Genomic DNA, 71,873 nt, shown 5'->3' with positions numbered 1-71,873 from the left:
AGCTACAGTAATACACAGCTGTGCTGGCGTCTGACAGCACAGATGATATGAGGCTTTCAGGTCCTTGCATGCCAGCCTCGTGTGGCCCGTACGGCAAGCCTGTCATGTCCGCACGCGCTGAAGAGGAGTTCAAATACTGCTCAAACTCGCTGCGGTCCACCTCGGCCAGCAGCTCAGAGTGGTGCATCTGCTCCACGTTGTCTGTTGCGTGAGTGTGGGAGTCAGGAGGGGGGGAGAGCTGTCCTGCCCCACCGTGATGCCGTTTGGGGTGGCTGTGACTGCAGTGCTGAGTATAATACATGGCCAGAGGGTTAGGGCATCCCATGTAGGAAGGGGGAAGGGTGGCGGGCTGTGGGGGCTGCTCTGAAGCTGAGGCAGGGTGTCGGTGCAGGATGGGGTTGCTGTGGTGGTTGGAGAGGGAGTCCTGGGGCTGGTACTCTGCCGCCTGGGAGTGGTAAGCGTATGCAGGCATCATGTGGCAGTCCTCTTGTGAATGTTGAGGGAAGAACGTGAGTTCTGACTCTACAGCGTCCAGAGGAGAGGTGTCAGGCGTAGGGAGGCTGTAGGTTTCATAAGAAGGGCCCCCAAGACCCTGAGCATCTCGGTAGTGGCTAAGCGGCTGTGGAGGAAGCTGGAAGCCATGCTCGTGGTAGCCAAGGCCCAGACTCTCCACACACAGTCTACCATCCCCGGGCATCGACGAGCCCTGGTGATCGGACACGCCATGGACTAGAAAGCCAGACTCCAGCCTCTTAATCCTCTTCACCTGCTTCCGCCGCCGCGGCCGGTACTTGTAGTTGGGGTGATCCTGCATGTGCTGAACCCGCAGCCGCTCGGCCTCCTCCACAAAGGGCTGCTTTTCTGTGACAGGAAGGGCTTTCCATGATTTCCCTGCAGGTCAAGAGGAGAGTGCACATCAATGATATGTCAGCAGATACTGTACGCAGTCTGGTGATGCACACAAAAATAGCTTGTTGCCATTTTAGGGGGCAGGGACAGGTTTTTGAGGTTACATGTGCAGCTTAACTCAGACATAGTAACTTTTAATAACATGGTAACATCACCTGCTGCCTTAAGCAATCACTGCACTGATTGAGAAATAACTATTCATTGCTGTTTGAGTAGAATGAAAATACAATTTGACATAAAAACAATTTAAAGTAACAAGCACCTAAATGTCATTAACAAATAGGAATAATAATCACTCTATAATAACATGTACAGATGTGGCACATATAGATTGATTGAATAAAATATAAAATGACTTACCTAACATTTTGCTCAGCTCCGCGTTGTGCAGGTCCGGGTTTTGCTGCGCCAGTCTCTTGCGCTCATCCTTCGCCCAGACCATAAACGCGTTCATGGGCCGTCGGATCCGCGGTTCGGTCTTGCCGCGATTCTGACTACCGGAGCTGGAGGCACACGGCTCGTTCTTTACTTTGGTGTCCCCGAGAGGACTGATAGGGTCGACCCACTGGCAGCGTCCCATTCCAGGCATCATGACTGACATCGTACACCTTGCCTGGGTCTGATCGTCGCTGGCGTAACCCGCATCGGGACTACTCATCTCTGTCCAGCTGGGAGATTTTGGAGAGCCACCGGGCAGCAACACACTACTACTGAAAACAGCCTATACAGACAGATTCAAAAACTTAACACGGTTTCTGAGTTTTAAAGCTGGAAAAGAATTAGTCACATACATAAATCACTTCTAGGAGACGCATGGACTGAACTGTGCCGACTACTCAACGCTGGATGCGAAGGCTGGTGCGCTATAAACTCACAGGCAGCCAATCACCATGTGGTGGGAGTGCCCACTACTACAAAGGTGTAAAAAAGTTTAAGTAGCCCGCCTCCGACCATGTTTGAAGAGCCGAGACCCTTTAAGGAAAGACGCTGTGAGATTTCAAAGAGATGCAAACTGTAAATGATGAGACTATATGCCCAATTGGCACCCAATGTGCAATTTAGATTCAAATTCATTTTGTGGGGAGATTAAACACTAAGATTTAACTCCAGGCTTTAGTGCAAGGTTTTGAAAAATGGCTATTGTACGGTGCTTACTTAAGAAGCAAAAAGAGGTGAAACTAATGAACTCTGTAATCCACAATAACGTTTATTTGGACAGCCACAAGGTCCAGTTTTAATTCTCAACCCTGTATTAGACTGCCACTAATGTTCAGACATCAATACACTTGATCTTCGGTCTGTGTATTGGGGGGTTAACTGTGTTAACATCTTGAATATCAGGTTTAAGCGTGGAGTTAATGGCTCCCTTATTCGCAACTTTTATACGCACGGTCGTCTCGATGGAGACTTTCTTTGATTGCAGCCTAACGAGCGCTGGACAAAGGGCGTTAATTGAGGATTTAAGTTTCAAGTGAAATCAATAAGAGCGGAGAAAGCTTAAATAAACACCCATTACATAGTTGTGAAGCGATGAGGCCTCAGACACAAAAAACTTTAAAATGTTGTGATACTGATGCGCTTTTGTCTCCGGCTGTGAAGCTCAAATGTCAAAACAGTTTGGATACACTGTCTTTACCCGACTAGACATCGGTCTGGGATGTTAATCAACCGAACCAAACTGCTGATTGATTAAGCTGAGGACGTAAAACGCTCTAAATGGTATCACATTTATAAAGAGAGAAGAGCTTATGTCTGGAAAAACAAAAACAAAGATCTTTGTCTTAACTTAACTTTTTTTTTTATTTTTTTTTTTTACAGTAAATACATAACACATGGACATAGTAGGAATAATGCAAAGTCAGTGAGGATTAAAAATGAAACAGCATACTCATTTTTTTTAATAATTTTTATGTGGTCAGCTATTATTCCCTTTCAACAACTCACACAAAGCTTTAGGTGCATTTCACCTAAAATATCCGAACTTAAATGTTTAAATCAAATTGTTGTTACTTCATTAGATACTCATTCTTCAGTGTATGCTTTATAACCTTGTCTGAGTTTGAAAAGTCAAAACAAGGCTGATTAACTGTACAAAGAATACATTTTGCCCAAAATATCCCTCCCTGAGACTTGTCAACATGCAGTTTCAGGGGGGAAAGTTAAAGTAACCTGTTGCACCTCAAATATCCAGACTTGGAGTGTTTATGTAGCAGAGAATGAAGCTCCTGTTTGTGGCCAGAACGCCAAACATCACCCACAGGCTGATGCTGGTTCTTATCAGAGCCAGCAGACCTCAACCTGTCAGCTTCGTCTTTTCTCGGACCGTTCCCATCTCGCTGTGGGTTCAGTCCTCTGTGACATGGCAAAAGGGGCTGACAGAAATATGAGAGATGCTTATGCAACCTTTTCGTGCCCCCAGTGCAGACACAAGCAGGGACTCCAGAGCACGCTGGGTGACCCTCTAGGGGTTGGTGGGAGGGTGTTTTGGATGGAAGGTCCAGCCAAACACTGCATGGGACAGGAACTGGACTATAATACTGTCATCGTCTATTTTACAGCTGATGACCTGATGAGGTTTTTCCCCTCCGATCCTAAGAGACTGGAGAAAGAGAGACTATGTGTGTGTGTGTGTGTGGTGTGTTTGCATGCGTGTCTCTGTGTATGCGTGTGTTTACATGGGCGGGGGTATGAGTGTGCCCTGGTCACCCCTCTCTCTCTCTCTCGCAGTGTGGGAGTGAGAAGTCCTGGCTTTTGATGGGAGAAGTCATAAAGTCTGGAGTCGTAGCCACATTTCCTCTACAAGGTGAGGTTCAGAGTCAACCCAAAGGAGTGGAGGGGAGGTGACACGCCTCAACCCCCCCCCTCCTCCTCCCTCCATTCCTCCCCCTGTCCCTCCACCAAGTCCCCCACCCCGAGCCTGGGGAGTCTGGGGCTGGGTGGGGGCCAGGGCTCTCGACGCCAGCCTCTGGATTCTGTGCTCAGGGAGAGGTCAGTTGGCTTGCTTACACAATGGCATTATCTCAGTTCCAGCCTCGGCTACTGCAGCGGTGAGCACTTCCTGTCCCTCTGCAAGCACTTCCTGTCCTTGGCGTAGCAGCACAAACTGTCCGCCTTCCAAGTGAGTTCTGAAACGCAGTTAAGCTGCTGGTCGCCAGTCTCACTGTATAAATGTCTGTGGGTGGCTTTCTTGGGAATTGCACAATGTGTTTGCTGGCTCCTTTGTGCCGAGCTGCGAGGCAGTGGTGTTAGTTTAAATCACAGGGACGGAAGGTATATATATGTTAGCACTCTGTGCTGATCGCCTGAGCTACTAAAGCTGCGAAGGTCTGAGCTGGACAAGGGCAAAGTCTTCTGATTTTAAACAATACTCTGCTAATTAGAAGCAAATGCTTGGGTATTCTGCCCTATTCTTAAAATCTAACACTTTTTCAAGGATGTTTAGTTAACTTATGGAGTAGTCAATCAACAAATAGTTAATTTGCAGTCATTTTGATAATTATTTAAGCTATTTTACATGAAAAAATACCAAACATTTGCTAGTGCCAGTGTCTCATATAAGAAGATATGCTCTTTTTCTCTGTCTTATATCATTATTAGTTTTTGGGTGGTGGACTGTTGGTCAAACAAAACAAACAATCTGAAGATGTTCAAATCAAAAATTCCCAGAACATTTATGACATTTTATAGACCAAACAATTCATTTATTAAACATTTACCACGCTTCCTTTGGGAAAAAGCACTATATAGAAATTTCATGGATGGCTAGTACAATGAAATGCTACATAATAATGTATTGTGTCTCGAACCCACCCCTGTGAGCCTCTGTGTGAGTGTGCACTGTGTGCCTGGTGTGATTTGGTTCTCTCTCTCTGTAGATGACTGCTTTCCCTGGGAGGAGTACTGCAGCACACCTGCGTGCAATGTTGTTATTGGACTCCTGCTGAGAGCACACCTGTGAATGATCCTCATCAGTTGTTCATCTAAACGGAGGGCTACCAGCACAATATGCTCCATATTCTTCGCTGTAGACCAACAGTATTTTCAGCCTCTTAGTTGTTTTCTGTAACTTCCATTTTGCATTGAGAATGATCAGTTTGTGAATTGTGAAGTATAACATTTTGACTTACCTTTTCCTGTGTTTGTGGACTCTTCCTCCTACCTTGTGTCATATTGATAGAGTAGACTCTTGTCTGATTTTCCAGTCACTCTGGTCTTTTTGGTATAAAACTGAAAACGTAAACCTGCATTAAGTGATCTTTTGGCCACTTAGGAGCTGCGCAAAAAGCTGCAACCACACAGCATTGACATTTTATCACCCAATGGTGATATGGCTAACATGCTAGCAAACAGTTGCTTATTTACAGATATGGAGCAACATTCATGTTTCAGTCCAAAATTCACTTTCCTTTAGCTTTATTTCTGGTCTGTGCCAATTGCTAAGGGAAATGCACATTTTAAAGTATCGCATTACAAAACATGAATGTAAACAGCAAAATTTGACTTTCTCAATTTTGCTAAATCGTTTTTCCCTTTTTCTCTTTGTCGAAAAAGAGTTGACGCGCTAAATGGGACATGGAAACGCCTTCCCAAATAAGTTCTAAATAGATTTAACTCACAGGACTGATCAGCTGTTTCTGCTGTCGGCGTCTTCCGGATATTCCGATAATGTGTCTTCTTCTCCAGATAGCATGAAACATGGCCACTACAAGCTGACATGAAAGAACAATTAAAACTTGCTCAATTGAACAAAATTCCTGAAGACCTCTCTCCATGTTTCTCTCATAGATGGGTTAGATCAGTGGTTCCCAACCTTTTTTCCTTGGCGCCCTCCCTACTTATGTCTAAGAAAAGCTGAGCCCCCCCTCCGAAACCAAAGTTGAGGTAACTCTCGAGATAGAGCCTTACTTTCTTTTTTGATACAGAGGAGTTATCAGCACTTTTACGTTTCTCCGCCATGTTTCATTCATAAAATAGTGATGCCGTGGCGGCAGGAAAAATGAGGATGATAGCAGATAGCAGCTGACCTGATGACAGCAAGGGTCCCAGGTTAAGAGGTCCCGGAGGTTTGGCCTACTAAGTAGCCTGCCTACAATTTTAAGCGAGAACAAAAATATATAGTTTTTATACAGACTTTTGTATACATTATATATTCTAGTGTATTATCATAATTTGTTTAACATGTGCAAATATTTTTTTTTTTACCTCAATCTCAAACCAGATAAAGACTTGCGCACCCCCTGTGATCTTTGCCGCCCCCCTGAGGGGTTCCCGGACCCCAGGTTGGGAACCACTGGGTTAGATGGCCAGTTTTTTATTGTTTTTATATTTTTGAACATACAGAACAGATAAACACAATTGAACAAAAACCCTCTCCCACCCCCCACCCTCTGCGGTCTCGAGGAAAACAAAAACAAACAAATAAGTAAAAACAAAAACAGAAATCACACCTTGCCTAGTCACTCTCCTCTAATTCTTGTGATGCTGAGGTCATTTTGACTGATACTTGTGCTGCTGCGTTTTTCCATAGATCTATAATCGATGATTTGGCTTTGTTAATCCTTGCTGTAGAGAGCTCAAGCATAACTATGTCTAGAAAATACGCCAACCACTGTTTTATACAAAGCGAGTGGGGGGGAGCCAGCATTGAGCTATCATTTTCTTGGTTGCAGTTGAGCCGGCTAGCCAAACTTTCTTCTGTCTCCCAAGCAGGTGTAGTTTAGAGTTATCATTAAGTAACAAAACAACCGGGTCAGTAGGAATTCAACATCCTATCACATCAGATATTATTGATGTTGTTTTATTCCAGAACTCATGCACCTGTTCACACTCCCAGACCATGTCCAGGAAAGTTCCAGTTTGTTCAGGTTGACAGAACGTGCAATAGGGAGTGGGAATGGCTTTAGAGACGTATCTCTTCTGAGACTTGTTTTGTTATCTGTTAGCAACCTCTACCTCTTTTACAGCCATGTGTAGCGTACAGCGCCAACCAAACTAGCTGTAGCCTAGTTTATTTGCTCCAAACCAGTTGATGGAAACGTGCCTAAATCACATTTATTTTTTGTGACATTTCAAAAGTTTGCTTAAAGTGCTCATATTATGCGTTTTTGGCTTTTTCCCTTTCCTTTATTGTGTTATATATATGTTTTGTGCACTTTATAGGTTTACAAAGTGAAAAAGCCCAAAGTCCACCCCAAAGGGACTTACTTTCCAACAGAAAACACTGTTCACAAACTGCTCCAAACAGCTCTATTGTAGTCCAGCCTTGTGCGTCACTTTGTTACCCACGTTATAATGCTCGCCTAGCTGCTAGCGTGGCAATCCCTCATGCTCTGCAACTGACAAGCTAGCAGTACTTACTGCGCATGTCCGACTCCCAACAAAGATGGTACAGAAGTGTGATGTCTCACTCTGTAGCTAAAACAGAGAGCTCAACACACAGGGTGAAAAGAGGAGCTGCAGCAATGTGCAGTGTTTTCTGAAAATTAAACCACATCAACCTATTCTGGTACAACCTCAAAATACAAATATGAACCTGAAAATTAGCATAATATGAGCACTTCAAAATTTCGCTTGACAATTGAATGGGAACATGGCTAGTTTCTGTCTGGTGCTGAAAAGGTTGTGTACAGTGTGTTCATCATGAAAACCAAAACAATGAGCTTAAAGACACCAAAACGCTCCAAGAGCTCAGGGATACTGCAGATTAGGGTGATAACGCCCTGGAGGTCCATTGTTACAAGTGAACCCTTCCACATTTCATTTCATCCATTGTTCATGTAAAAATATTGAGTAGTGCAGCTTTAAAAATATGGGTTTTACGTACTTTAAAGTGGTTTGGCATTATAGTGCACATCCTTTTAAAGGGTTTACTGATTAAAAATATTCAATGTAGGTGTCTCACCAACACAAGGGGGTTAAAGGCTTACTCGAACAAAGTATTCATAAATTTCTTAAGTAAAAATCATAGTTAGTTGCAGCCCTACATTAAACCCAGGTTATAGTTCTTTTGTCACGTATATTGTAGGTAAGCCATACAGTCAGAGTGTAGACATTTATGGTGAGATAGTGATTGTTTAGATGATCTCATTAGACTATGACTTCCTCCAACACCTGCTCTGGGAGGTGTTTCAGGATGGGGGAAGGGGCTTTGTCAGGAGGAGAGAATGAGGAGTTAAGAAGAGGAGCACATAACAGGTGTGCAGGAGAGAAACATCTGGTCTCATATCGATTCTGTAAATAGAAATCACACTTTTCCCCAAAGCTGGGACATTTCAAGATTTAACAATGTCACTCAGGAATTTAAAACAAGTTTCAATTCTGCTGTCAGCTGTCTGTCAAACTTTGCAGAGGACCAGTAATGGAAATATGTCACGTGTCTTTTTGTTGGTGGTTGATCTTTAGTAACCTTATGAATCACCCCATGAGGGAGATAGCAGATATGAGAGATCATCTACAGGTTAAGGTGGTTTAAATTATGCTCATGAAAAGGATGTGAGAGTCTGTGTTTTTTTCCCGGGTCCCTCTTTGGTCACAAAAATGTGGGACATTAAATTCTGCCAAAAAACGAGACAGAAACTGATCACGCTGCCTAAAGCATAGCCTCTCACTCACATGCACACATAGATGTCTTAATGTGTTATTGGTGGTACAGTCTTCCCCCTCCCTCAGGCGATTGCTGGGAAAGTTCCCTAGACCTAGAGCACACACCCGAACCCTGCAGAAAGGGTACTGCTGGGATGTTGTCTGCCTCAGACAAGTGGGAACACAGAGGAAGCCGTCTCCACTCTCGTCTCATTGTTCTGGAGGCGTTAATCTGTCGGGGATCTGCTGGGAATCAGGTGGGAATCTGCTCGGCCCTGTCGTGTTTATTTGCCACTTCAGTCCACGTTGAGCAAAGAGGACATCTTGATATCTTCACCCTGTGCCCCTCTGCAGCACCATCCGGCCCCCCGCCACATGAAGAGGCTCTGATGATAAAACTATTTCTTGTTTGTCTCTGCTGCTCAGTTTGGAGATGAGCACATCCGTCTTATCTTTTCGTCTCGCCCTCATTCTCTGTCTGTTTGACTAAACCGAAGCCCCGGGTCCAAGACAAATCTTAAATATGTTTTTAGTAATGCTAACATGAGGATGTTTGGAAACTTTTTACGACAAGTTGTGGTGACCTTTGGGGTTTGCGCGCTGCCAGGGGTCAGCCAACAATAAAACGGAAGCAACAAGTAAAATAATCAAAGTCTCTTTCCTGAGAACATCCATAGCGTTGTAGTTTCACTCAGCGACTTGAAGGATACAGCAATACAAAATGATGATGTCAAGGATATCGTGTAAGGTTTTGAGTCAGTAACATCAAATGTGGGAAGAGGCCTTTGCAAATGTAGCATCTGGGAGAAAATTAATATACACATTTCTAAAAAAAACAAAACAAGTGCATATGAAAGAAAAAACAAAACTATTTTTGTCATCAACCAAAGTCTAAGCTGCCTCCTTTCAATAAAAAGAAGAAAAAAAAATTAAATAAAATATAAATATAAACTTTTGGTACCATTAATCATATTTTATGAGAAAATATCACCAGGCTAGCTGTTTCACCTTGTTTCCTGTCTTTATGCTAAGCTAAGCTAAGCTTAATGTTAAAAGGCTTTAGCTTCACATTTACCTTACAGACACGAGAGTGGCCTCAAACTTCAAGAAAGTGTATTTCCCAAAATGTTGAACAAAGGCTCTAACTCTAACCAAAGCCAACGGATGAGCCTAATTATCAAAATCACTTTATTTATATATTTTATACAAGTAAAGTAATTATTAGTAATTATTTTCTCTTCTAAATAAGTTAAGCTAACATTGGGGATTTGTTTAAAACCTATATGCTCATCTGACTGCTTGTGTATCTTGCCCCATCAGACTCTGTTGTGTGTTGTCAGCAATTTATCTGGTGTTATTAGAGCCAGTAGAAACAATAGCCAAACCAAAATAACATCCAAGTTGTAATAAACCAGAATTAGCCACCCCCCTTGCTCTCATGGCGACTTTCACTCATTTGTAACTCTGCTCCCACTTCTTTATTCCAAGTCCACAGGGAGAAGAAAGTATATTAATAGAACGTCTTGATTGACTGATAAATCACCATTAGTAAAAGGGAAAGGGAAAGCCCAGGTTTCCTCACTGAAACGAACAGGGAGGTCAGCCACACGGGAGAGCAGACTCTTTCATCTCTTCACGTTTACTGGGCCAACCCGAAACCTCCCCTGCGCTGACCGGCATATTGTCCTGACTGAGGCTAATCGAGACCCATGTTTATCATTTTTATGACTTTATCCATGAAGACAGAGGTACGGTGGGCTTCCTGTTCTCCAGATTCCTTGACAGGACCAGTAGCATTATTAGGGTTAACCTCAGCTCCCATCTCGCCACGCCATTGTTCCTACTGGTGCTATGACCATTCCCAAACTGATAAGATGTGTCTATTTTGGGTCTTTTCTTTTTGTCCTTGACACATAAGTATGAGCCTGAAATAACTTTTTTAGTTCTTTTAAGAGAGAAGAAAACATGCACATGAATACTTGCAAATATCAGAAATACATAATAAACCATTTCTTTTATTTATTTTTACCATCAAAGGGATGGAATTATACACCTAATCAATAACTTATGTGCCAACAGTTCTTTTGTCCAAACACCAAAGTCATTTTTTGCTCTCACACAATTCCTGCATTTGCTTTGTGTGGCAAAATAAGGAATTGCTTTATTGGTGAGAAAAAAAAAGATAGATTATGTCCAAGCGGCATTATTGTTTTCCTGACAGCCACCAGCCACATAAATACTACTCTCCCCAACTTGACCTGCCTTTGACCCCTCCGCCCAAAGAAGTCCCTCAATTCATCTAATCTGTTTTGCAGCAACATGACAATGCAGGTTGAAGAGATTGCACTTTCACTCCATCAAAATCCAGACTTAAAACTCAATGTTTGATACTTTTGTGATGAAATGAGTTAATTACTGATCAATCTCTCCAGACTAGTTTTTTTTTTTGAATTGAGGGAAGAGACAGTGAAGCCTTTGTATATGACAATCAGGGTGTGAATTGATTCCTTAGTCGCTCAAACACTCCAGAATCCTTTCATGTGTGGCCTTTGCCTTGTTGAGGCGCTAAAGCATAGAACAAAAATGCAGATACCCCCGAGGGTGCTAACAGGATGCCATGGCGGCCCAGGGTGACCAATGTCGATCAATAATAGCGTGTGTGATCAGTGGCATCGCACCTTGCAAGAATCTGGATCAATAGAGGTAAGCACGGGAGCTGCAGAGGCAGAAGATAAGAGAAAAGATCACAGTTCAAACCTTTCCTGAGCTGTGGTGGAAACAAAATCATAAGACTAAGGTTAATATGGGACTTTTTATAGTTTATTTCTCACAGTGAAATAATGCAACGTGATTTCTGGAGATTACAGAACAAATACTCCAAAACTCATAGCTGGAACTTCCTCATAGATGCAGCAACTTCTCTTTTAATGGACTGCGGTTAAAAGCTCCTTAAAACTGTTTTCCCACATCAACTCTGATCTTTACACTACCTATTATGATGCAACACTTTTATATAACCATGCTGCCATTGCAAAGTTACCTTCACAAACATGAGTCTTTATTCAACTCCGTTACATTAGAGGGTACAGTGCTCTGCAGACCCTGTTGTCCTTTATTGTGCTTAAGTGAGAGAAATGGCAGAGGAATGTGTTGTTTTCACATAGCTGTGGTTTTATGGGAGGAAATGCACTGTGTGTGAAGGCTTCCTCCCTACGTTGTTCCCTTTAAACTAACACTGTATAGAAACAAGCAGCACTGATACGAAGAGCCAGCCAACCTTTAATCAGAATCTGTCAAACAGTTGCTTTCCCGTCAAATTAACTAAATCACACCTTTTTGAGAGTAAAGTTAGGGCTGATATTAACATGTTCCATAAACACATCATTAAGATGAAACATGGTTTTAATCACAATGTGTGGTGTAGCAGGGAAATGTAAAACATGAGAGCATTTTATCAATACTTTATCTCACATATCTTACTATCTTACACTTCAAGGAGTTCCTGTGTTTGACTATAGCTCTCAGTGTCTGAGTTCACCTGATGGAGATTATCTCCTCAGTTCATTTACACACAATGGTCTGGATCCTCAATATCTACTCACTCCCTATCTGAGGTTGTACTGCACCAAAGCCTGCCTTGCAGCCTCAGTTTAAAGGAATACTTTTTAGTACATATGCCATTAGTGAGTACATTTTTGCTTTCTTGCCGAGTGTTAGATAAGAAGGTTTATACCAATATGAAGCTACTGCAATAATGATTTATTCATATTTATCGTAAAGAGTGGAATCAATCTTTTCAGTACTCTCAGCAAAAGCACATTTCCCAAAATGTCTAAAGTATACTTTTTTAAGTATTGAGCTTAGGCCAGGAGTTGGTAAGCTCATTTTAGCTTCCAGACAGGAAGCAGGGGGAATCGAGCTAGCCTGGTTCTGTCCAGAGTTAAAAAATATGCCAACCATCATCACTAAAGTTACCACGTAGCTTGTCTGTCAAGTTGTTTTTGTCACGTAAAACAACAAATCGTCATTTTTACATTTCTACTTTTAACTTGATTAAACAAACTAGAAGTAACATTATTAATAATGTGGCCATATGTAACTTTCAGTTTGTGTTGATACCAGCGGCAGCTTTGGACAAAAGCGGTAGTGTTTTTACCACACCTGCTGTCGTAAAGGACTTTTCTTCACGGTGCTGTATTACTGAGTTAGCGTTACCGGAAGGTCATATAGTTGCAATAAATGTTTTGCTCGCACAGAAAATCATTCATTTACAATAAGAGAATCCGTTACAGATGCATCGTTGCATGTAAAGTGCTGCATACAGTAACTTAGCCTACTTTGGTTGTCTCGTGAGCTAAACTGTGTAACGTTATCACTGTCACTTTGTCACGAGCCAAAGCATTAAGAGTTTGTTGTAGCAACAATCGTAATAATAACTTTGATTAATATAGCGCATTTCATAAAACCCAAGGACGCTTTACACAAGTACAGGTGGACAAAAAAGAAAGTAGGCCAACACAAACACGGACTGAAAAGAAATAAAAACCAGGCGCTAAATGGAAGGAGGACGTATAATGTAGGCTACTGATGTACAACCACATTGCGCAAAGTTTTTCTATGAATGAAATAGACATATAACATATTTGAGGGTCAGTTCGGGGTGGGTTTTGAATCTTTTAAAATCCTGTAATTGTCTCCATCTGTTGAAAGCCCGACTGAGATGGACTCAGATTTTCGCCTTTCGTCTGTAACTTTCTCTTTTAGCTTTTAGTTGTTTTTCGTTTAATTTCCTTTTTTCCTGTGATGGCCCTGCCCCAGTATCAGCCATAACTACAACAGATAACTTCTAAAATAAAATATTAAAATACAATTAGGCCTATAAAGAAATCTCCTGCTACCCTTTACCTGGATGGATACACTAACACAGGCTTTTTCCGGTGTTACAATGAAATCTGTGACCCATCAGAAAGTGTGACTGTAGAGCCGGTTTACCTGCCGTCAATTTGTGACTACGCGGGAAAAATTGTACCGGGCAGAGGCATTAATAAAAACTATATAAAAATAGTGTTATTTTTACTGTTAGTCTTGTTTGCTGTTACAGGTCATTTATGATCATGGATGGCAATTAAACCGTTTCAGAAACATTTGGGAGGTGTGTGTTTTTTGCTTTCGTGCAGAGCCAGGCTAGCTGTTTAGGTTAGGTTTATGCTAGCCTCCTGGCTTTACACTCAGCACACAGACTATCATCTAACGCTCAGCAAGAAAGCAAAAGTAATGCATTTCCCAAAATGTCTAAATATTCTATTAAAGCATGTGAAGAATAGCTAATTTCGCATGCTTAAATCCAATCACATTTTAGTAATCAATGTCAGCTGATTAGCATCCCTCCTGTGATTATTCCTATATGATAACATGGGAAAAGCTCATATCAGGAAGCTTGGAGGAAAGTCCCTCCTAATATCATCACATACTACATCCAGACAAACGCCCACTACTACCTTTACTGACATGCTGCAGTGTGTGAAACAATGGAGACCCAAGAGGACGTTATCCACAGCTGAAAAATGGCATTCAGATATTCTGATCAATGACCGTGGTTGTGGACTTTGAACTTTGCAGTAATTGTTGCATTGGGTGCAGCGGCAGGTTCTGCTTTTTTGGCTCGATACCATCCAAAACATGTGTAATCGCTGCAGGCTGTGGAGCATGGGGCCTTATCAGATGGCCTTGTGGCCTTACAATAACACAGGCTCTATCATGCCTCAGCAGACCCGTATCTGGCAGCGGTGTCATAGAACAACAATAAATATGACCTGCAAGCGATGAACATAATGTTACTCAAGATTCTACTATTCTTTTAGGATATCAATTAAATAAATCAAGATTACATCAGCTTCAGCATGATTCTGCACATTTTTACCACAAACCAGTGTGAAACCAAAATTTCACAGCCTTGGCCTCATGCGATCTCCTCTCACTGTATTAGGAGGAACAGATTTACAGAGTAAATCAAAGCAGACTATTTCCTCAGCTCAGAGGAAAACCCCTTGGAGGAGAATGAGTTGATAAAGTCCCAATGTGCCCACGGCTTCCTCTCAGATAAATAAATACATAAATAAAAACACGCCTGGCCACTCCAGATTTATTGTTCCTCTGTAGGCTGTGAAGTAGAGGCTATATTGTTTATAATAAATAAGTCCATTAACAGATTTGGGCCAGGTGGGTGACATGGCCTCTGTGATATCCCCTCACCCCCCTGGAGGCACCCAGACTCCAGCGGGGCCTCAATTCTTCCATTTAAGGCAGTGATGGCCAAGCAAAAGGGGGACTACAGAGGTTAGTGTTGGTTTGACTGGGCTGAGAATGTGTCACGTTTTCTGGAGTGATAAGAGCCGGAGCAGGAAGCTATGAGAGGGCAGGAAGGAAGAGAGCTTAGGTCTGGAAGGAGAGAGGGGAGCTGTGGAGACGGAGGATGAGGGTAAAAGAGAGAGGAGCAGCAAAAACAAGACATTTAAAAAAAATCAAATGTAACAAAAGTTAATGCAGCTGTATGTGGTGTTTGAGGTATATGCTCTATGCAATGTGTTGTTTGCATGCATGCATGCAGGCGGGAGGGAGGGACTGTCAAGCTCTGCTGGGAAACGCAGAGGGAACCTGGGGTCCAGGGGGAAGTGAGTAGATGACTAAATTTGGTCTGAAAGGCCACTCTAACATACACCTGCTTCCTGCAATCAAACAGGCCACACAATGATGACGATATCAAGCATCAGGCTTTTTTTTCTGTTAACACCAGACCCAGCAGTACAGAAAGAAGAAAATGTAGATCTGCTGCTTTCCCTTAAATCTGCACCAAACTGAATGGCAAGTGGAGTTTGAAGGGTTTCTGACTCTGAATTGTGCATGAGCAGGCGTGCTGATTTGTGCATTTTTGCAACAGAAATGGATTTTGTTTATTTATGCATTTGCATCTGTTTCTTCTTGCAGTTTCATTGATGGTCTTGTTTTCTTTTTATGACATGTTGAAGTCAAGGGGAGGATTGCAAATGAGCCCACCTGTCTTCTGTTATCTGTGTGTGTGTGTGTGTGTGTGTGTGTGTGTGTGTGTTTGTTTGTAAATACCTTATGCAAAAACAAACTAAACAACTAAATGCAACTATTTAGATGCAAGCATCCAAACGTTCTTATAGTTGACTGGTGTGTGTAGACTGGGAAAGGAGAATGCAGCTGAGCTTTAGAGATGCAGGTTGGCTTAATTTCTAACGCACAGATATGACAGTGATATCGTCTCATCTAACGCTCTGCAAGAAAGCAAATAAACATATTTCACAAAATGGTGAAAAATTGATCAGTGGTGACAACTACAGTATGCAGATGCAAGTCTGCATAGAAGGCTTTTTAAAACAATCCCTTTATTATTATTTTTTAAATATCATAAGTGTCTGGCTTGAAATGATTAGTTGAAGTCAAAGGTGAACACACGTTCAGAGTTTTCACTGAGTACCATGTGGACTTTAGCTGTTGGAGAACTCCCATGTGAGAATATCAGCAGCTCAGTTCCACCGCACATTCATCTTTGCCCCGTTTTAATCAATCTGTTCATCTAAAAAGGATTTCTCTATTTTGAGATTTTAATCCAGTGTCTGAGTTAATCTCTGAAACTCAGGGATTGGAGGAGGGGAAGGACGGGGGCATCAAAGCCACTCAACTTCAGCCCTGCTCTCACAATTACACCCACAAGGCATCAAAGCAACCAATGAATCACACGCTCATACAGTAATGCCTCTCGGAAAATTAATATTTTGAGGCTCGGGACTTGGTCATGTAGGTCAGATAGTCAGCGCTGGTTTGGTCAATTTCCAAGGCATTTTCAGTCAGATTAAAACAAGTGTAAATGATGGTCAAGCCTCTGCCAGGTTGTGTTTAAAAACAACAGATCAGATGGATAGAAACTGTGAGGTTTGACCTTCAGTCCAAAATAGTGAAGGGTATATGTGGAGTTTTGAGGGAAATGCAGCATGCAGTCTGACATTACACAATCAATGTTTGTCCAGAAGTTCTGCTTTACTGTGTCTTACAGATGGATTATGAATCAGTACAACAGAGGGAGCCCTCCACTGGAACTCAAAAGCATTACACACAAACCTAAAAGCCTTACTGCTCAAAGCTCACAGCATGCAGTCAACAGCTATTTGTACTGGATACATCTGCACACATGTTACTCTGTCTCAGCATCACTTAGTATCACTTCATTTTAACATTTTTACGGTAAACTTTAAATAGTTCCCTTTCAGAAAAGACCAGGATTGTGTTTCTGATCAAAAAGGTTTAAGGACAGGAACCGTTTTCATTTTCAGGCTTGTAAAGGGAACATGACAACATGGATCATGCATAAAGTACAGAAGACATGTTTCTTAACTGATTTAATATTTCAGTGGTTGTTTTTTAAATGGACCCATGACAGAGCCAGAGAGTCTGGCCTCTACTTGCCCTCTGAGGTCTTTATTAGAGGTCTATTACTGTAAAGCTGCTATCAGCTTTGGGGAGGGGGTCTCCCTGGCTGCCACTAAGCAGTAAATAAATATGAGCCTATTGTATTCTTGTAGGCTCACTGTCCTTGCTCTACCATGCTGAGTAAACGCTCACATACAATGGGAGGCCGGACTGCCTTGTCATTCCTGATCCCCCCAGATTGCTCTTCCAGGTCCTCTGCCTGGGAAAGTGGCAGCCGAAGAACGGGGAAGCAATGAAACAAAGGGTATCTGAGAGACCGTTTTATTGCGTTGCGTCCTAGAAATAAGGCTGATCTGATGACTGATGTGATCAAAAATCCTGGACGTATTCTTGTTGATAGCAGAGTTGGTAAAGTAATCGAGTACATATACTCAAGTACAGTTTTGAGCTATACTTGTAATTGACTTTATTTCAATTTTCTGATACTTTATTCTTCTACTATACTACATTTATGTGTAGTAATTAGTGTCTATTATTGAGTCTAGAAGGTCTTTCTTTCTTAAAACAAGTGTGGTGACATAATTTCAATGGGTTTCATGAAATTTCCAAGATAAGGTGTCATTTTGTCCAAGGAAGGACCACTTATTCTGTCTTCTTTCAAGGTTGTCATATGATTTCTATAGGAAATGATCTGACTTGACTGATAGATTTTACACCCACCATCTTAAGAAATAAAGATTCAGGACTAGAGTAAGTATTTAATAATATAAGATTTATTTCTTCAAGTGAAAAACCATATAATCGTTGGTTAGGTAAAATGAACCAGCTACAACACTAAAAGGCTGTTTACAGATTAATTCACAGGTAATAAATAAGCCAATAATAGATCATATTAGAGGACTTTAACTTTGGATACCTCAGGGAATTATGGTGATAGTACTTGTTTACATGTGCTTGAAGTAAGACTACCAGTATGTAACTCATGAAAGAAGAGATGATATATTCTTTCTCTTTCAAATGAAGAGTTGAACTCATGAGAAATTAAACCCATGTTACGCACCTGTTCTCAATTGATACACTCAGGGCTTTTGCCCCTAGTGCCTTACTTGGTCTGGTATGATCGTTAGCTTGTGTTAGCCAACTTAAAGCAACACCAAAGATTCTTTTTGAAACTTAAAATAATGTTTCCAAAATAGTTTTAGTGGTTCATCAACTCGTAACAGGGTGAACGGCACTTCACACTTCTGCATTCTTTTTGAGGCCCTCTATCGGCTATAACTGCACTATACAAGTTTGCCAGATCGGGTAGCGGATCTGTAGTTCGAATGAAAACGGTAATGGACAATTCCGCTTCCAACCCGTAGGGGGACTGAAGAGGAAAAGTGTTTTGGTGTTGTTTCAGTGGGTTGCTAGATATTGCTAACAGCAAAGAATTTCTAATAAGAGAAGAAGTTCCACTCTCTCGTTACTTCCGGCTTCTGAACTGGTTGCAGTTCCACCAGAGTTCCCTATAGGGGGCGCTCATAGGCCAATGCAGAATGAATGGAACTCTATGGAGCTATACCCCTCAAAATCCACTTTTCTCAGGATATCATTTTTTTGTCTAGTAATTTGAATGTTGCATTCGAAAGGGGAGGCTAAGAAAATACACACTGCTGGGTGTTAGGTTTTTTTAAAGTGGCTTTTTTGTTCTAAAAAGCCTTTTAAAATTTCAATGACGTCATACACATATACGGCCAGAGATACTGCTTCACGGCAAGCTCTGAGTCGCTTCCTTTGTTCTCTCGAAGCATCGACACAGTGTTTTAAAGACCACGCTGAAATATTCACTCTGACATTCTGGTTCTGCTTCGGATGCCGTCAAGCGGGATCTCCGATTGTAATCAGTCCTTCACTGACCAATCAGCATTCATTAGCAGAATGCTAGCGTGTTATGGGCAACAACGACTCAACCTGTAGGAAATCGAAAAAACATAAGTACTCGTTCATTCAACTTTCGACCTATAATCCATGTTGAACTTGCAAAAACTACAATCAAATCTGAAATTTCTCAAAGACAATCAAGCAGAAGAGACAAATGTAGCCGTCTAGCTCCATAGAGTCCCATTCATTTAGCACTGGACCGCGATCACCCCCAGTGGAACTCTGGTGGAACTGCAACCAAATTTGGTACAATGGGGCTGAATAGGGAGTGGAAAGGCTTTCCGTAGACCAGCTTTGCTAACAGGCATCGCTGGCTCAGTTTCTCCACAGGAAGAATGCTGACAGGGCTGCATAAAGTTTCTTGCATGGAAGCAGAAGCGAGGCCTTGAGTGAGGAGGGGTGCGCAACGTCGCTCCCTTGGGACAGCATTATTCAGGCCGGCTCCTGCCCCCACGAGCATCATGGGCATGAGGCTGCCAATACCAGGCACAGGCGGGCGCTGCCGTCCTGTAATCACCGATGACATATATGAAGTAGTTTTCCAGATCGGTTTTCCTGTTCTTCCAGCTGCGAGTGGGGCAAACAGCACAGGAAGAATAACACAAGTTGCAGCCAGGCTCAGGGAATGTGGCCTTAACAAACACAGCACAAGCATTAAAAGTTAAAAGGCACACTGCTCTCCTCCTGAGAGCCTCTGAGCAAGGGAAGTGAGGCTACGTCCTGAGAGAAGGTCCAACCTTCCTCAACACCCACACAGACTCAACAATAACCTGCCAATCAAACCAAATTCTCCTGCAAGGGCCTCAAATCAAGACTACATTTCTGACATGTTATCTTGTATGTATTTTGACTTGTTTTTACCTCAGCAGCTTCTGGGTGTTGAATCAGCTTTTTCCTGCTAATCTTAATATCTGGAAAGAAACCCTTCGCCACCAGTAACATAGTAAGGAGCCTGTGTAGAGTTTGCAATCATTACCAAATGTTTATATGGGCTAACTCTTGTTAATTAGTTTGAAGCTGGTGTTTAGGAGTGAAGATGCTTGATTTTATATTTGGAGAAAAAAAGTGTGCTGTTTAAAACTTATTTTATTCCTAAAATGGACTTAAAACGCACTGGTCTGACTGGAACTCACCTGGACCTGGTTTTATGATGTCATTTTAACTTAATTTACTAAAGGAAACTTTGACCGGAGCCCTGCTACCTGCAACCTTATCATCACTCTACTGGTTCCCATCCTTTTTTTTTTTTTTTTTAACCTTGTTACACTTTTAAACAAAGCTTGTGAGCCTTCGTCACCAGTTTCATACTTTTACTGGCTGTGAACAGATTTATTTTACTTGTTTTATTTTAATATTTTTAAGAGGTCTGAGGAGGACATTGTTCCTGTTGTTCACAAGAAAAAGAAAAAGCACAAATTGTCAATTCGAGAAAGAGAAAAATCGGTTCTTTTCTGCTTCGTGACCCCTCACATAAAATCTCAGGACCACGTGAAGGCCGTCTGACCGTGAAGACAAGATGTTAAATTCTGGCTTTTTTCTTCACTGTAACCTCCATATCAGAGCACTATAACCAAAGTGATTTTACAGCAGCAGCTTAGCACACAATGCCTCAGGTAAAACCAGCTTGCTGCATGCACACAGTCCACTACCTGCTGGGAGGCCTGGTGAGCTGTTAGGATTTAACCCCGCTAAGTCAATCAGCAGAGGTGTTAAAGACGCCACGTCAACACAAACTAACAGGTGCCCACTGACAAGGCTGAGGGGATGGATCAACTGTAACTTCTCCACAGTGCCTCTGGTCATTGTATGGAAATGCTTTGTAGTTCTAAACATTCACATGCTCTCATTACATGTAAATTTGAAATAGCTGCATGAAGCATATGTTTTCGCTAGAATAATGAGCATATTCTTATATCAACCCTTAAACATGTAAACACACAAATGCACAATTTAACTTAATGTGAAAAACCATGTCAGACAGAAACAGCGTTTTTTTAGTAAGTGATAATATAATCATTCAGTCTGTAAAATCAGAGGTCACTGGATATATATCAGAAGCTGCTTTTGTCTACTTCTGTCTGAAGGACACATTGTTTCAATTAATTTTGAATTTTGAGTAGTAAATCTGCCACTGTTGTCAACTGTACCTATATGTGGTCTGCGAGAACAGAAAGCTTGACAGGCGTACAGCAACAATAACTGTCAACTGATATGTCAAAAATATAAATGAGTGAGAAGGAAACATTAAAGCTCAATTCCTGGTTGCAGTTCTGTTTTTTTATTCCAGTTAGAAGGGAGTAGTTAAAAGTCAAATAACGAGGAAATGCACTTTGACAGAACATTGAAATACGATTCACGTTCTGAAATAGTGTTGATAGGTGCATGGAATATCTCATATGACACATCACACATCACACACACGCGCACACACACACACACACACACACACACACACACACGTGAGAGTTGTATCAATCTACTCTTCTTCTCTTTTTTGTATTTGCATATGGTATTTACACACACACACACACACACACACACACACACGCACACACACACACACACACACACACACACACACACACACACACACACACACACTGCAGGTAAACTCATGGACATACTCGCAGACTGAGTCATAAAGCACCAGAGGACACTGAGGAAGAAAGTGTGACGTTATTTCCACACAAAATAATGTGGTAGGAATGACTCTAAACAACATGCCACATTTCATTCTGATGAAGGTATTTCATGTTAAAATACCTCCATGTTTTTGATTATCAAAACTAATTTTAGAATAAAAAAATGTACAGTATATACACATACAGATCATAAAATATTTAAAAATATGTATACATAAAACAGCCCAGACACAAAAAAACACTTCCATCCAGTTTGAGGATTGTGTTTAATCATCTGAGTGTTTGTTGACAGGCGTTAGCGTCTTTGCTGAGAGACTCTGATATATTGTATCTGCCCAGCAGGCCACGGGGACACACCCAGCTGCTCTATTCTCTTCAGTGTGTCTGTGGGACCCTGTTACAGTAATCATCTGTCTGTCTGCCGGTTACCGACTGTCTGTCTCTTGGCTGGAAACACTGGCTGAGGTCATAATAACCACAAACAAGTTGCTCTTTGTGACTTTCTGCACAACAGAAAGAAACCTCATCCTTCTCATATAAGGCTTTATGATTGCAAAAGAAATACATGTATTATTATTGTTTAGTTCACCCAGATTAATATCCAGCCATACAAATGTTTTGGTTTTAAGATTTTTCTGCTGTTTATGGTGAAATATTACTAAGTGTCCTACATATACTTCACATGTCATTTAAGCTGACACTTTTATCCAAAGCAACTTATAATTGCTATATACATCAGAGGTCGCATGCCACTGGAGCAACTAGGGGTTAAGTGTCTTGCTCAGGGACACATTGGTTGATGTATCTCTTTCCGGTACTTGCACTTAAAAATTATTTCCATTTTATATTTCTTAATACTTTGACTTCACTACATTTTAGGAGAAAATATTATACGTTTTACTCAACTATATTTATTGTAAAGCTGTAGTTACATTTTATACAAAATGTGTAACTATAGCACGCCACTTTTAAGAACATTTCGCATGCCGTGTCCACGCTTTTTATAGTCACAGTTTTAAACACGTGTTTATGTCGTAAATTCGAACAAAACTACTTGATTAGGTTTAGGAAAAGATTATGGTTTGGGTTAAAATAAGTATGTTTGTTAACGTAGTTAAGTTGCGCGCTTAAGTTAATTAGTCAACGTAAATAAGTCAACGTTGACTTTTTGTTTGACAAGGAACACGAACAGTGGTGTCCTCTATGAAAGTCGTGTTTGGCGTGAAATAACACGTGAAAATATGAAGAATTCTACATGTCAGAAATATCCTGGTTATTCTGGATTGTCCACAGTTCCAATGAAAGATGTGGATTATCCAGAGTAAGGAAGGTTTTGGAAAGAGATGCTGTTTTAATGCTGCAAGCATCTAAAACTAATTCTCGTTCCTTGCAGTTTTATTGGGGTGAAAACAAACTTTTCTTTAGAGACAGTCTAGACAGATATCTCAAAATGTTGGAAAAAATAGAACTACAACTATCTCGGTGGATAGATACCATTTGTATGAAACCAAAAATATGTTTAAATTTGAGTTAGCTGACCTTTTAAAGGCATCCTTGAGCTACTGTCTGCACATGTCAGTCAATCAATCAATTTGTAATTGTCACATGAGGTACAATTCCAGTGAAATGTTATCCCATCAGCTCCTTTAACCTGTGCACGATTCATCATTCATCATCATCGGCACACAGAAAAAGAGTCACCCGGTTGAATGGCACCGGCACTCCAGCTTCCAGCCAAGTCTCGGTGAAAGGACACCACAGCTCCCGACATCCTGCTGGAAACCGACGCAGGCACAGAGGCGTGGAGGTAACACACACAAGATCTGAAGTAACACAAGATGCAATCATGTGAGACATACAGGTGAAAATCTGCTGAAACTCCAATGCAGGAATGGCCTGATGAAGTTATAATAATCTGATAGGCCCAATTAGTGCTTGATTAGAGGTTGAGCAGACTGGCACAATGAAGTGATCAGACAGATTCAACCAGAAATTCTTGTTCTTATGAGAAAATGGGAACTTCTGGAGGGTTGTTTTATGGTATTACATTTTCCAGTTGTAAACACTGAAAGCTTCTCTTTACTTTAATATTTCTTTAGTATAAGAAGCTGGTGAGTATCTCAGTTCAGGGCTCTTATTGTTTGAGTTTCCTCAGAAGTCCATGCAGGTTAATACTCGGATGAGCATTACCTGCAGACAGCAGAAACTATTGATGAACTTTATGCAGGAGGTAAGAAAACTGTATTTATGGCTCACAAAATCTCAAGAATGGCACAGGTAAGTGAGCTAAAATCTTTTTTAAGGTTTAATATAAACTCCAGCTATTTGGCCAATCAATATTAGACATACAGAGTTGGCATATTTACATATTTAATCTCTAACGAGGAAAGCATTTTATGGTTGAGGAATCTGAATTACAGCATGTTTGACATCTTGAGATTCCTCACATTCTTCACCGGCGATAAGCTCAAACATGCCTCTGTGAGCTTTCCAGCACATTTCTGATATACATGTCCATTCCTGGAATAAATATCACTGCATGGAGATAACATTAAGAAGAAACCCATTTTATATATGAACAGTTTATATTTGTGTTGCACTTGACGACCTAAAAGACTATCAAAAAAGGATAGCTTGATGTATTTCGAAGGTTTAAACATCACCTAAATTATAGGTTTACACTTAAAGAAGGAAATATTTATGCCTATTTTTTTCCCAGTTTAACCTCCTCCACATTCACTTTCAGTTGTTTTATATGATTTAATAAACCATAAATATTTACAATTGTTAAAACACAGCCTTGTAAATATTTGACAAAGATATCTGATTTGTCCAGCTGCCATTTCCATCACTGTTTATTGTTGATGATATTTTCACCTGAACCACTGATATCATTCCGTTGTTTTTCCTTCAGGAAGTTCCTGCAACTGGTCATTAATTGTTGCTGAGGGGCCGACGTTTGAGAAAAACAACAAGATGAACTAACAGCTTTGAGTTCAAGTTACTTAAAAGGGGGGAAACAAGGACTGATTGCACATTAACAATATTTCCATACGTTCGTGTGTATTCCATGTTATTATTTTGCATCGCAGCACATTTCCGCAATTCACATTGCAGCGTGTTTTGTAATATTATCATGGGAATTGAGCTGACGTCAGATTTCTTCCGCTTATTTCAGGTGCCGTTGGATTGCAGTGGGTCTTCACTTTCCTAATCAGCTTTTCTGCTCCCTCCTCCAAGTTAAGGTCATCCTTCCCTGAGCCGTCCATTTCCTCTCAACAACCTCCAGATCTGATTTCCATCACTGACTAATTTCCAAACGCTGCTGCAGGCTCTCTTCTTCCCTGTTTGGTGGAGCATGCTTTAAGTTGTGATATTTTGTTGAGAAATTACTTGACTCAACCTGACAGAGCCATCTCTGGCAATTGGTTGAAGTGAGTTAGGCCCAAAACAATCCCCAGGGTGCATTGCTGTTTCCTTTCATAAGGTTAAAGGTGCACTATGAGTTCCTGCATGAAGTCACTTCTGTTGACGTTCCAAGTAAATACCAAACAAAACAGAGCAAGCTCGCCCCTCCCCCCATGTTTCCGTAACTGTCATGACTGACAACTGACTAACTGACTAACTGTCACTAACCCCCACCCCCTCCCCCAACCATCTTGTCGGTGATTGGCTGGAATGTGGTTTGTTGTATTTTGGTGCACAGCCTGTGCCCCTAGTGTTTGTTTGACGTTTACGACCCCTGTGTTGTCTCCCGAGACCGGGCTTTTTCACAGTGTATTCAGGGGGCAGGCAGCTAGCGGATCAAGGAGAGATAACTACGATTTGAAAAAAAAAATGAAATCGCGCTGAAACCACGCTGGAACTCATAGTGCACCTTTAACAGCAGTTAATTCGCTCTTTGCATGCTGGAGTTTTGATTTAGTTTTTAAAGGCTTTACTGAACAAAATTACGTAAATGCATAATGCCAAAAAAAGATTCTGATGGCTTTATAATAATTTTTTATAAAACATATTCAACCAACCATTAAAAATGTAAAGGTTATTTTGTTAACAATATTTTACAAAAGCTAAATATTGCCATGGAATATAAAGTTTTCTGATAATCAAAAGTTGTCAATACAATAGCACAAATGTTATCACATTGTATAACTGTTGAAATTATATATCAGTATCACTTTTGGACAATATTGAGATAAAAAAAAAAAAAGGAAAATACAGTCATTAATGAGGAAAATCCAGGGTGATAATTTTGTATTGTTTTTAAAAAAAGACAGATTTGTATAGGAAACACTCAGCAATTATTGGTGGAATAAAGAGGAGACATCACCTAAAAAAACTGTTGAGAAGGTCTGATAGTTTTCAAAAGATTGTCCTGCATATCATCAGACTTTTTTTTATTGTTTTCTAATGACCATTAGTTATTTTATTTTATATATTTGTTTCTGCAGGTTACAATCATTAAAAAGTCTCCAAAAATCCCCCACCACTGCTTCATAAAATACGACTGATCGGCACTGTGCAGGATTTATTTGTTTATTTCATATTTATGTTATATATAAAATTGGGTTTTAGTCATTGCTCTTGCCAATAAAAAGAGAAAGTGTAAATAAAAACATGTATTTTACTTTGCTTGAGACAAATGCAGATTTGGAATTCTAAATTGACTCAACCGATTGGTCTCATGGTTAAAAACCTGTGAGGTCAGTGGAAAATTAAATGTGTGTGTCCAAAAGAAGTAAGAAATGCAAAAAACATGTCCCTTTGCTTTTTACTGTGTGGGCATTAACTGGTTTCGTCCTTGCAGCACCTAACATGTTGGAGGGCCTCGATCTCATATCTGTCTACGATCTGTTCAACCTCGAGGCTCTGACACAGAAAACACAGGGCAGGGAAGTAAACATTTTCCTAAATGAGTAAACATTTGGCAGCCAGAGTCAATTGAGTTTGGAGATATGTCGATTTTGCGGCATATTTTTAGAGCCTTTGTGAAACGTTTTAAAATGAAACAGGAAGTTGGGAAGTTTATGCCCCTGGCGCCCACCCTGCTTCCCTCTTTGAGCCAAGAAAGACATGAGGATGGAGATAAAACAGTGTGTCAACAGTTTGGCTTCTGCCAAAGGGAGGGTAGTATGGCTCCAATTAAACATTGTTTAATGCAACAGATATTTAAAATCATTTGCAGTCATTTAAAACCCTCTGAGCCCTTAGGTATAACTTATGGTCCGCCTTGGTCCAGCTTGTGAAACATCAACCCTGTTATGCATAGTCAATCTATAAACATCATTTACTCTATAGACGATCTTTGGTCATATCTAACTATTCTGCCCTCGTGTGATTCCTCATCATTATATAGGATCTTTGTTTCGCCTTCCATTGGTTGACAAGACGTAAATAAGCTTTTGATTAGTCAGAATGGTCTCCCAGAGCATCATTGGAAATTTACATGGCCGTTAGCATCAAAGCTAGCAGCGATAAACGGCCGAAAATTCATAGATTATTACTATCAATCTTGGATGTAACAGTTTGGATTTATTGCTCAAAGACCCCAAAAAACTCTGGATTTCCAGGCTGGATACAAAACCTTACGAAGACACCAAAGACATCAGCCGAACAGCGCGAGTGTCAGCTATTAGCTGCAAACAACGGTATGTTTCTACTCATTATGGTTAAATATTATTAAGTTGTGAATCAGAGATGCTGTTTTTTGTCGTATACGACAAGCTCGGGCTGAGAGGGGGGACTCCACCCGTTTTACACATCAAGATCAGTTTACTCATAAGAATTAACTGAATCAGTGAATGTTTTCTGCGGCTGTTGTTGTTATTCCAGTCTGTAAGTCTCACAAAATAAATGAACAACAGTCTCAACCTTCTGAAAGGTGACTTATGGAGAGTCAAAAAGTTGCTATCAAGTTGCAGTATGGGAAGTGTATGATCCAGTGTTTTTGAAGCCTTGATCAGTCAGGGACCAAAAATCTGTACTTTTTGTCTTTACTGCATCTATTTTGACCATTCTTTTTAAAATCTGTCTCAACTTTACGAAACTGAAATTCTAAATCACTGGAGTGGCCTTTTAACACGTGTGTATGAAAAAATAATTGCTATTCTTTAATTGTTTTAGTCTGTCTTGCCTTCTTTTCTCATTTTTAAGATATTAATAAGGACATATAGGATGTAAGTTGAATTAATTATTTATTGATACATTGGAATTACATTGGAAGACAGTATAGTAGTCATTTAACTTCAAACAAAAAACACATTATACACTTTCAGCAGTCATGATAGCAGATGATACACTGACAATTTAAATAAATACACAATTGTTTTATAGTTTCATGAGACTGAGCGTCCCTCTCTGTGACTGCTCTGATAGCTGCTGGGATCCACTGACTCAGGCCTGTGAGCGCTCGGACCCAGGTACTGTTCGAACTCGCTGCGGTCCAGATCGTACAGCATGTCCTGCTGAACCTGTTCTAGGTAAAACTCCAGGGAGGGCCAAGCAGGGCTCAGCAGGCCCCCGTTAACCCTACTGCACTCCCCTTGATCCACATGGAGACCTGCAGCGCTGGAGAAAACATACTGCATGTGCCCGTTCTGACTGCCATAATACACCTGAGGCTCTGCCGGGTACGCAGGATGGTTTGGGTACACAGCAGGCTTATTTGAGAAAACATCTGCTGCTGCTGTGTCTGGAAAAACGGGATTGTTTGGGTAGCTGCTACGCAAAGGGGTGAAGTTAGCTGTGAAAGCAGGCGTGTTCGGGTAGGATTGCTGGTTCTGGAGCAGGTAGGTGAGGTTGTAAGGCACTGGGAACCCTGAGCTGCAGAGAGGGGAGTGAGAAACCTCTGCACCCTGGGGTTTGGAGCTCTTCTTCAGCTGCCTCTTCCTGCGGGGCCGGTACTTGTAGTTGGGATAGTCAATGGTGTGCTGGACTCTCAGACGCTCTGCTTCCTGCATGTATGGACGCTTTTCAACCAGGGACATGGCCTTCCATGTTTTTCCTGCAGGAACACAGTGGGGTTAATGATCTGATTCTGAATACTCATTGGTTTAGAAAAATGGACTTCAATGTGAACCTTAATCAACATTTTATGCTACTAAGCTCTTATACTAGACCCATTTAAAGCAAGATTATAGTAATCTTCCCTACATGAGATGTTCTAGGCCAAAGAACTACAAACATTAAACATTTCCATATTTTAGGAGAGGACCCTTGAAGAGCTCCAATGGGCACTTAAACTTTAACAACCACTTGGCTTATAAATAACATTTTTTATCAATTTATTACCGAGTATTTTGCTCAGATCTGTGTTCTCCAGGTCCGGGTTAAGCTGCGCCAGCCGCCTGCGCTCCTCTTTGGTCCAGATGATGAAGGCGTTCAGGGGCCTCCTGACTCTCTGCTGCATTGACGCAGACTTGGCCTCCGGGCTGTTGCAGCTGGAGTCTGAGTTCACGGACAGCGGGCTGGGGGGCCCTGAACTCGGGGAGCGCACCTCGGTCAACTGCTCCCCGTCGACGGAACCCAAATCCTCGCTCTCGAACATGGCGCTGTTTGCGCAAAGCTGGAAAGCAGCGGGCTCGTGGCTGAAATGCATGTTTACAGATGGTGATGATGTTGTGGCTCTGCTGCAGGCCGCTGTCATCCTCCTGGTGATGCCGAGTGACGGATATATGTGGGCGCTCCGCCAATAGGAGTCCAGGAGGAGTGGATTTAAGGTGTGAATTTCAGGTGTTTTCTTGGGTCGGTGATAGGCCCATCTGACGCCCCAATCAACGATCTCACGAAACTTCAGATGAAAAAGAAACGTGGGTATGCAATACACCTCAATTTGGCTTTTAAACGCTATAATAAAAGGGCACAATGTAATGCCCAGATTAAGCTAAAAAGGCCATAAACCAATCAGATTTGCATTAAGAACGTTTTGAACCCAATGTGACAGAAACACATTTTCCCTCTTTATAGTGACACAACCCCTAGCCTGTATGAAAATGAAAGTATATAGCCTACATATAATAGTAAAGTGGTGAAAATCAAAGTAGGGCTGAGTCGTATGAAGTTGAAAAATATAATTAGGCTATACTTTATACTTCTGTAAACGGTGTGCATGGGTTTGTTTTATCCTTCTTTAATCACCAATTAGTCAAATGTATTTGACTGCTCTATATTTGTGCACGAAAAGCGCCGTTCTTCTTGCGTTTTCATTTGAGAGAAAGTCTTAGAAAAATGTCCTTGATTTACTTAATACAAGCATGTTAGGGAAATCAAATGACACCTTTGCCTATCGGAGAGAAATGGAATCTAATCAATAGGTCCTGAAAGGCAGATAGGTGAACATCAAAGTGTCCAAGAGGCAGGGCTGGTTACTAATTACATTTTGGCTCTCAGCTCTTATCGGCCATCCACTGTCTCTATCAAAGTACATTTTACACGACTGATACAAACATGATCAAGGCGTGTTTATTACGTGTTTATACTGCGCACAAATATTTGCCCGACAGAATAACTGATAGGTGTGTCCAAAGAGGCGTGATGAGCTCACCTTTTAGACATCAAACAGGAAAAATAGCTCCTTTTTACTCTGTTACATTAAGCCGTTTGAAATAAAAGATGAGAAAATGTAATGAACTACACCGACTGACTTCACCAAAGAAGCTTTGGGTAAGCCTTTGGCAATCAAAGAGACACAAGTGTATTGAAATCAGTTCAAACCCAGCAGAGATTCGGACTCACAGAAACTACAGCAGGATGGCTGACTGTTGTCTCTTTCAGACTATCATGTATAGTCTACCATGTATCATTTAGGCATACAGTTATACCTGCAGCATTTATTTTGACATTTCAAAATGACATTTTGAAACAAAACAAAACAAACATTAAAAACGTTAAACTACCCTATAAATGTTATTTAAAATAAAAGTAGAATAAATAATAGTTAGCTATTGAGTAGCCTACACATACACATTGGTTGGGGAATTATTTATGTCAGAGGAAGGTTTTAGTTCTAGGAAAATTTGAGCAAATGCAATGCATAATTATCAGAATGAACACATTTCTGATCACTAGGCTATAGAAACACTTAGCCTATTAATGGGACATCATGGTTTTATTATAGTGACACAGCATACAGATAAAGTATATACTGTGCAGTCACTATTGAGTACCAAAAAGTACAAGTAAGCTGTTTCTATTGAAACAGCACTAACACGAATAGGACTGTTAGCCATACAAGCAAGCAAAATAAATAATGAAAACATGTCTCCAGAAACTCTTAAGGCGTGTCGTGGGATCCCACTTTAATATAATAGGATGTCATTACAGGTGCTCGCTTCCTCTGTGTGGTTTCAATGAATATCTGTCTTTGGCTCTGGCGACTAACATTATACAGACAATAGACGCCATTATGCTGACAGCGGCGACGTTAAATCTGCAATACACGGACTGACTGATACAGTATACCTGCACCTGCACTGCTTTGTCCCGGCAGACGAGTCACTTATGCGGCCTCTTTGAATTGTAAATACTGTGTATATTGGTTTAGAGCGGAGAGGGGTAATACACAAGAAGAAACAGGGCAAGTTTTGTCCTTTTTGCTGTTAGAAACTTGCAGAAAACATCTAAGTATAGCCTATGCGCTTTAAAGGCTTTTAAACTGCAAAGCAATGACACTTCAAGTCATGTGGCATTGGCACATTCAGTAACAGAAGTGATAAAGGTAACTGTGCTCCTCATCTCCCTTTGACAACTGGACTTAAACCTTTTTGTATCAGTCGAAAGTGATAAAGTTGGCATGTGGCCTTGAGGGGAAGATGGCAGAAAAAAAGTCTCAGAGAATCAATATAAGCCTGAGACATTTAGATTTTTAAGATAGGCTAGGTTATATTCAAAACAGAATTATTCATTTAAAGTATCCGTGGTTGTCTAATGTTTTTCAGTATTTGGTGGAGGGAAAGAAGGGCCTCGTTTCCTTCACAGGTTGTCAGAATCGGTTGAATCCACATCCGCGGTGTTAAACGCGACGCACGCTCCAACGCGCTTTGAAAAGCACTAATGGATTTAATCAATTAGCTTGAACGACGCAGCGTGAATACAATAACGTTAGTTTCGGCTGAGCTTCTCTGTGCAAAGAGTCAGCTAAATATTAAACAATGTTTGGGATTAATATGTGGATTAAAAGTTTGAATATTAACCCTGTCGTTAACGTTTTTTGTGCATTAATTTATCGCCAGGACGTTTACATAACATTAATTTGCTGTATATATATATACAGTATATAATAATAATAATAAGAATAATAAGAATAATAATACATTTATTACGCCTTTCTCGGCATTAAAGGACACTGTACAGGGATACATAAGACATTTAAAAGAAAAAAGAAAAATAAAGAACAAAATAGAAACAACAGATAGAGGCAGAGCAATTGACATCAAGTGGAATAGGCAGTTTTAAACAGATGTGTTTTGAGTTGCAATTTGAAATATATATATATATATATTTTTTTTTTTAAAGAATCCTTTATTCAAGCCCTGTTGGTGAATCCTAATCTATAAGGTGACAGTAGGGTATCATTGCATTGTCTCATAGCCAAACAAGCAGAATGGGCACAGTGCTTTCTGAATAGGGATTGTTCTGATCACAATGTGCCATTGTATTGGACAGAACTCATATATGGGACACTCCTCTCCTTCTTCACTTTGGATCAGTGGTGGCCAAGCTTGCACAGGTAGAGCTGAAGACTTGCAGGAGTACCTAACAACTCAGTAGGATTTACAAAGGCCCTTGTGGATTCTTGGCAACTCTGAATGATGTTTGGGGATGAATATTGGCTGGATGTGGAGCACTTATTCATCTGTAAATGAAAAGGTTGGTTTGCTGTTATAGGTGAGTCCACATTTTGAAGGTGTGGACTGGGGATTTTTGTCAATGAAGATGCCACAACATCTGTTGAACACTTAACTCTTCGCTCATGGATACTTGTGGACTTGAGAAAAACATGCATCCAAAGAAGAAATAGAAGAAAGCTACAGGAGTGTAAAGCAGGAGGCCTGTGTCTTGACCTCTGATAATGAAGCACTGTATTCCAAACTGTCCTCAGCCACTTCAGTGCCATCCCACCGACTTTCCTTACAGTGGCTCATTCATAAAGAGCTGCATTGTTTCATAGCTGGAAGGTGTGAAGAGGATAGAATGACCATGATCTTCACGGCGAGGGACTGTATTGCATTGTGTTGTATTGTATGGGCACAGCAGGCCAGCATCAAGATATACTGTCAAGACTCAGACACCATTCTATGCAGTGGTGTACTCCCACCTCCACTTCTTAATCACGTGTTTGAGCAGATTCAACACTGAGGCCCGGGGTCCTGAGTGCTAGCCTCCACACTCCCCCCATGTAAACAGCGCCCTGCCCTATACGTCAGCCCAGCTGAGAGGATTACATGCCCCCCTGGTGTAGACAGGTTTTAATGTAGCCTTATTAGCAGAACACAATGATGCCCCCACCTCTGAGCAGAGATAACAGGCCGGGCTCAGCCAGACTTCAAACACAGACTCAAACCTACAAGCCCAGGTGGTGCAATGTGCAGGGTGCAAAGCCAAAAGAGCAACCTGAGTACTTTTGTTTGCACTTTTGCACTGGTTTTATCCATCTGAAATAATCTAAGGGCGGAAATGATTAATTGATCGACCACAGATCAACATTTCCTATTTCCGATGTATTACAATGTGAAGATATGCTGTTTTTCTTTGTTTTAGATCATTGTCAACTGTTAGTTGGATGTCACTTTTTGCACTTTAAAAAATAAATAAAGCTCAAACATGGCATCTTCAAACATGACAACTGAGAATGACTGCAAAAAAGGATAATTAAAATAAGAAGTAAGATAAATAAATAGTGGGTAAATGATAAAAAAAGTCATAATAAATTCAACGGAAACAAGTTAGAAAAGAGTGTGAAAAAATGAATGTGAGAAAGGGGATTATTTAAAATAAATCAATACCAATAAATCAAAGTAGTTTGGATGACTTTTGATTAATATATAATAAATAATGTTTTTTAGACTAAACAATAAATTAGTTAATCTGACAAACTAACCAATGATGAAAATATGAATTATTTGCAGTCCCCAACATTTTAAAATTCAATTAGAATTATTACTTTAGTCAATAAATGACTAACAATGTGCACTTACTTGTGATATAGAGGCCCGAAGTTTGATAAATTCAAGAAAACATCGTCTGGCTCTTGATCTGTACTCACACTGGTTTCTAATTGTATTGCATTTGTCTATCATGCAGACTGGCTAATGAGGCAAAGCTCCACTCGTGCTAAAAAACATCACTATTCTTTGTAAAATAGGAATTGTATACTGCTGATAAGAGTCTTATCTGAGGAATTTAATGAGTATTCCAGTTCTTGTATTGTCCAGACAGCTCAGCTTTGGATGTTAGTGGCTTCTTGCCACAGCAGGCCATTTATTACATCCCTGTTTTTGGACACAAAGTTCCCCTACAGTATACGTGTGACCTTGATCCAACACAACCAGACACACACGTCTCTCCTCAGCAGACAGAAGAAAAGACGCCTGCATTTAGCTGTAATTAGCCCTAATTATTAAATGGAACTAGACTGAGACCTGTGAGACACCATGAGATCTGTGTCTGTCTTTAAACGGCTCATTCAAGGCAGCAGATAACCAAAACAATCTAGCCTGCTCAGCTCCAGCAGAATGTTTAATTAAATAGTGTGAACTGGTGAGACTCAGACATTAGATTATTTGGAGCAGAAACCAGAGATACAATGCTTGCCCTAAAAACAGACTAACAAACCTTTTTAGCCACAGTGAATGGCTGATTTCTTAATTGTAATTGATGGAGAAAATGCTTGATTTGATTTCTTTATTCGTTTTATGCAGCCACACATCAGAATTGATGTTTGTGCTCACTCTTTTGCTTGTCTGAGACCTGATAGAAATTCAAAAGGATCTGCTGCTTTGAAGATAAGCGCTGTAGTTCTGCCATAAACAATGATTGTGCTGTTTCTTTCCTGTGGCGTGATTTATTTAAAGTATTATGCTGTAAGGATTTGGGCTGGTTTTCCTGGCAGGGCCGGCTGTGTATGTATCCACTACTTGTGTAGTTTATTGGATACTTGAAATTCAGGATAACACTCATGGAGCCACAAGCAAAATCATCAAAGTGTGACCTTTGGCTCGTATGGTAACAAATTATAAAATGTACAAATATTGTAAGAAATCCACCTTAAAAACGCTTTTTTTTAAAAATTAAATGCAAAAGCGTCATAAAATGTATTCACTTCAATTCAATTCACTCACATTTGGGTGCATCGTATTTTCTTTTAATTAATTTTAATTAATTTAATTTATTAAACTTTTATTTTTATTCTTGCATGATTGAGACCTGCCTACCAGTAACTAACATGGCCGAGGGGACTTTGTATAGAAACACAATGCTCGTAGTCACACACACACACACACACACACACACACACACACACACAAACATATGCTTCCTTTGATAAAGTGTTTTTATACCAGCAGAAATTCTATGGCAGCGTCCCTTAAGACAATATCTGCGTAAAATACCAAGTTATTTATAGAGAGTGTGCCATTTGACTTCAAAAAATAAACATGAGCGTAGGGAGAGTTCAAACACAAGGGAACCATTATCTAGCCAAAAACCTACGATAATATTCTGGTACAGGCAGGGTGTAAATTGCAAAGTGTTGATAGTAGTATTTTAAAATCTTAATGAGAGTCTGCATTACAACAATCTAGCTTTCATCTCAAAATGACTGTAAACGTTCAAACTCACTAAAAGTGAGAACTTTGGGAAGGTGAGTGACATCATTAAGTGATAAATACCACATCCAAGATTAAATCAGTGATTTCCTTAGATATCAAAGCATAAAAATTTCTTAACGGCATTTTTATGTCTCTAAAGCATAACGGGGCAAACTTGTGTGTATGTGTTTGCCTGTGATTGTATTCCAAGAGGATGGAGAAGGATCTTTTGAACGTCCACACCAGGATACAGCTGCCTATGACTAATTTCAAACTCCCATTCTAGGACTGAGGCAACCCATTTCACAAGTAACACACATCACCAGGCATCTGTTTCCTGTTTTCATTCTTTGAGTTATCTTATTTTCCTTGTTTCCCCCTCACCTGTTATAGTTCACGTTCCTTCCATCATGCTGCACGGGCCAGTTGTGCTTTGACACGGGGCTGTCAGACGTCAGCCACTCAAAGTAAAAGAAATACTTAATAATGTGGTACAAGTCGTGTCATAACCACACTGTATAAAACTTACGACACCAAAAATGTCTTCTTTTTAATGACATGACTACACCAATATATTTGAAAATGTAGTTTAAGATTTCATGACAATAAATCATTCTTAAACAGTTTTCACACATTTAATACAAAATGGATACACGTCAAAGACTTCTTTTTTTAATCTACTTTTTTAACATCCAAGACACAGTAGTTTTCTGATTTTCGCCATGAAATACTGTACATAAACATTTTATTTCACCTCACACCTATGAGCTATAATATTTCAGAAGTTTCTCATCAGTGGTTTTCAGAATCTTCTTTTCCGGCATGCTAACGATCCAGCCTGGAGCGAGGCCAAAGAAGATCTGTCGAACATCCTTCCTCATGGCGAGCATGTGATACAGTTCATCCTTTGAAATGTCTGGCAAAATATATCCGTACTTCTTTGCCAGGGCTAGCCGGGCCTGTTGGATTTTCTCTGGGTCTGCCAAGTAACCCCGGTTTTCAGCATCTGTGTAATATGGGACCATATCCTCACCTGGTAACATTCGCTTTGGAATGGGCTGCCCACGTAAGAAGAACGGGACGGGTTTAATGAGAATCCCTGACAAAGAAAAAAGGGAATATATTTTTAGGTTTATTATGTAAAATACACAGGATGGATGTTATATTGTGGGTGAATGCATAATACTGATCATTCATTAGTTACCAAGACTTATAGGATCATAGAAACCGGTAGTGATGACCCCTCCGTTCCTCTCAATAGCAGCTACCGCTCCTTCAGAAGCTCTCTGAACCTCAATGTTGATTTTTGCAGCAAAAATGTCAGCACCCTGGAACAGGGAAAAGCACATGGAAGGTGAACTTCTGGCTAATCAGGGCAGGAAAAAAAAAAAAGGGTAAAAAAACAACATCTTAATCTGTGACAGAATGACAATATTGTTATGTGGCGCCACCTACTGTCCAAGAGCTTGGTCTGTGACCTGAATATCTGATTTTATTAATTAGTAATTAAAACTTAAGACCATGTTACCCCTTACATTGCAATGTCTGTATGTCCAAATTGTAATAATTGACTCAATGAGCAATGGACTGTCCACACTGAGTTTATTTCTTCTTTCTCCTCTCAATACCATAATGTGCTGTCAGCATTAGGGATTCCCCTTGTAGTTTCATAGAAATTATTTAAGATAGACATTTACAGTAACAATGAACTCTGCTGGTGATATATAAAAAAAAAAATCTGCATTTTTGCAAAAAAATAGGGCCACGTTGTATTTTGCTCTTACATTTTATTTACTGCAGCTACACCTGGTACATTAGTATAGTAGAGGTAGGTGTTTTGAGCTGATCATTTCTGAAGCATCTTCAAACAAATTGTGGAACATAGAGAAATTACTAGTCCCTCTATCCATCTTCTACACCCCTACTTATCACGGCCAGGAGGAGTTAGGAAGTCTCCTAGGATTTGTAGTAAAACATTAAGCCTCCACAAATTCTAATGTTACTTAAAAAAAAAAAGCCCAACTATGAACCAAATCTTAGTAACTGTTAAGTGTTTTTTAACTACTGGAGATGAAATAACTTTCTATGTCTCTTATGATCAATGCTAGGTGTGGAAAAAGTCCATGTTCAATAAGCAATTACCTCATCAACGAGCTGAACTCCATAGTCCCTCTTCAGAGGCTGGATCGTCACGCCTCTGGCATTGACTAGCTGGGTCAGGTCTATGGGCTGAGTTGGGTCGACTCGTCCCAGATCAATCAGGTACTGCAGTCGTTTCAATGACAGAGGCTGATACTGAGGACGCCGACTGAGGAGGAGCACACAAACATTGTCGTTATTGGGTTAAAATAATTTGTGATCACCAGAATCTCGTGCTCAACTAAGCAGCAACACAAAACAAATGAAAATGTAATACAAAATCATCCGTCATCTGTGCAAAAACTACACTGACTGAAATATTGGCCAAACAGCAGCAAACTAAATAAATGTATCTGAACTTCTTTTGGGAAAGAGAACAATTAGGGGTCTTTGTGTGAAAATGGCTTTCTCCCTACTGCAAGTGCATCAACATGTGTAGGATTTGGTGGTTTGGATGGAGATACTGTGACAAATAGCCAAATTTAAGACTGAAACTCACTGCAGTAGTAAGCCAGGGTCTTTAAACGTGTATGTTTTTAAATCATGCATATTAGGAAAGTCATCTAGTTGTGAATGCTTGTAAGAGGGATGCTATTTTGTGTCGCCTAAGTGTAACAGGAGGAAATCATAAAGGCTATTTTCAGTTTGCATCTTAAGTACCTTGTAATGTATGATCTATTTTTTTTATTTTTTTTTTATTTTACCTTTATTTAACCAGGAAGAGACTCATTGAGATTAAAAATCTCTTTTTCCAAGAGTGTCCTGGCCAAGACAGGCAGCAGTACAACCACACATACAGTACATACAAACACAAAAACACTAAAAACATATAACAACTGAAACAGCAAATCCTTCAAAGTCAACCACAATCCTAAACACATCAGGCAAAACATCTACAGCCAGATGTGTCTGCCTCCAAGTCCATCAACATCCTCTTAAAAGCTACCAATGAGACCAGTTCAGTAAGTTGCATGGTTTTCTGTAACTTGTTCCATGTAGAGGGCGCAGCAAACTTAAACGTCTTTTTCCCCAGCTCAGTTCTAACCTTTGGAACAGACAGATTTGACAGTTTGTGCAACTTGTGACAACAATTTTCCTCGCCAAACACTCACTGTTTAGTTGCACAGGTAGAGAACAGAGTGACGAGCTTTTACCTGTGTCCTTCATTGTAGCCATATTTTGGGATGGCCAGATAAAACGGTGTCTGACCCCCTTCAAATCCCAGCCGAGGCCGGTTGCCTCTCTGTCGCTCTCCTTTATGTCCTCGGCCGCTTCTGTTGCCACCATGCTGTCCTCTGCCCCGCCGTTTCTCCTACAATTAAAGAGAATTAAGCACGTCTTTTTACTAGCTTGCTTATGTAGCTACCATCTTATCAAAACAACTGGCAGACGGTTAGCATTTGTCTCCACATAACAGGCTAACGTTTACTAGCTATGAGCTGCAAAATATAGCTTTAATAGAGATGAAACATTAAAACTTACCGTTTTTCTGGCTCCTGGTTCAGGCCGCAAGTTTGCTAAAGTTATCCGCGGAAGATTCTGCAAAATATCTAATGCTTTACCACCAGGTTTTTTGGGGAAAGACATGTTTCTATTGCTCACATGTCAAAGAAACCAAGGACATACAGGGCACGTGACCGAGGTGAGCGGAAGTACTTCTTGTGACCTCGGGTTTCATAATAAAAGCACGACCGTCAAAATGTACCAGATATGGTTTAGAACCATTGACTGTAAATATTAACTTAATTATTAATAATATTAATATTAACATTAACAGTCTATGTTTAGAACATAGTATAGAGGATCTTTGAATGTACTACAATCTGTTGAGCGACAAAGCATTTTTGGTGGATGTCATTAAATAAGGTTAAAAAAGCAAATAATATACATTTTTAAATAGGTAAGCGGAAAAAATAAAAAAAACAAATGCTGGCCCTTAAAATGTGTCAAAGGTCACGATGCAATATTCAACATGTTTAATGAATATATCATATATATTGTAAAGTCAAACTTGTTATATAATGTAATTGCCTATACTTCTGTTCTGAGGCGTCGAAGTGTGCTTTGTTATTATCAATTTGATTTAACAGTTAATGAAGTAGCGTTCATTGACATTTCAACGATCCAATCAGTGCTTTGCATCTGCAAAGAATCTCTTGTGACAGCCAATCACGTAGCAGACAGGGCGGGACTACTAAGCGTGGCAGTGCAGGTGGCGAGTAGTGTGAATCGTTGGTGTATTATTTTTCACCAAATTCAACTTCTAAAAAGAAATTCACGACTGGCGGTAGTAATACGAGGCGGCTGTACCTTGAACTCCATCTTCGGTCGACATTTGTCCTTAAACTGTTTGGCGTTTGACAGCTAGAGTCGGACAAAGGTCGACACAGATTGACAGTGGGGGATATCGTTATTAGCTCACAGGAGCTAACTTGACTCTACATATCAGCTGCCTCAGCGCTGTATGTGCGGCAATAGCATGTCAGCGCCTTTACCTGCCATTGTGCCTGCTGCCCGGAAAGCCACTGCAGCGGTGAGTTAACCAGGCAGCACTAGTTAACATTTAGCTAGCAAAAACAACTGTAGGTTCAAATAACTACACAGCGACATACATAAATTCTTCTGACATGTATTAGCTTATATCTTACCCCGGTGTTGTTTTTTTACAGGTGATATTTCTCCATGGTCTTGGTGACACAGGGTACGTGAATACAGCTTTCTTTCTCTCTCTTTTGGTGCAAAATTATTATAACGTGTCTCATAAACACAAATGGTATTTAAACTGGTTTAATTGTGTCCAATATGACAGACATGGCTGGGCCGAAGCTTTCGCAGGCATCAGGATACCACATGTGAAATACATCTGTCCACACGCGTAGGTATTCACAGGAGCTATACCATTTCACAGGGCGTCTGCAAGTATCTCAAAGCACCTAATTGCAAGGCCATATATAATCTGGAATGTCATGTCTTCCACTATAATTCACATTAAAGGTTGTAAAAAAAACTCTATAAACTTGTTGACACTCTGTTTGCAGTCGCGGCAACATTCATAAGTTTTAAATTGATTATTTTTCTCCATTAATTACAGTCCCACCATGCCTGTTTCTTTGAACATGAGAATGTCGATGCCTTCTTGGTAAGTGTCACAGTATTTTAACACATTTTTGTGTAGTCACATACACAATGAGACTTACATGTTTTTCCCCATGTATAGGTTTGATATCTATGGTTTGAGCCCAGATGCAAATGAAGATGAGACTGGTATTAAAAGAGCGTCAGAGAACAGTACGTCTTTCAGTTTCATTTGAGCTCTTGTTAAGAATGTGCTTCTATTTGTTTGAGTTGCATAGCTTGTTAAAGTGTAAATCAGCATTGATTGCAAGAATTTCCTTTCATTTCTCCACAGTTAAAGCCTTGATAGACCAAGAAGTGAAGAATGGAATACCTTCGCACAGAATTCTCCTGGGTGGATTTTCACAGGTTAGTGTGGCATGTACAGCACGCAGATGATGTGTGACATAACACTGTTTTCATTGTGATTCACTGCTTATGTATTTAAATTAGGGCTGGGCGATATGGAGAAAATCAAGTATCACAATATTTTTGACCAAATACCTCGATATCGATACCGCAACGATATTGTAGTGTTGACTATTGGTGCTTTCACAAAATATTTATTTAATAAATAATCATCAGTAATGTGGATATAATGACTAAGTGGGTAAAGGCAAATAATATAACAGCTAGAACAGTCTGGCAAGTTCAGAAAATTACATAACTTTACTGTAATGCAGCCTTTAAAACCAGGAAAAGACAACACTTATGCCATATTACGATATAACAATATCCAAAATCTAAGACAATATCTAGTCTCATATCACGATATCGATATAATATCGATATATTGCCCAGCTCTAATGTAAATAACCAAAGTCAAAAGATACACACACATACGTGTACTGCTCAAAGAGCCGAGTCTTGCATACTTTTAAAAAACAGTGCTTTTTGTCTCTGTTAAAGTTAGCCACGGGAGATATGGGACAAGGATGTTTTTTTCAAAAGTGTTGGTTTATTTTTTCCAGGGTGGAGCATTGTCTCTCTACACGGCTTTGACAACTCAGCAGAAGCTAGCTGGAGTGGTCGCTCTGAGCTGCTGGCTCCCTCTCCGCAACTCCTTCCCTCAGGTAGACAAAGATTTATTTAATGTAGGTTTTCAGTCTTCTAAATGTAAATTATTCAGTGGTTCAGTAAATACAAACATTTCAGCAGGAATGTGACCCGAAATTCAGGAGAAACTAACAACATGGGCAGCCAAGATTACAGGTTTCCATGACTTTATCATGTTCATGTAGCAGTATATGAAATGTAAACACTGAAGTAACTTTCCTTAAGTGGATGACCATATAAAGAAATCGGGCACAAACTGACGTCCGTTCGAGCCATGAGTAGTACAAACTGTTTTAAGCAGAGAGTTCAGAATGGTCTGAACTCTAAAGTTTTTGCTCTTAGGGATTACTTTCACATACGTTTACCTCCATTATTTAAAGCTTTGGCCACGTTTAATTAACCTGACTCCGCCAGATGGATTGCTTCGCATTTGCTCAGCATATCCATCCGGGAACTTTCCGTTGGAGAACTTTTGGGAAGGGGCGAAAATACTGGTTAGCTGATTGGATAAACCATCTGTCTATCACCACCTATGTTGGTGATAGATGGGCCAAATCAACCAATCAGATCAACGATATATCAAACTCTTGCCGAAACCAGTCGGGAGAAGAGCAAAAACATCTTTTCCTCGGAGAAAAGCCTCCAGTGCCGTTTTTTACTCTTCTTTCAATGAAGGAATACTTTCTAATTTGGATAAAACTTGCGCGATATCTACGCTCATCTCATCCGTGGAAGCCGCCATGCTGTTTAGACTAAACAGTCGCTTCTTGTTGCGTCACACCTAAACCTGCCTCAAAACTAACGCTGATTGGTCGGTTGTTTGGCGAACGGCTCCAAATATTCTCTATCTCAAGATGCCAGACTGATCTGCGAGTGGAAAACTGGAGCTCGCGAGATCAGGAGATCAGGCTAACGTTTAATATGAACATCTGACATTGTAACATTATATAATTATAATATATATAAATATGTAACATATATGACAGAAAATAAGCAGAATAGGACCCCTTTAATGTAGTTCCACACGTCTTTTAATTGCTCAAATATGCAGGTAAAATGCCCCCAATGTTCATTTTGTTGTAAGCTATTCCTTTAAATTAATTACAGTTAAGGAATATCCCATAGCCAAGTCATAATCTGTCATAATCAGATAATAGTAATCCTAATCTCTTCTATTCTCAGGCGTCTGCCAACAGTGCTAACAAGGACATGCATGTCCTACAATGCCACGGGGATGCTGACCCCCTGGTGCCCTTTATGTTTGGCAGCCAGACAGCAGAGAAGATGAAAAGCCTCATAAATCCAGCTAACATCACCTTCAAGTCGTATCGGGGTCTACCTCACAGCGCCTGTCCAGAGGTCAGTGTGGAGAAAGTCACCTTTGACTCTGGAGCTGAAGTTGCATTCTGTATTAGAAAATATATATATATATATATATATATATATATATATATATATATATATATATATATATATATATATATATATATATATATATATATATATATATGTATCTGTGCAGGAAATGGTGGATGTCAAACGATTCATAGAGAAGCAGCTTCCCCCCATCAGCAATGAATGAACTCGGGAGGAGCCGCACACCCGCACAGCACCATCAGAGTCCTTTGGGCTTGATTCTAGCGAGTGTGGAATCCAGGAGCCACTAACTTACTTGACAATAAAACCACGCTGCTACTCATAGAGCCGGACAGGACTGGGGCTCTTTGTTAACCTGGGAGAGGCATAACGATAAACAATGCTGTATTCTGACCTGGAGCCACGCACAACCCTCAGTGTTAGAGTAACCTTAGTTGCTTGATTGTAAAGCTATTTGCCATTGAGACAAGCCATTACCTGCTGGAAACGTATGTATTGGAATAACTAGGGCTATACTTTATAGTCTAATACCTACTATCTCACAATAAATGGCCTATTGCTAAATGCTCTTATTTATTTTATTTTTTTTTGGGGGCTTTTTCCGCTTTTAATTTGACAGGACAGCTAGGGGAGAGAGAGGGGGGGGGAAGACATGCAGGAAATCGTCACAGGTCGGATTCGAACCCTGGACCTCTGCGTCGAGGCATAAACCACTCAGTATATGTGCGCCTGCTCTACCCACTGAACCAACCCGGCCACTTAAATGCTCTTTTTTTATTAATGGAGCCTATGTGTAGTAGTGCTGAAACAAGTTATTAGTTGATAAATTAACTAATAACTTGTTTCTAGTTACTAATTAAGGCATTTTATCTAGCAAAAACACACATTTGTTGTTTCCAGCTTTTTAAATTGGAGTATTTCAGATTTTCTTTCTCTTTTAAATTAATGTAAATATAGTATTTGGCGGTTTTGGATTTGTTGTCAGACAAAACGACCGACTTAAAGACATCAACCTGGGCTTTTGTGACACGTCATGGAGACTATTTAGTATTTTTGATGTCCTATAGAAGACTAGTTAATTCTAATGGTAAGAATTTCCTTTTTTTTAATCTCTTCTTTTAAATCATTTTCAAACAAAGCACATGAAAAAAAGGTGTAACAGCTTAATATGCAATCCACATATCCATCATGTTGACGACACACAACAGCAAAAACAACATACGATTGTGCTTTATTTCATTTGTGAGAATTCAAATAGCTATTTCACACAAATTCCATGTTTTAAATACACAAGTATATCAGTGGTCCTGGTCATATATTCAGTTTCCCCCCGTTTTGTTTAAATTAAATATAATATGACTAATATCACAGTATTGAAACACAGACAAAATCTATTTCCAGGTGTCATCAGCTCATTGAGTTGTAAAAACTTTGATCTTTGAGAAGAGCTGAAAGCACCAACATATGAAGTAATTGTCGCACCATTCATGTTAGACCAACGGTGCTAGTGTAGAAGATCTTATTCCAAGGCACTTTCCTTCTTCTTAAATTGCTGTTAAATAAAACCTATTAGTTTCTACAAGAACTGGGTATGCATTAAGGCCCACAATATACCTAAATACAAATGCAGTGCTCACAGATGCATGCGTTCCCTCATTAAATAAGGTAGAAAAGTGCAAGGTCAAGCGCTAGGGAATATATAAAAATATAGATATGTTTTCGAACAAGTAACTGATGCTAGACCAAACATTTGTTCTTGTTTGTTCCAAGTGTTTTGGTAAGCTAATCATGGGTGAATAAACAGCAGTTAACAGCTGGATAAAGACCGGTTTTAAGTAGTGTTCATTTTCCTGTCTGTCTTTCTCTAAATAGCACGACTCCAACAGGAACACAAAACTCTTTCGGATGGGACGCATGCGCCATTTAGAAAAGCTAGGTGTGTGGCACTGGAAGGTCTATGGCTCGGGGGGAGGCTCCTCCAGGCTCTTCAGCAGATCTGCATACTCAGACGAGTTTATGAAGCGGGGGTACGAGTCTCTCTGCATCAGCGTGTAGATTTGCTGCTGAGCGTCGTCAAACGTGTGCGAGGTCGGCTCCAGCATGTTGCGGTTTATCACTTCTCGAACACGAGAGTCCAAACTGACCTGGAGAAGATGAGCAGGTAAAAGATTGAAGCTCTCCTACATGTCAACACACCGTATAGCGCTAACATGATATGTTGATTAATCTGACAGAAAATTAAAGGGTATATACACGCTCAATTTATGCCGGCCGCCTCCCAGCCAGAATATTTAAAAATGCTTTTTTTTTTAACTCTACGGAGATGCATACTGTACAAGCTTGTTTTGAGCAGCAGTTTTTGAATGTGTAGCCTATTCCAAAAAAATCACCTGTATATTAACGGCAACAAAAATGTATGTGTACAGTGCAAAAGAACATTTACGGAGAGTTACCTGCTGTAACAATTTAACTTAAGAGGTGCTGGTACGCTGTTTCTCCATTCTCCCAGTCTTTATGCTAAGCTAAGCTAATTGACTACTGGCCCCGAGCATCATACTTAGTGCACAGATGTGACAGTAATATCAATCTTTTCAGCAAATGAGCGCATTTCCCAAAATGTCAAATTATTCCTAATATTTTGGGGTTTTGAATTGTTTGTCAGACAATATAAGCAATAGCCTATTGCAAGATGTTGCGATTAATCAATTTGTAATTGACACAAATTGATTAATTGATTCAAATAATTTACAGATTAATTCAAATAAGTAATGAATATTTAAACAAATAATTTAGGATGGAAATGACCATAGGTTGCAGCCCTAAATTGTTATTTTCATGATCAATTGATGTTTTGTTTGTAAGATTGTCAAATAAAACCCCAAAACAGCCATCGTAGTTCCCATCGCCTGAAATAATGTCTTTAAATATACTTATTTTGTCCAACAGTTAAAAACCCAAAGATTCAATGATATAAAACAGAAAAAAGCAGCCAAGTCCTCACCTGAAACCAGAAAATAAGTTTCCTTGATAAATGACTTAAATGATTAATTGATTATAATTAGATTCGGTTGATCGACTAACTTATTATTCTTCTCATAATTTCCGCACTTAATCATTGTAGTCATAACATCATACAGCACATCTTGCCTCAGTGGCTCACCTCTTTAGGGGAAAGGATTGAAATGAAGTCCTCGTATATTTGTCGGACTTTCTCCTCCACCACAGTCTTATTGGTTTCCTTTTTGAGCTCCTCGCAGGCGAGCCAGAACATCATGTTCTCCTCACTGAACTCCGTCCGCAGGAACTGCCTGAAGCAGCCACGACCCGCTGCACTTTTCATTACCTTTTCAAACGACATGGGCCAGGAGCGAGCGTCATCCAGAGTAGGCTTCAGGCTTAAAGATAAAAGAATTATAGATGTATTGGTTCACTGTCATTTACAGCAGTTCTCTCAGTAATGGCACATGGAAGGGTGACAGAGTTTAACTATTACCTTTCTTCACAATTAGTAGTTCCCTCTGCTCTGTGCTCAAAAGTGGACCTCTGTATTATCTCGTCCTCACTCCTAACAGTCAAACTGGAAGAAAAAAAACACAATGAGACCGGTTTAGCTTTGATCATAAATAGCTTGTCATCCAGTTTTGATCAGCCGAGAATTTTAAATAACTAGAGTCCTTTTTAATGTCGCCTTCATTACTAAAAATAATGTGTGAAATCAAACCTGTCAAACAGCAGTAGCTCTAAATACACTACGAGTGGTCTATATCCACATCGTTCCACTTACGGGATTGCTCTGGTGCCACCGGAAATTCCGCCGGATGTCACTCTTTTTGGCCATATTTCCGTTTCCTTCCACTTTCTTTGTGTTGTAATTTTAAACTCCGGTAGATTTCTGAGGACTATGGTTAACTGCTCCTCAGATCTCTGCAGGGTAAATCCAGACAGCTAGCTAGACTATCTGTCCAATTAGGGTTTTCTGTTACATGACTAAAAACAACTTTTGAACGTACACGTTCCACCAAAACAAGTTCCTTCCCGAGGCTATTTTGCAGCGGCACCGTGGCTCCGTCCGGCGCTTAGCACTGCCCAAGACGATTGGTTTAAAGAAATGCCAATAAACCAGTGCACCTTTTTTTTTTTCCAATCCCGGAAAGCTGTGTGGACTAGCCAGACCCTCCTCCGCAGCGCTGTGGGGAAAGGTCTGACAATGTGAGACTACACTGCGTGGTACAAAGTATGTGGACACCCGAACATTAACCCCACTCATATAACAGCCTCAACTCTTTTTTTAATGGAAAACTTAAAAAAAAAAAAAGCTTTCCATAAGGTTTTGGGACCTGGCTGCAGGGATTTGCTCCTATTCAGCCACATGAGCTACAGTGAGGCTTGGCTCACAGTCGGTCTTTCAGTTCATCCTAAAGATGTTGGATGGGGTTGAGGTTGGGGCTCTGCACAGACCAGTGAAGTTCTTCAGCACCAAAATCCTTTTTTAATGGATCCCACTTTGCACTTAGGGTCATTGTCAGATTGAAACAGGAAACCCAAACTGTTGCCGCCATGTTTGACGCACAATAGTTTAAAATATGATTGCCAAATGTATTAGTAAGATTTTCCTTAAAGGAATAGTTTGACATTTTTGGAAACAGTTAGTTAGATGAGAAGATTGATTCCAATCTCATATCTGCCGTTAAACATGAAGCTACAGGCAGAAGATGGTTAGCTTAGCATAAACTAAACACTGGAAACTGGGAAACAGCTAGCCTGGCTCTGTCTAAAGATAGCAAAAGATACCTACCAGCACCTCTTAAGCTTAGTAATTAACACGTCTTATCTTATTTGTTTAATCCATGTAAAAATGTACACGTTTTACAGGGGGTAATATGCCAGACTATTTCTTGGCGGGGCTTTCTAGAGTCGTCATCACCTAGAGTTTGCCAGCAAGAATTACTTGGCAAGAAAGCAAATAAGCTTTCAAACTGTCGAACTATTCCTTTAACTGGAAGTGACTAGCGTAATACATATGTAAACGGTATGTTCCGTTTGTTACAACTACCCATAGATTTTCTGTAGGCCTGTTATACCATATTTGAGGCACTGTATGTTGGTTGTTCCACATGTGAAATAACAGAACACCTACAGTAGATTCAGGATGATCTGTTGGGAATATTTGCATAAATAGTAAAGTGTGTCAACTGTCCATCCTGTGGGAATAACTTCTGCGTAATTAAAATGTTTTCCAACACCTGATGTAGCAGCTGGCTGGAGACTAATTGGCTCAGGTGAGCCATCCCATCTGGGAATGTGGCAGTTGTAACTGTGTAACAATCGGATGGAATTGATAAAGATGTAGAGAAAAACGTATTACTCATCCCCAGTGGAGTGAATTAAGATGGCCGTGTTCTACACACAACCGGTTGGCTGTCCTCTGAGGAAGCACAAGTTAATGGTTGATGAGTCCAAAACAGATTAAAACCCCTGAGGCCTCCACCCAATGAGATCCGGTGTGGGTCACAGGACCACTGTGTTCCTGTTTTTCTGCAATGATGGTCTGTGGGCTGTGGTGTTGTTGAATGGGTGGGAGGACGGCGACATAAAGGATTTGAGCTGTTACTTTTGTGTATTATATGTAAAAACATTTATGCACAAGCTAATGCATATGTTAAAATCAATGCATTTATATGATTGTATTAAATTACACCCTAAACTGACATTATTATGCATACTGTTTTTACATAGTGTACTGTATTTTAATATCTAAAAAAGCTACATCCAATTGAAAAGTCTCTACTGAAGTAACACTGACTTAACTGTTACTTCGTAGTGCTGTGACTAGGGCTGTAAATTATGATTCTTTTTTAATTATAGATTAATCTGCAGATTATTTTCTCGATTAATTGATTGATCGTTTTGTCTCTAGACTTAAAGGCCTCTTAAACAGGGCTTACATCTTAGAAATATGGTAATGCAACTGCGTAATCTGAATCAGGAGAGGTATTTGTAGGCCTATACTTTCTGAAGAGGTTTTAAACTAGGTAATGGCAGCAAATGAAGAATATTTTCAACACAAAAGGTGTCCAGTTATCTTTCAGTAAATGTGTGTGTGGAGTAAACATAGATATTTAAAGGCTACACAGAATACAGTAACTAGGCCCTTATTTCCCCCCATGCCTTGCACCACATATCTGCCATCTCCAGCCGTGCTGTGTGGGAAGCAGTGGAGTGTCATTACCAGGAGCAGCTACAGCAGCAGCACCAGCAGAAGCAGCAGGCGTTTGAGGCGTTTGTGGGGGTGTTTCCCATTCTGTGGCGCGCTTGGAGGACACTGGCAGCTGCTTCCTGATGAACCTGCATCTGCCTCTTACGCATCTCCACCCGCTCTGAGCCCATGGACTGCGAGGAGGAGAATACATGAAGAACACCGGTTTTTTTTTCACTAGAAGATGATTAGCCTACCGCATTAATATGCTGGAGCATCACGCACACAAACAGCACAAGATCCAAGACATCACAAGAGAATCTGTCTTAAACCTGAACATGATCAATTTCACCCTGTAAATGATAGGCTAGTGATTACATTTGCTAATTAAAAAACAAACAATAAAACAGTATAGAGGAAAACGTGTCTTGCGGAATGCATGACCACTCCATGATTATGACGCGTAGGGTCAACTTCTGTGCAATGCAACCTCAATAATCTACAGTTTTCGATCAAGAAACAAGGCGTGTGGTGCGTTTAGTTGCAGATATAGCAATGCAAACAGCTCGAAATGTCCTACCGGTATGTTGGTTCATGCTGAATGCAACAAAAACCAAATTGTGATGAGCGATAACCGCCCTCCTCTCTCCTCCTCTGTCTCAGTTTGTGAGGGATGAGCAGTAATGATAGCGACAAGGCGTTACTCTTGGACCGCAGCAATCGCATCCATCAGTCGCATCCTCGGGAGGACACACACGCATGCATGATGGTCGATTCGAAGCAATCACCCTAAAGCAAGCAGTGTGCAGCCATTTATAGAAACATAATGACTTTATTTGAGCAGAAAAGCTGATTATTTACAGTCAGATGATTTTCTTTCAAGGTAAAAAGCAGCAGATCTGCACTTAGCCTACATATACAATTTTTTTTTTACATTTGCTTAATCAGAAATATAATTTTAGTACAGATCCCAGTATGCACGAATGAAAAATGACTGCTATTATTTCTGCTCTGCTGGAATATCTACATAAAGATGCTCCAGCATCACTGGATCCTGACATTTATCGGCCTTATTTTCCAAAACAAATATGCACCAACACGAGGGGTTATAATGATATCAAAAGTCAAATATAAATGTCTACTCACTGTGTCACCATGAATGCCAGAATACAGGTGATTTTGGCTCGATCACATCACGTCTGCCTCGAATTGACACAAACCGGTTGGTTTCCTCTGCGCGCATGCGTGTCCTGCAAGTGTGAAACGATTTTTCTGCGCCCCGCGTGCATTAACGGCCAGGACACAATGAGCACTGTCTGTTACTGCAATGACTTCTTCAGGACAGACTGAGGCTGCCAGGCGACTGCACGACACAGATGGTATTTAGATTTTACATTAGGCTATTGATTGCTGATCTGTAACTGTTTGGAGAAGTAATATCAATACACTTTCTGGAATTGGGATCATTTAAATACACATCATATATTACTCCATTTTTGCTGCCCCACTACAAGCTCATAAGAGATAAATAATAAAACCGCATGAAAAAAGAATCATTTATAAATATTACAGGGTAAATTGACTGTCCAGCTGTCAGTTTTGGAGATGTATTCCTTTTAAACTGGTGGATATATGTAGATGGAAAGAAGTTCTTGACGTCAAGACTCTAAATAATGCAATCAAACATCTGGAAAACCACATTGCAACGTCACCTCTCCTAGTGCAGCCACGAGGCGCAGTACCGCGTGCGTCCACCAGAGAGAAGCAGTGGTTCATTTAAACCCACCTGGGCTTCACTGGTACCCGGAAGGATGAAGAAAACAAGTGGAGAGCAAGTCAAGAGAAATACAGCTTGAGTAAGTGAATGTTAAACAAGCAGATTGGTCAGACATATTGATGTCATGATTTTAAGCTCCCTCAGTGAACGCCTTCCCTCTTAGAAATATGTTTTTTTACATAATTCATTTAACCACTCTCTTTGCTGTCAATATTTGATCTGCCTACTCAATAGTCTATATGCTGCTTTGGTGGAAATTAACTGGGAATATACTCACGTCTGATGTAACTGTACTTTTCTTGAATATTTCAATTTCAGTATGCTTTTAATTTCAGAGGGAGACTGGAGCCTACTTTTACTCCACTATATTTATCTGACACCTTTCAAAAATTATATTTTGCACACAAAAAAAAGCATATAAGCTTTATAAAACACAATGCATTGTTAAAGATTAAACCAGTGGTTCACAACCTATTTGGCTCCAAAACAAAAAAAGCAGTGTGTAGTTGGGCCTATTGTAACATTTCAGATGTCTATGAGTTGTTAGCCAAAGAGAAATTTGACCTCTAAACTTCTCACATGGCTTCATCTAACTGTTTGAGGCCCAAAGAAGTAAAATTATTAAATGTTTTAAAAGCAAGGATTATCGAATAGTCCACAAATGTCTTTTTTCCTACCCAATTATTAGCCATGTGACCCTTTAGAGAGGCCTGACCCTGAGCTACAAAATGCTACAGCACAATCTAATAATGTAATATATGAGAATATACTGTATATCAGTCATGGGGTGGCATTTTTCTGCAGAACCATACTTTTATATTTGACACTTGGCCCCTTTAACCTGCAGAGTAAATTTAACTTAAACACGTTGGATAGTCTGACCAAATCAGAAATAACGTATCTCACTGCAGGTCACATATATACTATCTTCCAAACACACATACTGTAGGAGTAGGAAAACTAATTACATTGAATGCATTTTCTCACTCCTGCTACCTTATTTCATTGCACAGCAGATATTGTGGAATGACATTATCCACTGCAGCTGAAGTTGCAAATACGACATTGAAAATGTGTTAAATGGTGATTGTGGCAGGAGGAATATCCATCCCCTTCCACTTTGTACGTGTGACACCTATACTGTAGCTATAAAACATATTCATTATACAGAAGTCCCTACCTCTAAGCCTCGTAATAAATCATACATCCTGTAGCCGTAGTAATCTTTGAAAAGAATTACCTCTTAAACGGACCCTGCTCTCTGATGAGACGACTGTTACTGTGATCTAGATCTGGAACAAAGCACACGTGTCAATTCTTTCATCTTTCCACTCGAGTGTAAGTACCTATAAACTGTCAGCAAATCTAGCTCTACTGTATGTGTATTGCCGTATCTCTAAAGTCCATATGGTTGCAGCCTTGTGGAAAAAAAGAGCCAGCCTTCCAACACACATTCAGTAAATCAGCCACTGAGCTGTCTGCTGAGATGGTTTACAACTAAAATGTTCAGTTACATTCACTCTGGTTATTATGTTTCCCATTTTCCAAGTCCGGACCTCGATCCATTGCAAGTCATTATTCCTACTTTGACAGTGAGTAAGCATCTTTTAATGAGTTGAGGCTCAAAAATCAAATTTTTTCCACTATAATATCAAGTAGAGTTACACACTTCAGAGTTTATCTCCGAGCCACAGGATTTTCCGCTGTAATGACTCCTCTTCTTTTTTTCTGTCCGGCTGATTAAATGCCTTTCTCTCCTGGACTGTTGCTTGTCTGAGTGAGAGGGGAGGCAGAAAGGGCCTGCAGGCCACCACAGGGCTCTGCTGCTCAACACCAGGAAGGTGAGGATGCCTGAATGCATCCTCAGGTAAATCACATCCACTGTTGATAGATTTGGCTTGATTTAGAGATTTTTTTTTCTTTCCAAATTGATCAATCTGACTCAGCAGAAGCAGATGAGAATCAGTTCTCATGTGAAGAGAAGAAAGGAGAAAAAGTTATGGTAAGAAATGTGCATAATAAATGTAAATGGATTGTATTTATATTGCGCTTTTACGGTCTTAACGTATACTCCAAACATTTTAACATAGTACAGGAACCATTCATGCACATTCATACACTGTGGCAGAGGCTGCCATACAAGGTGCCACCCACTCATCAGATAAACATTCACACACATTTACACTCCCATGGTGCAGCAATTGGGGAGTGTCTTGCCCAAGGACACTTTGACGTGGAATTTGCAGGGCCAGTGAATCAAAACAGCCGACAGCTGAACAATGAGCTGAAACTCACTATAAAACTGAATAAAGCTGAGGGGAGCTGCAGATTTGAGTGATAGTTCTCCATAGGTTCATCACTACGAACAACCCCTTTCACATTGTAATTTGATACTGTACAGTATTATAATAAAAATATTGATTATTGCTGTGATAAATGCTAAATGGGGGATTAAAGTAAAGTGTTACTGAAAATAGACACAATTGGTGAGATATGTATTACTGTATATATAAATCTGGTCTCTGAACTGACCCTTTCTCTCCATGTACAATAGTCAAACAAATCTCAGATTAAAGTTGCATTCAACATTCTCCGAGTCGAGCTGTTTTAAAAAATAAGATCATCATACTTGTTTATTGATTACCATTTTTCTAATTCAAAACGTTGCCTCTGTCAGTGAATTGCATCTGATTTCCATTTTAACTCAGAGCAAAGCTTTAATACTGGAGGAAATTGATTTGCCTGCAGGAGAAAGCAACAGAAGGAAACAGAAGACCTCCGACTGCATGCAGCTCAACAGAGCGGCGTCATCCTTCAGCTTAATTCACTTTCATTTTGATAAATGACAACTTTAGAAGTTTCACAATTTGTTTTCTCCCCATAGATGTCTAAAGTGTCGGTTACAGCTGTCATTTTCAGGGAGTTTGATGGCAGTATGTTGTGGAAGGCACACTGTGACAGGCAATCAGAGTGAACATCATCCATGTTTGCAGCAGGAAGGTGGAATCATGATGATGAATATTACCTCTCTAGGATTCGCAGCAGAGCATTAAACTTTAATTTTCACTAGGATTTGAATGAAAAATATGTTTCCTGATCTTATTCTGCACAATGTCTCTGCATAATGCCTTCTGGACCCACCAGATCCCTGTGTGTGCACTTGTACTGTATATCTACATACATAATGTATGTTTTTGTACACATCAATACATGTGGACAAGCAAACATTACACCCTCATTCCAAAACCATGGACATTGATCTGCTGCTATGACAGCCTCCACTCTCATGTGAAGGCTTTCCATTTGAATTCTGGCTGCAGGAATTTTCACAAGCGCATCAATGAGTTCGGTCCCTGATGTTGGGTGGCCAGTTGGCATTCCAGTTCATCCTGATGGTGTTGGATGGTCAGGTCTAAGTGCACACCAGTCAGGATCTTCCACACCAACCCGGGGAAGATGCATCTGAGGGGTCACAAGGGATTTAAATGAAGTAAATATTTCCATAATGATGATTGTTTTGCTTTGTTTTGGTGAAATACGGGTAACTTTTACTTCTTCAGGCGTCAAAAACTCCTTAAACAATCCAAGAAGGAAAAAAAAATCACTTGATTGAACTGCCGCACAACTCATGTTCTCACTAAGGCCATAACTTGTCATGAGGGGTCAAGACATTGATTAATTGCAAAGATCACAAGCTAAAAAGGTTGGAAGATTTCCCAAACAAGCCCAAACATGAAAATCAGCACCAGGCAATCAATTCATGATATTTTACATTTCTGTTGATTAAGCACAGAAAGTACAAAATGAATCAACATATTTTCCTTTACCAATTCCAGTGTTCAAAGCATTGTTATGATTTTTTTTTGGAGTAGTAAAGATCATCTAATGACATATTTCCAATGAATTATAAACATACTGTATAGAATATGATTTTAAATGCTCTGTCCACTTGAACAGTGTTATTTTCTAATGTATAAACTCAGGGGTTGAACAATAACAGGAACACCTGACATATGCATAATGAAATCAAATACAATAGCCTTGCAGTCAATGATTCCTGCACTCCCGGGGGAAGAGACATTAATGAGAAGCAAATAGAGCAGGTAATGAAGTGACTAGGTCGGAGGCACTTCATATTCACGCCTCATTCACTGCCAGACAGCAACAGTGTCCACAGGAAGTCTGTGGGCAAACATGTAAAAAACACATCAGAAAAAGAGAACTGATTCTTCTTCTGATGTGCTTTTTCTTCGTACATCTGGGAAACTGAAATGAGTGGATCACCCTCTGGTTTCTAGTGGAGTCTGACTTGTAAAGCTAATATGTCACCTCATCTTAGTCTCTGCATGCTCATAAATCTTGTACACAACATTCCCCTCGGTGTCTTTAATGTCTGTCCGGAAGCCTGTAAAGGTATTATGCTCCTCCACATCCGTTACTCTGCTTCAAGACTCAACTCGTCTGCTTGCGGACAGTAACTTGAAAAATACGGCACTAATTAGAGATCAGAGAGAGTAAAATGAAGGTTGGGAGAAATGGAACATGTTCCTTCAAAATAACTGGAGACAGTTGACGGCTTGCAGATATACTGTATTGTTGCACTGGCGTGGTAAAAAAAAGACATGTCTCTCCTTCCACCTCCTTGATGCCAGTTCAGTCTCATATTTTAGGATTTGTAAAGGATCCATCTTATTCGGTCACAAGAGAGAGATAAAGTAGATGTAAAACAGCTTCCTATTATATAAGCAGTGTTAAGCATTACTTTAATTTCCACAGCTGCAATTTGGTTAGCTATATAATGCAGTAAAAAGGGAGAGAGCAGTAAAATAAAAAAATAAATGGTGTGAAAGTTTTCAAACTGGTCAGCAAACAGATATAAATGCATCGTAATGCCTTTATTTTATTTTATGCTGATTATTCTACCACAAAAAGTCATTGCCATTGAACCTGAATACTGCCTAAAAATGTACTTCACTCTGCGAGTGGTTATTTAATGTGCACTGAAATGCCTTATGTTAGCAGGTCAGCATGCTATACCCACATGAGCTTACTATGCTAACATAAGTCAGCCAGAGAGGTCTGGGCTACACAGCATACAATTACAGATTCACTAGCAAGGACCACATCACACCAATATGTAATTTAAAGATTGAATGAATGCTTGATTATATTGAATGTTAAGAGCATAGGAATAGATTTGGATGGTGGGTGAGATTGAAAAGAGATGTCGTCTGGTTGGTTGGTCCGGGAGGATGTACTGGAGTGAGAGTCAGTGTGGGGGTTCCGTCTCAGGTGCTTTCAGCTGACTTCAAACCCCCCACCCCCCCACCCAAATGGGAAGGGAGGGTGGGTCGAGAATGCTGAGACAAACAGCACTGAGTGGGTTGGCTTGGAATATAAAGGCTGGTCGGTGGTCAGAGGTGTGGTTGAGGTGTGGCCCTGCTCCCAAACCTAAGTTAATTCATTAACTTCATTATATTGTGCCGGCAGGATGGAATGAATATTAAAAGTGCAGAAATGAGATTAGCTTTGCCAGTGTGCAACCTAGTCTTTAGGGCACGCGTTAGCAGTACCACTGTGATTTGGTTTTAAGCTCCATTTTGTAATTAATGCATATTCAACATCCTGTTTTCAAGGAAATTGCTAATTCCTATGAATGGCACAATATGTTTGACTATTTAGTAAAAGAGATTTTAGATTTTTTTTTTTACCAGATATGTTGTCAATGTTTTTTGGCTTTAGAGTGTGCACCTTTCATTGATGCTAGAAGCACTGGAAGTCCTTCCTGCACTCAAACACGCTGTGATCCTTTATTCTGCTGCCTGGAGAGCTGCCTCGTTGCATCATCGTGAGCGCCCACAGCACAGTAGGTAATTCACAGCTAACACTGTTGACATTTTCCTTTTTATTTTCAGCAGTTTGTTTATGACAAAAGGAGCAGGATGACTCTGGGTGGCAGATACATGCCCACATACATGCAACGGGTCATTTATTCCTTTGATGGATCATAACCTCTACACCACAACAGCAACAAATGCAGTTTTTATAAATATAGAATTTAGGTACAAGTATTATTGTTTCTTCCCTCTTTAGCTTTTTACTAAATCTGCAAGACCCTTTGAATAGCAGCTAATGGTTTTGCTCCAAAAATAGAGAAATTATTTGTCCACTTTAAAAATCTCCCCAAAGAGGAGTCTGCTCTCTGCCACTGTTTAAATCCATTAAACATTGATCCATTCATTTTCCTCAAGAGGTTTAGGAGGTAAAATAATTATTCTAAAGAGAGGTGTCTGGGTGAAGGTGGTGGAATGAAGAAAGTTGTTGTGCTGTGATGTTTGCAGTATGATATGAGGCAGTACTGGATAACTTCACAGCTCTTAAGAAGAGCTGTTCTATTTATGCATCCGGAAGTCCATGATTCTAGTGTTTTTGTTATCCTCCATTGTGAGTCATGGTGATTCATAGTGTAAAAGATGTCGGCCACCGTAATTTTTAGTTACTGAATAATTCCAATTGTAGAGAGGAAGATTCTGTTTCTGATCACGTGATGCAGAGATAAAGAGATGATTCACTAACTTTAGTCTCATAGACCTCATGATCTCTTTTACAAAAGGTACCTGAACACAAATGACAGTAACACAACATTACAACAAGACAATTCAGTCACACAAAGTAGTCATCACACGCAGACGCACCAAATAAACCATTCATATGATAACTATTAAAGGGGCTGTGTCAGGCTGTACTTGATATTCAAAACATTCATATAGCAGCAAACAACTATTTGCTAAAGACATGTAAAGACATAGTGGAGTAATGGCAGAGAAGGAAGTCACACTCCCTGTGTGTAATCTGAGTTTTGCATGTGAGTGCCTTGTGCGTTGGTACCATGATGAAGAGTCAGTAATTGACGAGTTGGAAACAATCCGTGAGAGCCGTGTGGAGGCAATCTTAGACCACTTTTTCCTTTCTGAATATCAAGTACAGCTCCTTTAAGTAGAACTTTATTTTGCAGTACATTAATAATAAGGTGCAGCCACAGAAATGAGACCTCTCTCTCTCTGCCTGCTCAGTATCTGTTGAGTTAAATTGCCCAATGAGCTATTAGTGAGATTTCGGGCAGCCAATACAGGCTGGAGTCATTCAAGGGGAATCAATGACCTTTAGCTCAGAGCTGCTTAAGATATAAACACAAAGGGGAGTCAAACTAATTGGTTCAAGTAGATCCTTTTTGTTTGAAAGGGGGTTGAGAGGGTTATTATTCCTGTATTGGTCTTTGGCCTTCCAATTAGCTCTATTCAAAGCAGCCAAATTAATATGAAATGTATTATAACCCAGTGGTATAACCCATGTCTTTGAAGTGCATCAATGCAGAAATCACTGTAGGAGGCTGTCTATCTATTGTTTAAGGTGTTTTCGAAGAGAAGACAATTACACAATTTTGCCATTAGACGAGAGGCCTTTTCATGTTCAAACACAAAGCTATGAACATAAAAGTCAAAGATCTTGTTGCTGCAAAGCACAACAATGAGTTTAATTAGCAGGAGTTATAAGTTGAATTAACAAAGGAGATCTATATACATGAAAAGGAAGCTCATTGTGAAACAGAGGTGGAAGCACAGAGTGCCTGTTTCAAAGTATTTTCCTGTGTTGACAGAATGCAGTGTGACAAAGCTGAGACTTTTTGCCCAAAGAAACGCCACAATCATGTCCAAAAATTAAAAAGAGTTCCCTGTCATGTCAGTTGGGGTCTTTTTCTCAAGGCAAGGAACCACATTTGAAAATCCATAGGCAGCATATGCTTGTCCCATTGGGCATTTATGGACAAACACACATGTTTTGAATTGTTGCAATATTACTGTAAGAGCTTACTGGTTTAATTCCCTGGACATAGATTTATATTTATGAATATATAAATAAGGAGGGCCCCAGCCCCCTCCACTCTGTTATATTCCCTCTCTGCCTTCTCCTTAATTTTATGGTTATTTTACATTAAGCTCTTTATTATTCATTGAAAGACAATGACATTATTTCCATGCAGATGAAAGATGATATTCCTTCTTTTAGAACTGAGATTGTTTTATTATTCTCACTTCTTTTGAAATGCCTGGTTAAATTAAAAAATGTATAAGAGCACTGCTGAGAAGAAATCTGTTTGTTTTCATGCTAAAAATGTGACATTTTCAAGGTTTTCACCGCATAATGTGTCTCCTACCGTCCTCAGGCAAACACGTGTGGCAGCAGGATAATACCATCAACCTGGATCAACATTATTGTTTTTGTGTACTGTAACAACCACAAAACAGGGCTGGACAATGGAAAACCAAGTGATCTTCTTTTGTGTCTCTGTTTTTCATTTTTTAAGAACGGCATTGGACGGCCTGTTGGTTGATTGGTCGGTTAGTTTAAACAACTATTGAATAGATTGCCATAACATTTTGTATCGACATTTATGGTTCCCAAACAATTTCTCCTAAAGACTTTGGTGATCCTCTGACTTTTGCTCTAGTGCCAACATGAGGTTGACATTTATTTTAGCATTTATACCAATGTCTGTGTAGTCTTACAGAGCCATTAGCATGGCCATAGACTCTTAGTCTTGCTCACTTTTACATTCTTTTTCTTGTCTCTGTCCAGTAGGACTTATGCAAACAAACTGATTAACACCATTTAAATATTTTAACTTGAAGTACGATCTTAAAACCATTTTAAGTCTGTTTCTTTGCAAAAATGAATCTGTCTCTGCTGATGTATTATCGTTATTGTTGGCAGTCTTCGTAACACAGTAACAAATGTAAGCAATGAGCCCAATCCAACCTGTAATGAATTCAGTACACCTGAAAGAATCTAAGTATAACTATTAGAGCAGATCGAATCTGATGGCTGCCAAGTCTGTTTTATTGTACACCTGTTTGCACTGAGTGCACACTGTCGAATAATACTGCAGCAGCCGGGGGGACGTTAGTGTTGGACTGTTGAAATTATGGTATCCACTCACTGATTTTACTGCTCTTGGTTTATAAAAATAAAACTATAAAAAAAGAAGAGGAGAATTATCTTAACTTTAATTAGCTTCTCACAGCTACCGTATATGTCTCCATGCTGGTTTTATCCCAGAAGGCATGTGTGGCCATTATTAAATCTGCTAGTGTGTGTGTATTGCCATGAAACTTGATTGACTGTGTGTGTGTGTGTGTGTGTGTGTGTGTGTGAGGTTGAGGTTTTCACACCAATAATACATTTTTTTCATTTATGAAAATAAATTGGAAAAAGGTGGAGGAGGAAAAGTCAAAGCAGCATAATAAAGTAGTATTTATCATTCACATTGACAACGTGTCAATCAAGACAGCCTTTTCATACAAGTCTCAGTCAAGATATTTCACAAGAGCAATAATATAATATTTAATCGTTTATAAGGCAAAAATCCCAGTAAGACCATCTCTGTGTTTCCACTGAAAATTACATGAGTATCGATATACAATATTAAAACAAAACATCAGTCAAAACGAGGCGACGAGAAAGAAGCACAAAGACCAAATGGAAAAACAACAGCAGAGAAACTGAGTTTGTTAAATCTAATTATTGTTTTGAATATTGTTGTTTGCACAGTACAATGAAGACAAATATGTGTGTTGTAGACATTATAGTGCACTGCATTTTGCCATACTTGTCAGTGTGAATGCACTTATATACTTAAAATAGCATGTGTAAGTACGGAAGTACACAAATTGAGACACAGTTTAGGAAGTCACTGCGCCAAGTCATGAAACAGTATGGAACATAATCCACTGTAAAACTGCAAAGGGACGAAAGGAGATGTACTGTGTTAATTAGTGAGCTTTAGAGGTGCTGGTAGGCAGCTTTACCCCTGTGGACAGAGCCCGGCTAGCTGTTTTCCTGTTTCCAGTCCTTATGCTAAGCTAAGCTAACTGTTGCTTATCTTTAGCTTCACACTGTATTTAATGGACAGATATGAGTGAGGTATCGATCTTCTCATCTAACCCTAAACAATATAAATAAGCGTATTCCAAAATATCAAACTATTCCTTTATCTAAGGAGAAATAGTTTTATCATATTGAAATATTCTGTGGAAAGGTTCAATATATGTTGTTTTAGCATTTGTTTTGACCTGACTTTGTGTTTTACGATAAGATAAGATAGACTTTATTAATCCCACACTGGGGAAATTCCTGTGCTACTGGAGAAATTACTATATTCAATTCAATTCAATTTCAGGTTTCATCAGCACGGAAATATCTCTAATGGCACTCTATTTCCAATCTTTGATATTTTAAACTAGAGATGGTCCGATACCATTTTTTGCTTCCCGATACCAATTCCGATACCTGAACTTGCGTACCGGCCAATACCGAGTACCGATCCGATACCAGTGTGTCATATATTTTATGTTTTAAGAACTGTATACTATCCCTGTATGGATGTGAGGTTAAACTCTTTGTGAAACATGAATGCCACAGAACGTTCTTTTATTATCCAGTTTGACAGTCAGTTATAACGGAAAAAGAACATAAATAAACTACTTTAACATATTTTTTCTTTAGGGCTTTATTACGTGGTATCGGATCGGTGCATAAACTCCAGTACTTCCCGATACTGATACCAGCGTTTTAGGCAGTATCGGAGCCGATACCGATACTGGTATCGGTATCGGAACATCTCTGGTTTAAACCTGTATCAGGGTTCCTTTGATCTTCTGTTGTCTTTTTTATTCTGAGTTATCTCTGTCAGTTGAATCTATTTGGAAAACTTTGCTTTGATGAGCTGTATCTCTCGACTGTGATGGGTTGAGTTTTGTCCCACATCATTTCCAGGCGGTGAGTCACATCAAAATGATCCTTCAATCTCTACCTACGCATGTTTGTCATTTAAATCACTCTTGCTGCCTTATCTTTCAATCAACATGAAGACAGGCCCGTCTGGACATTTTACCTCAAAGTAGAAAAATAATTGCAGCCATGTTGGGATTACATGTTTGAAAGTAATAACTGAGATGGTGGAAATTGTAAGACATAATGCAGCCCAGACCAAATGTAAATGTTATGTAATGTAAAGTCTGTCATTCTTGCAGTTGTGATTGAATTTCCAACAACCCTTTTTATAAATAAAATCTGTTTAAGATGAAACAAATTAAAATGGAAAAACAATGGAGCAGCAGAGAGTCTACTTTAAAGCATTTTTTATATTTTTTTTAGTTGTATATGGATAGTAGGCACAGGCAAGGAGTTTTAGGAGAGGAATAAATTGGCAAACACCTGAAGTGATGGAGGAAGAGAGTGAGCAAGTCTCCAAATTTATTTCGCCTGTAGTCTTATCTAAAATGTGATTAATTAGTTCACACAGCAAAGTCTTTGTCTTGTTTTTTTAGAGCTGGACGACCAGTTGTTTCCTGTTTTATGAAGCAAGTTTAAAATGAAACTGGTGATACTAGTTCTGCAGTCTGCAGTCTGCTTGTTTCACTGATTTACTTCTCCCCCAGTGCACACACAAAAAACATTTTGACACCTCCTTGTTTACTTTTTGTTTGGTGGCCTATATTACAAGGACAATTCAAGAGTTTCCACTACTGATACACTTGAATGACATGAAGATAGTTTCTTCATTTAATAAGTCAAAAAGTAATTTTACTTTAAAGTGGCATTTATCAATGTTTTTATATGAAGAATCGGTAAAGAGGTGTCACTCACAGAGACAAACCCACATAAATGATCACTTAACGTTAACCTGTTTTAACTTTACTGCTTTGGTTCTCTCTCTCACTGCTTTTCAGCAGCAAAGCTCTGAAAAACACACTTAAAGCAGCAGCAGCCATCTTCTTTGTTTTCAAGTAGCAGAGAATTCACGCGGAACCGTCGCAACTCTGCCGTTCTTATGTTAAGCCCGCCCACCGACTCTATACACAATGTGATTGGCATGACCAGAGTTTGGTTTTTCCAGCTCGCAAGCCAACGGAGAGTTGCTAGACTGACCCTGGCTGCAAATTACATTTGCTGCCGCTAGGGTGCATCTAGATTTCTAGGCTAGGGTAAAAGTCCTGTTGTTTAACCCATCCACCACCCAACCTCATTTTCAGTCTTTAATACTACTCCCTACCACTGTCACTCTTCATGCGCTGTTATCTTGCAGCACCGCAGTCGTGCAGTTGCTTTAGACCAGTGGTCAGCAACATTTTTAGTGCCATTTTAAAATGTTTTTGTTAATCAATGTGCCAAATCAGCATAAAGCCTGACTTCATCTACTGAGCCCTCTCAGGCAGTATTTTTTTCCCTTTGCGCCACATTCTGTGAAGAAGGATAGCCAATCAGTGGGAGAGTAGGGCGGGTCTTTGCGGAATGTGGATGGAGAAAAAGTTAATCAAACCACCTTAAATAATAGATTGTGCTCCTGCCAATGGCTGTGAAAGAGATCATTTGCATGCACATAAGAGGACACTTCAACATTTCCAAAAAAACTCTCTTGCACACTTATTGCTAGTGTGCCATTGGTTAAGCTATTGCCTGCCAATGGTGCCTAAGGTTGTGGCCCTCTCCTCTAGACGCTAAGGGAGCCTTGTGCGTCGGTATCTGACGCTGAGGGCCACTGATCAAGCATCAGTATGTTGACGAGTTGGGAGTGAGAACGGCTTCATATACCATCAGTTTATCTGTATATTGTACTTGGTGAATGTTTACATCTTGTGGTTGATTTAAAATTAGACCATCATTTTTTTAAAGGCTCCCTTCAAAGGTTCCAGGATGATATGATTGATTGGGTGATTATCATCACAGCATCCTCTCTCATTTATCAAAAGACAAAAAAAGGTCTTAATATTTCAACCACTCCTCATGTCTAATGGTAAATAAGGTCTATTGAGTGGACCTGCGTGCTGATAAGTGCTGTTATCTAAACAGTTTCAAACTTTCCTCCTTCTTCCTGCACGTTTTTTTTCTCTCTGCAGTGCGAGGGAAAGGGCAACTGGCCTAGCCCAACGTCAGCTGCAATCACTTCCAAATGAGCTGACATGACATAACTGACAGCAACTCACTGGAGAGAGGGAGAGCAGGATAGAGTTCATATGATTTAAACAGGGGGGGGGGGAAGAAAGACAGAACAAAGTTTATTGAGCTGATATAAGCCATCTTCACTGTTTGTGCTGTGGAATAAATCGTTTTACTTTCCAAAAAGATTTTCCAGGTAAAATCTGGATAGTTGTCCCTTGTTGTGTCCTTAAAGAGGTAACCAATTACCCAGTGAAGTTGTTCTTTCAGAGCACACTGGCCTTAGAGACCTACACGGTTCAGTAGGAAAAGGTAAACAGTAAATATGATTTTATTAGGGGTCGAAAATCCAGCTGTTCCACTAGCTGCTCCCTCTAGAGGTCTGGAGAACTTCCGTTGTGTAATCTGGATGCTGCGTTTTTTTTGTTGCATTTGTTTTCTGGGTTTGTGTGCTTTTGTTTTTGCATCGTTTCATATTTGCAGCGCGTTTATGTATTTGGTTGTGTTGTGTGTATTTGCAACGCGTTTGCTGAATGCTGCGCATGTGTTGTCAAATTAATGAAGTTGTTTTTCTTTTTGCATCGCTTCTTTTTTCGGGGTTTGCGTGCTTTTCTTTTTGCATTGTTTTTTATTTGCAGTGCGTTTATGTATTTGGTTATGTTGTGTGCATTTGCAGCGCGTTTTCTTAAGTTGCAGGGGTATTGCCTCTGTCGGCCACCGTACCAACCTGAAAATGTATCTCTAAATAAGAAAAATAAGAAAAATCTCAAATTTTTTTAAACCCCTACAAGACATATATTATTACTCAAGCTGATCTTAAAGGTTAATAAAGATCACGGAGATGCTGGAACTTCAATCATGTAGAGCTGGCTTCCTCTGACCCCTAAGGGGCTGCTCTGCACTTGAAACCATATCATTGTGTGCCCTGGGGACTGACGCAGCTTTCTGAAACACATTGGCACAATCAAGTTTATTAAAGGAATCATGTTGCTGTCCTGAACTTCTTTACCTTCTTGGCAATAAGATGGAAAAAGATGATGACTTACGCTGATCTAAACCCATATGTGACTATAATGTGTCCTCCTGAGGCGCTAGATGTGTATTTCTAGCGGATAAATGTTTCCCGGATACTTTGGTTGAAATGATAACAATCCTATAATTGCCTCAGGCGTCTACTTCAGAGCATGTAAGGTCAGTCAGGTATCTGGACGAGGGATACAGCGCTCATTAGCAGGCTTCCTGTCAGGCCATTGACCATTAGTACGGTGGTACTTGCTGGTTGTCACCTCTATTAGCCCAAAGAGCAGTCTGGGAAGCCTCTGGCCCCAAAAGGTCTTCAGCAATATGAAGCTGGTTGATGGTGAATAATATCGCAGATAACCATACATTTTTCATAGCTTCAGCCAATGCATTGTATATAATGTGTTTGCCCCTGAAAAAGAACTGGAAATTAATCACTAAATAATAAAATAAATAAACAGCTGGAGGTTTGATGTACAACTCAGCAGTTTACACTTATTAATTAATTATATTATTATTATAATTAATATCCTTTATAGATCCAATTGCTGAAGCATGCGTGAGAAAGAAGGATTTAAACGTCATTATTGATGTTCTTTTTACTGACAAGACTCATACGCAACTCAATATATTTCAAAATGTCAGCCAACCACATCATAATGCAGCAGGTATTTGTTGAGGCTCAACATTGATGCTCAATGTATAAACATGATTCAAATAATACAGTATTTAGCACATAAAAAGTGTCTCTCTGTGCTTTTGTTTTAAAGTTTTCGGGGATGTGAGTGCCGGAAAAGTAATCACGATGATAGAAGATTACAAAAGAAAATAAGCTGTCATATGTTCCATCTAAAGAAAACAATCGCTGACATTTTTTCTGTAATCAACGACCTGCACACAATACAGTTTCTTTATATGTTTTATCATGTAAATGTGAATTTCAAATACTAAATGGTTTAGGGCAAAGAATGTTAGAAAATGTCTTTGTATGTAATTTCTCTCATTTTCATTTCCTATTTTGATTTATTTATTTCATTTCAAAAAATTTATTTCCCCCCTTTCCCGAAGAGAACGGAGTTAGACAACGGCAACACACATCGCTGCAATTATCATGGAAATTAACTGTCATTGATCCAGACTAATAATTTGATAACTTGTTTTTACTTTGTCTTTTATAGGACTGTATTTTTTACCCTGATCAACAGAGAAATAGTCCAAGGGTTTTAGGTTTTATAGGCACTACACCAATTAGGATTAGACTCATGACAGAATGTGAGACTCAATATGATGTTATATTATTATTATAATATTATATCATCTTATTTGGACGATTTACTTTGTCCACATTACGTAATATGAGTCAATTTTGTGCACCTGGAGTGGAATCATGTAAAGATGAATCCAATGTTCCTAAACCTCACCATGTGAAGAACTGAAGTGTTAAACCTTTGAAATATGACCGGTGATCTTAGATGACCATCTCAAAATCAACCAGCAGAAACCGAGAGAAACTTTATTTCTCAAAATACAATTTATTTTGCCTCAGTGTTGTGATTAACAGGCATTGCCCTGTGTGTTTTTGACATTCAAGGTAAACAGTTTTGTTTTGTTATTGGCTGATGGATGGGGGGTTTGTTCCACTTTGACGGGGCTTATTAGTAAGAGTAATGCCTGCTGTCTCGAGGCTATCTCTGGCTTCCGACTAATTGCATGTGTTGCTGTGTGGGATGTTTGGGTTTGTTCGTCATAGTTAAGAATAGGGACAAGTGTGTCAGGCCTGCTGGTAGATGTGTGAACACCTCAGTGATAAATCAGAGGAACATCTGTCGTCAGCTGAAATACATGTTACATTTTAAGGACACAACCTAAAAAAGGAAAAAATAAATACATAAATGAAACAGCACAGGAAGACATTTTCCAAGAAGTAAGCAACAGAGCTTCATTTGATTGAAGTGAAAAAACACCTTTAGTCTTTATATATTTAATCTCAACATCCCAGCACCTTTACTTCTTGGAAAACAGTCTTCTGAATAAGCCAGCCCATCTGGCCTTCTCTCCCTTATGGAAATCCCAGTGATTTACATTTAAACCCTCATGTAAGAAGTTTGACTATAACCTTCTGTTTTAATCAGAAGTTAATTGTCAAATAATGGAGTCGGAATACAGCCAAAACCATGCAACCTTGCCTTTTAGCTATATGCACATAGATCCAATTATTTTTTAAATAAAGCTTTTATAATGTTACAAAAACAAACCTGCATGACTCCATGGGTTAATTTCAAGTGAATTAATGTTTCCTGAAGGATAAAAGGGGCAGCTGGGATTTAAAATGCAGGGGACCAAAAATACTATTTAGTTTCTAGTAGATTTCCATGAAATAACTATGTAATTTGGTTAATTATAGACAGACATTTTTTTTTTTGTTTAGTTTGTTGTGCTTGTTTATGAGCATTTGTTCAGTTCCAGAGGAAAGAAGAAGCTTGAGAGATTAATTAATTTCTACTTTATAAATAGACATATACAAGTCATGCGATTTCTTCTAAAGTTGAGAGTATTGCTACAAAAGCCTAGTGTAATTACACGTCTTTCTGCCATCATTGCTCAGGCTCCTCTACTAACAAACATACAAAGAGCATAATTGGCTTGGTTTCCTCGTGGGCTGCACCTGGAACTCAGCTCAGTCTCCATCCTGCTCACTTTCCCATCTGAGTTAGCAAGAGCCTGCAGAAATGCATTCTGAATATGCAATGCAATCTAGTGTTGTAGTTTTTACAATATTCATAGCTCACTTCATGATTGATGTTGTCCTCAATAGTGTAGATACAGTGTGGCACTATATATACACATACATATTTTATATAACTCCGCTCCTCATGGCTGTCAGTGTCTAACTTTAAAGCTCCCATATTATGCTCATTTTCAGGTTCATCACTGTATTTTAAGGTTTTACCAGAATAGGTTTACATGGTTTAATTTTCAAAAAACACCATATATTTGTTGTACTGCACAGCTCTCTCTCACTGCTGCATATCCTCTTTTCACCTTGTGTTCAGGTCTCTGTTTTAGCTACAGAGTGAGACATATTTTCTTCTGTACTATCTTTGTTTGCACTCGCACAAGCGCAGTAGCTCAGATCATAGATCATGTCAGCTAGCTCCATAGACAGTAAAAGAAAGGCTGTTTCTCCAACTTCGGTCAGTTACAAGGCAGGATTAGCCGGGAGACTTCTTCTAAACGAGGGTGCACATGTAAGTAGTTCTTTTGTAGATTATGGTGAACTTGTGTGTGTTGTAGCAGTGCTTTGCCATTGAGAACGAGGTAACATGCTAGCGCTAGCATGCTAACGGTTGCGGTTAGCCAGCTCGTTTCAGCTAGTGACGTAGAAAGCCGTGCAGATTTTGACCAGCTCACCCGGAGACTGAAAGCAGGACACATTCAGAAACCCGTATCTCACTCAAAACAGCGTGGATGTTTTTTTTTCAAAGTTTGTATGTGTGTGGAAGCACCAGAGACACAAAATAACACCCCAAATCCCAGAAAAAGTGATTTTTTCATAATATGGGCACTTTAAGCCTTTAAGTAACCTAAAGCTTTTGGATTCCACATGGAATTGAAGAAATATGGCATTAATTTCTCTGCTTTTTACCAAGAATATAACAAAATATTTGAAGACACATGTTTCATTAATGAATCGTTCAAGCTATTACCATAAAGAGCAAAAAACAACTGTTCAATCAATGTTTACTGATATTTTCTGGGCATTGGAATTAGAAATTTTAATTGGTCTGTTATAAGTAAGTATTCATAATATTAAAAAATTTATTCATACAAATTTTAACCAAATTTTCAGAAAATCTGCTAAAGAATGACGAGTTGATTCATCGAGATAGACAGCTGGGTCGGGTGCAGATAAACTAGATGACGTAATAAAAATGGCCGCCATTCAAACCTCATATGGTGGAAAACATAATGGAAAAATGACATTTATGTTTAATGTATTATTTTGAGGAACATTACAGTCTCCTCATCGCTCCACACGACAAATATGTCACCTGCTTCATGTATGTTGTGTCTGTTTCCATTCCACTTTCACACATTTGTTTTTATTGATACACCTTTTTCAGATGTAAACTTACATACTTAACAAAGTAAGTGATATTTCCACCTTTTTTTCTATCGTTCCACAATTTGCAATTTCAAAATGTGCATCAAAACAGGTGTATACACACTTTATTATATCGTCCACACTTCCATATTTCATCTTATGGACTAGATGACTAAAGCTCCCAAAGTATTCAGCTTCTCTGCAGCGGATCTTTGAATTGACCAAGATGCCCCTGACTGTGTCTTCCTAAAGTACAGTTCCATCTTCCCCTGTCTTTCCTCACTGCCTTAGAGCGCTGTCTATCATTTTCAAGTGCTTTAATCAGATTATAGTATTTGCTAATGGGTTTATTTTGGACAGGAAACTGAATATCAGAGACATCAGAAGTAAATAGTTTCCTGTCAGTTTAATTACACCATTGTGATGCAGCCTTGCAAAATGAGATTTGCAGCTTGTTCAGAGTGAAGGATTAACAACAACAAGTCTCTGGAAGTCTCCACTTAGGTTGCTGTTCAGAACCAAATGAGAATGAGCTCTAACGGTGCCACAAACTGAATCAAAAATTGTGGTACAATCCTGTGCTCACATATACAAAATCAGACCAACAACATCAATTGTGTTTAAATGCTGACGTTGTAATGCCCTTCACTGTACTCCTTTAACGTCTTTTAATCCTGTCTCGCTGTATTCAGATTCTCACATGTATTTAAGTCTCTCTGTTCAGTGGCAAACCATGCTATTATTACCAAGCACTCTTTGGTTATTTACAGTTCCTAGCACCATTGCAGATGAGAGCCAGGACTATTGGAGCCAAACTCTTTCAGCAGATGCAGCTGACATGTCAAATCTGCATTGAGATTTAATTGAGGGAGCAGCTGGGCTTTTTAGAAAGGAACATTGTGCAGAAAACTATCACTTTATAGCCTCTGAGCAAGCCGCCATGCCTGGAAGTTTTTCTGTGGCACAGAGAGAAATGATCATCCCTCTGTTGGCTTCCAAAGTCTTACTTATCGCATTGTGACTGTCCATGATGACCCTATTTGTGGTTTCCTGTCAGGAGCAAAAATAACAATCTCACTTTAAAACCTAGAGGGGACATTAAGTTATAAAATGAGCAGGGTATCATTCCATTCCATACCCTTTCTGTATTCTCAGATGAAAAGAGAAATAAATGAATGTGTGGGACACTGCGGTGGGGATTCTCTAGAGGCCTCTGCTTCATCCTTTTGTTGTACTGTAACTTCAAAGAATATCTCACAGGGGAAGAATCTTTTAACTTTTTCTCCTCCTTCCCTCCTGAGATCAGTCAGTTTGGGCTTTTATGCTCTGGAGCAGTCCCATTGAATCTGCTGCTGCTTTCTGAATCCACCTAATAAACAGGTGGACTGTCGGTGGATAACGGATTGTAGATAATGAGATAATGGGATTAGTTATGGTTAATTGCTAACCCTTTTCATACCTTCTCTTACTAATGTCCATCAACACAAGCGATCAGTGCACATGAGCAAGCCTCTGCAGTGCAGAACCTGTTTAGGCAACACAGCTACTTGGTTATGTTAAAAAAAAGATCATGGTTTGGGTTCAAATCAAATTTGTTCCGTAACTTACATACGTGGTGTTATTTAAAGGTGCTGTATGTAGGATTGCGAAGATCCAGGACTTAGTAAAAAAATTTGAACATCAACCACTTTTCAGTCCCTCCCCCCTTTCCACTAAAAGCCAAAACAGTCTCCTAAGCCCCTCCCCCCACAAGGGAGAATGAATGCGTGTGCATGAGCAGTGATTGACATGTAGTTTTTCACCATGATCACAATAATTCCCTAATGTTAACCTGGTAGATCTAGTTGCCTAAATTGCCCAAACATACGTCATAACTTTCATGTGAATATTTTTTAAATTGGTCATTTTTGCAAGGCAGTATTAAACTGTGCGTCCTGCTAATGTTGGCGTGATGTTGGCAGATCGGAAACAATCACATAATATGGGTCATTTTGGAAAGTAAATCATTTTTTCTGAATGTCACAAACACCCAGAAATGATCCAATAACATACACCGCACCCCCTGTTGACCCCCTCGCAAAGTGGAAAGATCAAACCTGCACTGAGCTGCTTAATATAGTTTCGGGGTTGACACAAGCCTTAAAGGAGGAGATTAATAGTCAACCAAAAACTCTACCTGAGCATTCCAGATATAAACATCCCCATTCCGCGTTGGAATGATCAGGGGCAACCTATTTGCCTACACTGTGGACAAGCTGGACATTTTCGATGTGACTGTTCCCAGCGACAGGCAAATCAGCCAACTCCCAAAACCGGCCACTGTAGGGCGAGTGGATGGAATGCTGGATGTGGAGTCATCAGCAAAGCCCTCTTTTGTTGGAGAACGCCCAGCTGTAATGCACCAGCGGGTTATTGTCAGTATACACAGTAACATCAGAACCCCAGAGATAATCCTTGATTTTTTCTGATACAGCCTATTTAAGGGCCAGCAGTTCCAATTTAAAGGAACTGTGGTTCTTGTCATTTCGCTCGTTGGGGCTTAGGGATCGGCTTGCATAGGCTATTACTCGTTCTTTATCTTCCTGTACCTGGGACAGGACTGCTCCCAAGCCCTCAAAACTAGCGTCAGTGTACAGTCTGAAAGGCAGGTTAAAATCTGCATAAGCCAAAATGGGAGCACTCACCAACTGGCTCTTCAAGGCTTCAAAGGCTTCTTGGCAACTGGAGTTCCACTCGACAGGCTGAGTCTTTGACCCACACTGTTTGGCTCCATGTGTCAACG

General features: G+C 39.8%; 5 protein-coding genes across 5 annotated transcripts in view; 1 reads left to right on the top strand and 4 right to left on the bottom strand.

Annotated features, from left to right (window-relative positions):
* Positions 1-1,737, bottom strand: part of sox17 (SRY-box transcription factor 17) — a 2,120-nt gene extending 383 nt beyond the window's left edge. The window contains exons 1-2 of the mRNA XM_078281046.1: positions 1,270-1,737; positions 1-891 (exon numbers count right to left, since the gene is read on the bottom strand). The exon at positions 1-891 is cut by the window's left edge and continues 383 nt beyond it. Coding sequence (XP_078137172.1) covers positions 1-891; positions 1,270-1,567 — 1,189 coding nt within the window. The 5' untranslated portion in view covers positions 1,568-1,737. The remainder of the gene's footprint in view (positions 892-1,269) is intronic.
* Positions 1,738-27,841: 26,104 nt separating this feature from the next.
* sox32 (SRY-box transcription factor 32) lies at positions 27,842-29,103 on the bottom strand. The gene is made up of 2 exons (XM_078280982.1): positions 28,797-29,103; positions 27,842-28,509 (listed from the first exon to the last, which is right to left on the bottom strand). The coding sequence occupies exons 1-2, from the start codon at positions 29,101-29,103 to the stop codon at positions 27,842-27,844; spliced, it is 975 nt and encodes a 324-aa protein (XP_078137108.1).
* Positions 29,104-35,932: 6,829 nt separating this feature from the next.
* Positions 35,933-39,104, bottom strand: mrpl15 (mitochondrial ribosomal protein L15). Its single transcript, XM_078281045.1, has 5 exons — positions 38,933-39,104; positions 38,605-38,762; positions 37,454-37,619; positions 36,516-36,639; positions 35,933-36,410 (listed from the first exon to the last, which is right to left on the bottom strand). Exons 1-5 carry the CDS (start codon positions 39,035-39,037, stop codon positions 36,073-36,075), a joined length of 891 nt encoding a protein of 296 aa, XP_078137171.1. The 5' UTR covers positions 39,038-39,104; the 3' UTR covers positions 35,933-36,072.
* Positions 39,105-39,638: 534 nt separating this feature from the next.
* lypla1 (lysophospholipase 1) lies at positions 39,639-43,561 on the top strand. Its single transcript, XM_078280763.1, has 9 exons — positions 39,639-39,983; positions 40,120-40,151; positions 40,260-40,325; positions 40,542-40,589; positions 40,668-40,738; positions 40,860-40,933; positions 41,536-41,637; positions 42,803-42,979; positions 43,143-43,561. The coding sequence occupies exons 1-9, from the start codon at positions 39,915-39,917 to the stop codon at positions 43,200-43,202; spliced, it is 699 nt and encodes a 232-aa protein (XP_078136889.1). The 5' UTR covers positions 39,639-39,914; the 3' UTR covers positions 43,203-43,561.
* A 715-nt stretch (positions 43,562-44,276) lies between these two features.
* LOC144537228 (regulator of G-protein signaling 20-like) lies at positions 44,277-49,384 on the bottom strand. The gene is made up of 4 exons (XM_078280765.1): positions 49,227-49,384; positions 46,491-46,574; positions 46,158-46,392; positions 44,277-45,141 (listed from the first exon to the last, which is right to left on the bottom strand). Exons 1-4 carry the CDS (start codon positions 49,382-49,384, stop codon positions 44,953-44,955), a joined length of 666 nt encoding a protein of 221 aa, XP_078136891.1. The 3' UTR covers positions 44,277-44,952.
* Between the last annotated feature and the right edge of the window lie 22,489 nt (positions 49,385-71,873).

Source organism: Sander vitreus, chromosome 22, assembly GCF_031162955.1.
Source record: "Sander vitreus isolate 19-12246 chromosome 22, sanVit1, whole genome shotgun sequence".
NCBI lineage: Eukaryota > Metazoa > Chordata > Actinopteri > Perciformes > Percidae > Sander > Sander vitreus.
This window is presented reverse-complemented; position numbering and strand designations above follow the sequence as displayed.

Coding starts and splice junctions, on each gene's coding strand:
- sox32 (XM_078280982.1), bottom strand. CDS start 29,103: ATGCATTTCAGCCACGAGCCCGCTGCTTTCCAGCTTTGCGCAAACAGC. Junction 28,510..28,796: donor AGATCTGAGCAAAATACTCG/GTAATAAATTGA, acceptor GTGTTCCTGCAG/GAAAAACATGGAAGGCCATG.
- mrpl15 (XM_078281045.1), bottom strand. CDS start 39,037: ATGTCTTTCCCCAAAAAACCTGGTGGTAAAGCATTAGATATTTTGCAG. Junction 37,620..38,604: donor GGCTACAATGAAGGACACAG/GTAAAAGCTCGT, acceptor GCTCCTCCTCAG/TCGGCGTCCTCAGTATCAGC. Junction 36,640..37,453: donor GAGTTCAGCTCGTTGATGAG/GTAATTGCTTAT, acceptor TCCCTGTTCCAG/GGTGCTGACATTTTTGCTGC.
- lypla1 (XM_078280763.1), top strand. CDS start 39,915: ATGTGCGGCAATAGCATGTCAGCGCCTTTACCTGCCATTGTGCCTGCT. Junction 39,984..40,119: donor CCCGGAAAGCCACTGCAGCG/GTGAGTTAACCA, acceptor GTTTTTTTACAG/GTGATATTTCTCCATGGTCT. Junction 40,934..41,535: donor TCCTGGGTGGATTTTCACAG/GTTAGTGTGGCA, acceptor TATTTTTTCCAG/GGTGGAGCATTGTCTCTCTA.
- LOC144537228 (XM_078280765.1), bottom strand. CDS start 49,384: ATGGGCTCAGAGCGGGTGGAGATGCGTAAGAGGCAGATGCAGGTTCAT. Junction 46,575..49,226: donor TGCTGCTGTAGCTGCTCCTG/GTAATGACACTC, acceptor TTTTTCTTCCAG/TTTGACTGTTAGGAGTGAGG. Junction 46,393..46,490: donor ACTACTAATTGTGAAGAAAG/GTAATAGTTAAA, acceptor TTTATCTTTAAG/CCTGAAGCCTACTCTGGATG.